We start from the raw sequence: 61,943 nt of genomic DNA on the forward strand, positions 1-61,943 counted from the left end.
GTAATCCAGTTCTGGATAGACAAATCACTATCCCCTTGGTTCAGATACCTCCTTACTTTCTCAATAAGCCTTGCATGGACATACCAAATGGCTTGCTGAAAACCATATGCACTACCTCTACCGCTCTACCTTCATCAATATGTTTAGTCGCATCTCAAATTTGCAATCAGGCTCGAAAGGCATAACCTGCCTTTGACAAAGCCATCCAGACTATTCCTAATAATTTTATGCCTCTGCAAATGTTCATAAATCCTGCATCTCGGGATCTTCTCCATCAACTTACTAATCACTGAAGGAAGACAGACTGGCCTATAACTTCCTGTGCTCTCCCAACTACCTTTCCTGAATAAGGGAACATCAGAAAAAAATACACTGGTGAATCTAACATCGGTTGTGGGAATGTTATTGTAAGATGTTCTAAGTGAGAGGACATAAAGCATTTGCATAGTCATGTCATGATTATAGATGGTCAAATGTAAGGAATTTGTCAATGAACTTACCAGGAAAGTGAATGAAGGCAAGGTTGCGCTCGTTGTGTACATTGACCAGCAAATTCTTTCACAATATCCCCTGAGAGGCTGCTCCGGATGATTCAGTCACTCAGTATTCAGGATGAGGTAGCTAATTAGATTTGAAATAATTCTAATTAGATTAGAATTTCATAAGCAAAACTTTAGGCGATAATTCCCCACAGCCTAGCAAGGTGTATTCACGGAGACTGCACGATGCAAGTTCAGAAATTGTCAGGGCCCTAGCAAAGATAATTAGATCATCCCTAGGGACAGGAAAGCTACCAGAGTTTCGGAGAGTACCTAATGTTGCCGCACTATTTAAAAATGCCTCTAAACATGAACCAGGGAATTGTACAGCAGTAGACTGACAACAGGTGTGGGAAAGTTATTGGAAGAAATCCTAAGTGACCGGACGTAATGTATTTGCATAAACATGTAATTATGAAGGACTGGTCACTGATTATGGAAGGAATTTTTCTCTGAACTTACCAGGAAAGTGAATGAAGGCGAAGTTGTGGCTTTTGTCTGCATGGATCTCAGTAAGGCTTTTCACAAAGTCCCCTGGGAGGCTGCACGTGTAGATTCAGTCACTCAGTATTCAGAATGTAGTTAATTAGATTAGTCATCGGTTTCTGAGAGAATTAAGAATGCGTTAGTAATTGATTGCCCTCGGACTGGAAGCCCGTGTCTACTGGAGTGCCACAGGAATAAGTGCTAGGTCTATTGACCATTTATCAATGGAGCTCGGTTAGGAAATTCACTACACAACTTGTAATTAATTGAAGCTCGCTTATTGCCTCTGCAGAAACAACAACGTATCTCTGTTGAAACCGGGCCAACAGCTTAGAACTTGAATACTACTATCCCCACGTACCAATACGCTGTGAGACAACTTGTCTAGTTTACAACACCGAAATAGGGGATGTACATCTGTCAGAAAAAAACATAGAAAACCTACAGAACAATAGAGGCTTTCGGACCACAACGCTCTGCCGAACATGTACTTCCTTTAAAGATTACCAAGTGTTACGTACCCGTGACACGTGACAGTGGTACCCTTGTCACGTGACTGGGGTTGAAGTTATACTGGACTTGAGGTAATGGTCTTGTGATGGTGGAGTGACGTCATTTTCCCGCCAGTAGAGGTCATGTGACAGGTTTTTTTTACAGGTTATAAAAGGAAGATCCCACCCTGTGGGGAGGGGCAGTTCGTTGCTGAATTTGCCAAGTTGAATTCATGCCACTGCGTGATTTAATGTGATGATGCAGTTTAGTTGAAAGATGAAGTTTTATCTAATGCCAAAATTTTAAAAGGTCATTGCCAGCAGTTTCTTTACAATACTGCTAGTGGAGAGTGAAGATAGGAGTTCGGGAGTTAAAGATCGAGGAGAATCGATTTCGACGGTGAATCAGGTTCGACCTTATTTGATCCTTATTCGAAAGGAATTCGTTGACTTTTCTCGTGTTAATCTCTGCGGGATTGCAGAAGATTGAGGACAGTGTGATAAAGGAGAGGTCAGTGCCTTTAAGCCGTTACGTTTCATAAAATTCTTCGTGGGAAGAGTTCGACTTTGGAAATTGAAGAAAAACGACGTGGAAGAGAATTTAAAACGCCTTAAAAAGTCTCTCCTTTTAAATGGCCTGTGAGCATTTTGAAATTTTGGCAATTCCACTTTCAAGAACTGTTTTTGCAAGATCGCTTTAAGAACTGTTTGAGCTGCATCACTTTAAGAACTGTTTAAGCTGCCGCACAGCAGCTGATTTCCGGTTACGTTAGTATTTGTTTACTTTTGAGGGGTTTGTTTTCAGTATTTAATAAAGTGCTATTTGTTATAAAAACCCTTGCCTGACTCACATATATTTATTGTTGCCTGAATACGTAACACAAGTGATACCCTTAGCCCTCTATTTCTCTAAGCTCCATGTACCTATCTAGGAGTCCCTTAATGACTCTAACGATGTGGATCAGATGATGGATGGGGTTCTGTAAACAGACCTCCGTGAGTCAAATGCTGAATAGCAGGACCTCCAGGGATGTGATCTCGGGAATGATTATTCAGTTTCTACGTGGCTGAGCAGTTAGTATGGAATGAGGGAATAAGGCTCTTTGGATCATTGGGGAGGTGGAATTTCTACAGAGAGACAGTTTGAACCTTCCCAGGAAGGGGACTAATATCCTGGAGGGATAGTTTGTTAATGCTGCATGGTTTGGTTTAGAACTACATAGGAGTCAGATGCTGAAGAGAAGGACCTCCAGGATTGTGATCTCGGGAATTATCTTTGTGCCCCGAAGTAATGAGTGCAGAATTAGGAAGATTATTCAGTTTCTACTTGGCTGAGCAGTTAGTATGGATTGAGGGAATAAGGCTCTTTGAATCATTGGGTAGGTGGTATTTTTACAGAGAGACAGTTTGAACCTTCCCAGAAAGGGGTTTCACCTTTCCATATATTCACTCGGAGTCCCCTACCGAAACAGGACTAGATGAGATTGTGTTTGCAAATGTTTTGAAAAAGGTTTACCTCATCACAATTTGTAAATCCCGATTAGAGTGCCGATCTGCTATTAGGGAAAGAGACTGCAAAATGACAGAATATTGTGTAGGGGAACACTTTGCACCCACTGGCTACAGTGCCATTCATTTGAATGTTCTCATGCAGAAAGATCAATGAGAAACCGGCCGATGAGGGAAGTCCATGGTAAAGGCCAAAGGAGGCAATTACTGCAACTCCAGAAATCAACGATCAAATACAAACATGACAACAGCGATACCTCGAGCTTCCGGTAATTGTTCCCACTTTACAGTTACCACTTCCCCCTCTCATCAATTCTGTGACCCTGCCCATCACATACCCCTGGGGTCCAGCCACTTCCCCATGTTCCATGCTCATCAGCCCTGTGCTATCAGATAGCCCCTTCTGCAGCACTTCAACACTTACTTCTAGCAACTTCCATCTCTTGAATTCTCATTTCTCCATCTCCTGATTTTACCTATCACCCGCCGCTTTGTACATCTTTTACCCCTCTCTCATTGTCTTGCTGTAACTTTTGATATTATTTGTTCCAGTCTTGATGACGGATCTTGGCCCGAAACCTCAGCTGCTTAGTACTTGGCAAAGATCCTGTCTGGGCATGCTGAGCTGAGCCAGAATTTTATACAGAAAAACATTTCTGATCCGTGGGCTGAGATTCAAAGTTGGAGAAGTTCCAATTTTAATGTCATCGAAACATAGAAAACCTTCAGCACAATACTGGCCCTTCGGTCCACAAAGCTGTGCCAAGCGTATACCCACCTTAGAACTACATAGGCGTTTTCCATAGCCCATTTCTTAGATCCATGCAGGATCTTCGGGGCTTCCATGAGGAATAAATAGTTGTTCTCTGATTGTCTTGCTCGAACTTTTGATCTTATTTTTCCAGTCATTGTTCTGCAGCTGCTTACTACTTTACATAGATCCTGACCCGTCCTGCTGTGCGGCTCCAGCATTTCATGCAAAAATATAACCGGTCTTGTTAGTGGGTTGAGATTCTAATTTGGAGAGAGGCCAATTTTAATATGACAGAAACATAGAAAACATTCAGCACAATACAGACCCTTCGGCCCACAAATCTGTGTCAAACGTGTCCCTAATTTAGAACTGGCAAAAAAAAAAGCCCAACTAACTAAAAGTCGAGAGAGAAGCAGTAAGTGAAACCCAAGATGGAGCCACAGAAAACAAGCCACTACTGAGCGCAGGTGCAGTGATACTGAATGCCCACTAAACACTGTCAATTTAACCCATGCAATCCCAAACATACGGGCACCAGGTAATGATGTTTAAAAATATAATTACCCTCAGAATTACATGCCTCTCATTATCCTGGTTCACGGGAAAAACACAATCCTGGTCTGTTCAGCCCTGTCTGGGCCACCATGGGAAGATCTCTAATGACTAAAGACACGAAACAGTCAATGATCCGGGGAGGCATTACTGATGATGTGTCACACTGCACACCCGGTTCATTGAACCAACTGGTGTCGGACCACGTTAATGAAAGGCAAGGGCCAGATTAACCTGGCTTCACCATACGAGCGTATCCGCCATAGCACCTCATACCTCACAACCTAAAACTCCTCAGCCTTACCTCCCCCAGCCACGCATACGCATCCACCAGCCCAACTGCCCTTGAAGTTTGGCCAGGTGGATTCAGAATTGGCTTGCCTGCAGAAGGCAGAGGGTCGTGATGGAGGGAACATATTCAGATTGGAGGGTTGTGACTAGTGGTGTCCCACAAGGATCTGTTCTAGGACCTCTACGTTTTGTGCTTTTTATTAACGACCTGGATGTGGGGGTAGAAGTGTGGGTTGGCAAGTTTGCAGAGGACATAAACGTTGATGGTGTTGTAGATAGTGTAGAGGATGGTCGAAGATTGCAGAGAGACATTAATAGGATGAATAAGTGGGCTGAGAAATGGCAGATGGAGTTCACCCGGAGAAGTGTGAGGTGGGACACTTTGGAAGGACAAACTCCAAGGCAGATAACGAAGTAAATGGCAACATACTTGGTAGTGTGTAGGAGCCGAGAGACCTGGGGGTACATGTCCACAGATCCCTGAAAGTTGCCTCACAGGTAGATAGAGTAGTTAAGAAAGTTTATGGGGTATTAGCTTTCAGAAGTCAAGGGATAGAGTTCAAGAGACAAGATGTAATGATGCAGATCTTTAAACTCTGGTTAGGCCACACTTGGAGTACTGTGTCCAGTTCTGGTCGCCTCACTGTAGGAAGGATGTGGAAGCATTCGAAAGGATACAGAGGAGAATTCCCAAGATGCAGCCTGGTTTAGAGAATATAGATTATGATCAGAGATTAAGGGAGCTAGGGCTTTACTCTTTGGAGAGAAGGAGGATGAGAGGAGACATGATAGAGGAGTACAAGATATCTCGAGGAATAGACAGAGTGGACAGCCAGCGCCTCTTCCCCAGGGCACCACTGCTCAGTTCAAGAGGACATGGCTTTAAGGTAAGGGGAGGGAAGTTCAAGGGGGATATTAGAGGAACCTTTTCACTCAGAGAGTGGTTGGTGCGTGGAATGCACTGCCTGAGTCAGTGGTGGAGGTAGATACACTAGTGAAATTTAAGAGACTACTAGACAGGTATATGGAGGAAATTAAGGTGTGGGGTTATATGGGAGGGAGGGTTTGAGCGTCGGCACAACATTGTGGGTCGAAGGGCCTGTAAAGTGCTGTACTATTCTATGCTACATGTTTTATGTACGCATGTCAGGATAAGGTATTTGTGAATGGCGAAGATAAACAACAATGATAATAATTTGTGTACGCTCCTGAATTCCATAATGGGGTTAAAACATAAGAAAAAAAAGAAAAGCGGAAAAAATCACCCAATCTAAAAAGCCCGGAAAAATAAGCCGATATCGATCGACGTAAGCCCCGCAAAATGCATAAAAAGACAATTGTACACTCCACCTGCCTGAACAGAAGGTAAAAATGAAAAGAGTAATCTCTGTCTCCCTCTTCGGGAAATACATCTCATTACAGTCGACATACAGCTCATTACAACTGAGTTGAAAAGAAGAGTTATTAGAAACGATCTTCAGTATTAAAAATAACCTACATAATATTAGATAGGGAAAAATTAGCACGTGCAAAATATTCCTGAAACATTTGCACAGAAGAAAAACAATCGCCATCATTAAATTATCAAATCTATCATTAAAACGTAAATAAAACCGCATAATTACTTGAAAGTTCTTAAGAAAAGCATAAGAAGCAAAAAGCCATATAGTTGTACCAATAGATGAACCGGCTCGGGAGGATGCAGTATTAGATCTCCTATTAGGAAATGAATTAGGGCAGGTGACGGAAATGTGTGTTGGGAAACTCATTGGTTCCAGTGATCATAAAGTCATTAGTTTCAACTTGATCATGGATAAAGATGGATCTGCTCCTCGGGTTGAAGTTCTAAATTGGAAAGAAAAGGCCAAATTTGAAGAAATGAGAAAGGATCTAAAACGCGTAGAGATTGGGACAGGTTGTTCTCTGGCAAGGATGTGATTGGTAAGGGCGAGGCAGCAAGTGAAGTTATTTAGGAAGATTCAGTCGCTAGCTATAAATGGTGAGGTAGTAAATTGGATTGGACATTGGCTCAATGGGAGAAGCCAGAGAGTGGTATTGAGGGATTGGTTCTCTGAGTGCAGGCTTGTGACCAGTGGTGTCCCACAGGGATTAGTGCTGTGTCCATTGTTATTTGTCATCTATATCAATGATCTGGATGATAATGTGGCAAATTGGATCAGCAAATCTGCTGATTTTACAAAGATTGGAGGTGTAGTGGACAGTGAGGAAGGTTTTCAAAGCTTGCAGATAGATCTGGACCAGTTGGATGAATGGGCTAAAAAAAAAAGGCAGATGGAGTTTAATGCGGACAAGTGTGAGCTATTGCAATTCGGAAAGTCAAACCAAGTTAGAACATACACGGTAAATGGTAGGACACTGAGGATTGCAGTAGAACAGAGAAATCTGGGAGTACAGATACATAATTCCCTAATAGTGGCTTCACAAGTAGATAGGGTTGTAAAAGGAGATTTTGGTACATTGGCCTTTATAAATCCAAGTATTGAGTATAAGAGTTGCAATGTAATGATGAGGTTGTATAATACGTTGGTGAGACCGAATTTGGAGTATTATGTGCACTTTTGGTCACCTAATTACAGGAAGGATATTAATGTTGAAAGAGTGCAGAGAAGGTTTACAAGGATGTTGCCAGGACTTGAGAAACTGAGTTACGGAGAAAGCTTGAATAGGTTAGGACTTTATTCCCTGCAGCATAGGAGAATGAGGGGTGATTTTATAGAGGTGTATACAATTATGTTGGCTATAGATAGGGTGAATGCAAGCGGGCTTTTATTTCCACTGAGGCCAGGGGAGAATAAAAAAAAAACAGAGATCATGGTTTAAGGGTGAAGGAGTAAAGTTTAAAGGGAACATGGGAGGGAGCTCCTTCACGCAGAGAGTGGTGGGAGTGTGGAATGAGCTGCCAGATGAAGTGGTGAATGCGGGCTCACTTTTGACATTTAAGAAACACTTGGGCAGGTACATGGATGAGAGGGGTTTGGAGGTGTATGGCCCGGGTGCAGGTCAGTGGGACTAGGCAGAAAAATGGTTCGGCACAGCCCAGAAGGACCAAACGGCCTGTTTCTGTGCTGTAATGTGCAATGGTTCTGTGGTTCAGTTCATCATATTATCAATCAGAAAGCCAGCGTCCATTATTAAGGACTTACGTCAGGAAGGGCATGCCGTCCTCTCAGTATTACCGTCTATATGAAGGTACAGAATTCTGAAGGCACACATTCAGCGATTCAGGAACAGTTTCTTCCCCTCTGTCAGACGATTTCCAAATGGATGTTGATTCCCTGAGGCGGTACTTGCTGTCTTCAGACAAATTAGGGTGGTTAAATCCCCAGGTCCTGACAAAGTGTCCAGCTGACCGGGAGGGAGGCGAGTGATGAAATTGTAGGAGTCCTGGCAGAGGCATTTAATACATATTTACCCATGGCTTAGATGCCGGAGGATAGCTGAAGCTGCTCATGGATGACGATAAGAAGAAGCCGGGAAGTGATAGGCCGGTGAGCCTGACGACACTAGCAGGTAAATTATTGGAAGGTATACGTAGGGATATGAACGACAACGTCTGATATCGGATTGCCAACAGGACTCCGAGCGTGGTAGTGTGTGTCTGATTAATCTTATGGAGTTTTCCGCGGTGGTTACCCGGAGGATTGATAATGGATGGATAGCGGCCGGTCCGTTCCGTTGGTGTTTATCAACGATCTAGATGATAATCAGATAAAACTGGAACACCAAATTTGAGGATGACACAAAGGCTGGAAGCGTAATGGACAAAAAGGAAGTCTGCCAAAGGTTGCAGCGGGATCTTGAACATCTGGAAAAGTAGGGAACAATTACAGACGGAACATGCAGAATGAAGGTGCTTTTTAGAGCAGATTCTGGGTCAGTCCACAATGAAATGACACTTCGGGACTGGACGTTGGGTAGTGAACCAGATTTGATTTTAATAAAGGAACCCCTAAGAGACAATGGTCATAATCTGATAGTACAAATTTCACCCTGCGGTGAGAGAGGATCAGCAAAATTAAATGTGCCGGTATCACTGTAGAGTAACCAGACTTTCAGAGGCATCCGAAAGGGTCTACGACAAGGAAAGGGACAGTAGCAGGGATGGTGGCCCAGCAGTTCAGATGGCGCATGGTAGATTCCTCCAGGGGAGGAAGTGTTCGAAACGGAGAACGAGGCTCCCATCTATGACCAGGGAATGCAAGGACAGCATAATAGCAATGGACGTGGCGGGAAACTCAAGGGGTGGGAAGCTTTAAAATGCTAAGACAAGACACCTAAAAATACAATGAGGGAAATGAAATATTAAAGTAAACAAGGCATAAGATAAAAAGATAAATCCCAAAACAATTTTCAGAGAGTTAAAGATTCAAAGAGACAAGAGTGGATGTGGGACCTATGAAAAATGACGCTGAAGAGTTTGTAATAGAAGATAAAATCAAAAGGTATTTGATTCACTCTTCGCTCTAATAGATATCTATTGGAAATTGGAGAGAGTCGCGGGGGAGGGAGCGGCCACAAGTTAGTGCAGCCATTATTCTTGAGGAGAAGAGTTTTGGAAAGCTTACAGCTCTGGATGTGAACAATTCCCGTGGGCCAAGTGGAGTAAACCGATGGTTCAGAAAGAGGGAGCTGAGGAGACTGCGGAGGCGAGAGTAATGATCTTCCAATAATCACTGGAGTCTGGAATGGCACTGACTGACTGGAAAACTGCACCCCACTCTTGGGGTTTCCTCAAGGAATTTATAGGCCGGTCAGTCCGATCTCAAATCTTGAGAAGATCTTGGGGTGCATTTTTAAAGGATGAGGTTTCGGGGTCCTTAGAGCTGCAGGATAAAATGGGCCAATGTATATTTTCCTTAAGGGGAACTTTTCTCCGACAATTCTATTGGAATTCCTTGAGGAAACGGCAGTCAGCACTGACAAAGGAAATTTTTTTTTTTTAAATTTTGATTTTCAGGAGGTTTTCGTCAACATGCCGTAGAGGAGGTTCCTAAGCAAGACAGAAGCCCGGGGTATTACAGGAAGATACTGGCACGGAGAGCAGACGGGTTGTCAGAAATTGGACAAAGAGTCGAAATAAAGGCGGCCTATTTTATTGACTGCCGGTTACTCGTGGTGTTCAGCGGGGGAATACATGGTTCCGCTTCTCTTCCTGCTATGTGCAAACTATTTTGACACGGGATTTTTTTTTAATTTGTGCCCAAGTTTGCAGAGGATACAAAGATAGTTTGAGGGGCAATAGTTTGGAGGAAGCGGTGAGCTTACACTGATTAAGGTATTGGGCAAAGAAGTGGCTGATGAAATATAGTGGGAGGAAGTGAGTGGGCATGCACTTTGGTGAAAATAAATAAAGGAGTAGACTATTTCTAAATGGTGTAAAAATTCAAAGCTCGGAGGTACAAAGGGGCTTCCGAGTCTTTGCGCCGGTTTTCTTAGAGATCCACTCGAAGGTTGAGTTTATGATAAATGGACAAATGCAATTTCCGCAGTAATTTCCAAACTACTAAAAATAAAAGCAAGGATCCAGAAAACATTTACATTCAGATGTGAACGAAGTCGCTTTAATAATGTAAATAATCATTTCTGTTGCGGGAGCGAGCATTTGTACCCAGGGTCTAATTTATATCAAACTCCAATCGTCTGCAGTTGCTTTGAAATATTTTTCACCTTTCCTTTTAAATCAGTAAGGCCATTGCATCTGAACAACAACATTCCTTAATATTAAAAAAAAAATTATCTAGCGTTTGGAACTCGCAGCATTCCCAGTTATAATTGACATTTACCTATTAAGTGCTCCTGATGAAAGGGTGGGAGCGGGTGTGAGGGTAAGCGGGAGATTGAGTGTTTGGTTAGGCTGAGGTTTCTGGTGAGGGAAGGTGAGGGTGAATATGGGGGATGGGAAAATGTGTGTGAGAGTGACTGTGAGGGAGACGGTGAGTAATTGTGAGAGTGAGTTTGACGGTGAGGGTTAGAGTTAATAAAAAGTGAGGGAGAAGGCAAGGACGAGTGTAAGAGAAAGTTGAGGGAGAGGGTGTGGAAGAGTGATGGTGAGGACGCGCGTGAGAGGCAAGGGTGGGTGAGGGGGAAGGTGTGAGAAGTTAATGGGGCGTTTGTCAGGGAAGTTTTACGGTTAGAGGAAAGAGGGAAGTGAGAGCGACTGTGTGGGGGTAACGTGTGGCTGGGGGTAATGCGAGTCAGAGGGTAGGGGACGAGTTGTGGAAGGGAAGGTGAGCGACAGCTTGAGAGTGTGGTGTCGTGATGCAGAAGGGGTAATTATTTGGAGAGTCAATTATGAGGGAGAAGATTGCAGAGGGCATGTAGTATAGGAGGAAGTGCGAGAGTGAGTAGAAGGGAGAAGTAGAGAGCGGGTTGGACGAGGAGTGGGGTAGGATGAAGGGAAGTGTTTGAGATCGAGTGCGAAGTAGAGAGAGCTGGGCGGTGAGTGTAGAGAGAGGTCGATGGAGAACAGATAGCGTGAGGTATAGGGGAGCGTGTGAGAGAGACAAACACAAACGTAGGGGAGAGAGAACAGAACCGAGAGGTTGAAGGGCAGTGGGAGCAAGCGGAAGAGGTGAGAGGGCGTGAGAAGGAGTGTGAGAATGCAGGTAGAGAGTGTGGGAGAGGGAGAGAGGGGAAATAGGACGAGACAGGGGAGGGGAAGAATTGGGGAGCGGGGGAGAGGTCAGGAGAGTTGAGGTAAGAAGGGAGCGAGAGATGGGGAGGGATTGAGGAGAGCGATCGGGAAGGAATGGTGGAAGAAGATGGAAGGAAATGGGGAGAGTGCGAAGGGGTGAGTGAATCCCTCCTTGACAGGGAAGCGGCCTCGAACGTCATCTACAAGGTGAACGCTGGAAAGGTCGAATGCGGTGAATGTGAATCTTGGTATCGAAGTTGCAATAATGATGAGCACCGTTTCATCTGTGAGAAGTTTGCATCTTTGTGCCCGGATATTCCTATGAAGATCCGGGATGCCTGTCAACAGCCCGTGGAGCTGACTTAAATCGAAGGACATTACCCCAATTCCAGCGCTTTCCCAGACTCCGACAAACCCATCCACTCTGCCCCTCGATTCTACCCTATTCTCCTCTCTCTTCTCTTACTCGGCATCTCACTCTCTGTTTACCCTCAAATCCCCAAACTCGTCTCCATAACTCCACCCCTGTCATCTCCCTCTATTTCATCATCATTTTTCTTCCCCACACTTTCTTGCCTCCCTCTCCCAGCATCCAAGGACTGTATCGCATGTTCACCACCTGACTCATTATCCGTGACTTATCCGCCCTGAGATTTGTATCTTTGCAGGATCGGTACGTCGCAAGAATATAAAATTAATGTAGGATGCAAAAAGATAATAAATGCTGCAAAACTGTCGAGCCGGTACTCATACATTCAGAAATATGCTGGCGGAGGGGAAGCAGGTGTTCCTGGGTCATTGAGTTTGCAGGCTCCTGTGCCTCTTCTCTGATGATGGAAATGAATAACAGGGAGCCCGTTCCCGGGTGATCGGCCTCAGTGATGGATCCCGCCTTCTAACCTCTGCCTTCGATGCTGGTGAGGGTTGTGCCCGTGATGGAGCCGGTGGTGTCCACAGCCCTCTCTGGCCTCTGGCGCCCTCGTGCGGTGCAGCATCCGCGCTAGGCGCCGATGCAACAGGTCAGAATGTGTGGGCGGTCCGTATCGCGTAACGGGTTAAAAAGGACCAGCAGAAATGGACACACCTGCAGTCTGAGTCTTCCGTTATGAACTCTATTTTATTAGTAACTACGTGAGTAAGGTAATATCAAACAAGATAAGGTAAGCAGACTAGCAGAGTATAAGCGTATATCGGTGAGTAGATAAAGTTTCCAAGCTTCTCCAGCTCAGATGGTTAGCTGACACAGTCTTACGGTGGGATGGTAAGTAATCAGTTCAGTTCTGGAATTTGGTTTGAGTAGAGTTGGAGAGAGGGGGATAGAGTGTTGATTTATGTTCCTGTGCCGGTGCCGATCCTCCACTGATTTAAAAGTCACTAACTTGTGACGATAGGAAGGGGGATGCCGGTCTTCCACGGTAACGCTGTCAACCCAGGCCAGGGTTGATCACACAGATAGCGTTCCACCGGTCGCTCCTTTGTCCACAGTGTGAGCAAACACCCCCACCCCTGTCGTGGGTACACCAAGCCCACCAGTGTCCCCCATGCCTCTGGAGTCGTGTGTCTCCTGTGTTTCTTGTGTGTCTGACTGAAAACACACTTGCGTCCCAAACTTGCACCCCGGTGGAAAGCACCATTCCGGATACTATTGCAAACGCCGACGGTAGTTAAAGTACAAGGCCAGGAACGTTGGAGACATCTCAGGGACTGTAATAAATGGCTTCCTGGCTGCAATCAACCATTTGTGGACTCATTTCTTTATTGTGTGTTGGAAATGATTCCTTAGAGGACAACTTGTTTTATCAAGTACATGAACGACTGCTCGGTAACTGTACTGCTTGTTATCCTTTGGTAGAGTTATAGGGGAGAAGTGAGGGGCTGGGGTACTATCTGTGGAAACACCGTTTCTTGCTAACCCATTAGAGCTAGCCTAGAAGATACGTGACCTAATAGTGGAGGATACATCAGGGGCAGAATGTAAAGGTATAGAGGGGAAGTGAGGGGCTGGGGGTATTGTACTGATGGAATAGATGATAACTATGCCGCGGACCCTGAGTGTTTGGGGACCCGCGAACGGCATGCAGTCGGGAACGGGGAAGAGTTGGTACCTATTACACGCTGCCGAAACACCAGGGATTATCCCTTCTGTTTCACGGGAAAGGGATGGGGATGCGTTTTCGCCAGGGTACCCCGGGAAATAGCTTGCCTGGAGAAACAGTGTTTGGACCACCGATGTAGGATAGACAAGGGAATATTCTCTTGCGAATGTATCCAAAAACAATGTGTGCCCCTCTCTAAGGGGAGTTCTGCATGTGTATGGTTATTGTAATGGGACTCGTGTCAGCTGGTTCAGGGACTTTTGACCACTCCTCCCTGTATCCTGAGGAGTACTTATGGTATGATACAATAGAACCTCGTAAGAATTCTTGCTATCGGAAACAATCTTCCTGCATCTAGCCTGTCCAATCCCTTTAGGATTTTATACGTTTCAACAAGATCCCCCCTCAATCTTCTAATTTCTAGTGCTAATAAGTCTAGTCAATCCAGTCTTTCTTCATATGAAAGTCCTGCCATCCCAGGAATCAATCTGGTGAACCTTCTCTGTAGTCCCTCTATGGCAAGAATGTCTTTCCTCAGATTAGTGGACCAAAACTGCACACAATATTCTAGGTGCGGTCTCACCAAGGTCTTGTACAACTGCAGTAGAACCTCCCTGCTCCTGTACTCAAATCCTTTTGCTATGAATGCCAACAAACCATTTGCCTTTTTCACCGCTTGCTGTACCTGCATGCCCACTTTCAAAGACTGGGGTACAGTGACACCCAGGTCACGTTGCATTTCCCCTTCTCCTAATCGGCCACCGTTCAGATAATAATCTGTTTTCCTGTTCTTGCAACCAAAGTGGATAACCTCACATTTATCCACATTAAATTGCACCTGCCATGAATTTGCCCACTCACCTAACCTATCCAAGTCACCCTGCATCCTCTTAGCAACTTCCTCACAGCTAACACCGCCGCCCAGCTTCGTGTCATCCACTAATTTGGAGATGCTGAGTTTAATTCCCTCGTCTAAATCATTAGAATATGTTGCAAACAACTACAAAGAGGAAGCTGGTGACTGAATGGAGGTGTTGGATGTAGGGCTGTCGTGTCTGACGGTGACGGGGTTGGTCGCCGTGAAATGAGGATTGACGGCGAAAGGTGTTGTAGGGGACGAAGGGGCTGATTGAAACAGGGAAGGGTGTACGGTCTGCTGGTGGTGACAGAGACTGGCGTGGTGTAGAACAGCGAGGGTGTCATGGAGCCGATCAGGGTGAAATGAAGGGATAAATTGACTAGACCGGGTAGTGGTGGAGAAGAGGGAGGGAATCACGGAGAGGGGGAGGATATTATTGGAGGGACAGGCTGACGTAAAACTGTGTGTAGGGGAGGGAGGACATGACAGCGACGTGGAGATGTGCAGGTGAGTACGTAGACGAGTTGAGAAGTCACGTCGCTGTTTAACAAGACTTTGGAGACGGGCATATTGTTCGCCTCTGCTAACCGCCTTCTCTTCCGTGACCTCTGTCTCCACGGACGATGTAAGAATCAATTTTCAGGTGGGTGAGCTCTCTCAAGGCATCGGGTTCCGAATGTGTCCCTGGTATGGCACGGAAAACCTTTGCCACCAACAGGCTTTATTCCTCAACCACTCTGATGTTGAGAAAGACAGATAAAAGGATAGCATTAATTTCCCAGGCAAGGGTTTAATTTGAAGGAACTGATGTGGCCTCATTTGGAGTGTGCGTAGCTGTCACTTCCTCTTTAAAACTCGGACTGCCTATTTCTGCCTGTCACAATCCTTCCTGGAATGTCTGTAATTAAATGGATTGTGCTGAGCACTCAGTGCTCAACCGTAGGAGATCCATTTCTAACACTGTGGGTTGTGATTGACACTTTGGATATCGTTACTACTGTCGTTGATTTTGAGTCCGAGTCTGAGTTAATTCCAGACATTACTCTGCACTTGGGTTGACCATCATCCAAAGCTCCCTCGCTGCAGAAGGTGTTGTGACGTCAGGATTTTGTGACGATTTAGTCTCTCATTGAACACGAGTAAATGTCTACGGATGTCAGCTGGGGGGCGCACTGTCCAGTCGCATCACCGCCTAGTGTGGAGTCTGCAACGCCCAGGGTGGCCAGAGGCTACAGTGGGATGTAGACTCAGACAGCCCCGTCACGGACACCACCGCTCCCACCGTTGAGGACATCCTCGAGAAGGCGGCATCCATCACTGAGGACCCTCACCCCGGTAAATGTCCTGTGCTTATTACTACCATCGGGGAAGAGTGAAAACTCAATGAATCAGGAACAGCTCTTCCCCTCCTCCATTTCACGAGCACATCCTCGGCATTTTGAGGTATTTATTATCTTTTTGTAATTAGCATTAATTTTACTTCTCTTCGCCGAACAGATGCTGCAAAAGCACAATTGTCAGGCGGTATGTCACAAATAATAACGCAGGCCTTTATCAGTCAGGACACTGAGTACAGGCGCCCGGAGCTGACGTTGCAGTTGTACAAGACTTCCGTGAACCCGCATTGGAGTAGGATGTTCGGTTCTGGGTGCTCTGCTGCAGCGAAGATGCAATTAAGCAAGAAAGAGTGCGGGTGGAGATTTAGGAGGATGTTGCCAGCACTCGAGGGACTGAGTTATGGAGATAGGTGGGGTAGGTCAGGACTTTATTCCTTGGAATGAAGGGAGATGCGGTAAATACGCACAGTCTTTTTTCCCCCATTTTAGGGGAATCAGAGGACACAGGATTCAGATGAGAGTGGGAAAGAGAGAAGAGGGAGAGCGAGATGGGTTAGATAAGATGGGAGAGGGACGTTAGAGGGGCGGGGAAATAGAGGGTGCGATTGGGAGAAAAGGTGCGATAGAGGGAGAGGGAAGTGAAGAAGGGGCAATGTGCAGATAAGATGGGGGAGTGATAGACTAGGATGAGTCAACCGATTCAAGTCGCCCCCACTGGCTGTTGACAGAGATCCTGGATCTCTTCAGGACTATCCGGGTACAAAGATGCGGCCGTCTCGCAGATGAAACGGCGTTTATCACGATTGCAAGAGGAAATCTTCCTGGACGATTTCCATTCGGTTGCATTCGAACTTGCCAGCGTTCATCTTGTAGACGACATGAGAGGCCGCTTCCCTATCAAAAAGGGTTAAACAATTTCAACAGAAGGACAATATATCCAGTAGGAAGCCCCGAGAGTACTCTCGAAATATTCCCTCTCCACCGCTCTCTCCCCACGGCCCCGTGTCGTTCGCCAGACTAGTCTCACTACACCTTTAGCGGAGCCAGCGGAGCACGGAAATAGGTTATAGCGGTGGGAAGACAGGAGATAACGGAGACCGGGATGTGTGCAGCGGGGAGTGCGTCACCAAGACGGGACAGCTTGTAAGGGTGACGGGGACGGGAGTGTTGTAAAGGAGGGAGTTTGTGACGGAGAGGGAGTGGTGCAGGAGAGCGAGGGTGGACGGAGCTGGGGAGGAGTCTTGGAGAGGGAGGGGATTCTGTATACGGGAGGACTGTGTCCCTGCTGAGGTGAAGGTCGTGACAGTGTGTCGGTATCGTTGGGCGGTGTGTTCGTGTAATGCTGCAAGGCGTGTCGGTGCGCCGGTGTCACGGTGAGGGGCGCGTTCATGTCCCGTTGAGGGCTGTGTCGTTGTCACGATGAGTGGCGCGTTCATGTCCCGTTGAGGGCTGTGTCTTTGTTACCGTGAGGGGCGCGTTCATGTCCCGTTGAGGGCTGTGTTGGTGTCACGGTGAGGGGTGTGTCTGTGTAGTAGTGAGGGCTGTGTCAGTGTCACGGTGAGGGCTGTGTCGGTGTCACGGTGAGGGGGGTGTCTGTGTAGTAGTGAGGGCTGTGTCGGTGTCACGGTGAGGGGTGTGTCTGTGTAGTACTGAGGGCTGTGTCGGTGTCACGGTGAGGGGGGTATCTGTGTAGTAGTGAGGGCTGTGTGGCTCGTTCACTGCCTATGTCCAGAGGTCGTTCCCTGAGTTTCTCAATGCAGCGTCATATTCCTTCATCTACCCCGCCCCCTGCGTTTCCCATCCCATGAGTTCAAAACTCTCCTTCACCCTCCTGTAGAGCAGTGAACGTAAATATTCGAACAGAGTATACCTTTTGGCCCTCAATGTTGTGATATACCAATTCATCTAAATCCATTCTGCCGAGACACGTCCATCTCTGTCAATTCCCTGCAAATCCACGTGACTGTCAAAGAGACAGTGAAACGCCTCTATCGATCTGCCCTCACCACCGTCTCTGGCAGCACAGTACAATCACCCCCCAGTCTCCGTGTGAATAAAAAACTTGCCAACCTCATCTCCTTTGGGCTTGCCCCTCTCAGCTTAATGCACGCTCTCTGATATGAGACATTTTCATCCTCGGGGGTAACAATACCCGCTGTCTGGTCCATCTGTGTCTCTTGTAGTGAGATAACCCTCTGCCAGTTGTCCCCTCAGCCTTCGCCGCTCCAGACAAAGAAACCAAATTCTCTCCTTATAGATTGCTTACAGATAGTGCCCTCTAATCCGGACAGCTTCCTGGTGAATCCCTTCTGAATTCTCTTCAAAGAGCCCCGCGCACCTCCTTCAATGGAAAGTCAGGAATTAATCAGGGAGCTCCGAAACGTCAAAGGCAGTCCCAACTCCTATCGGCACTCTTCCCGATTCACAGTGTGTGAACCCCAACCCTTTACATTGAAATCCCTCTCTCCTTCAACAGCCTTATGAAACAGCGCCTGGGCTTCAACTTAGCAGGTACATCTTTGCCAGAAAACAGCCTGGCCGAATCCACACTTGCCAGATCATTCCTGCCGCCAAAGAGGTCAGCCTTCATTCAATTTAGAGCTAAACCCGAGGTCATAAATACCCTTTTCCATAATCACCTTGAATCTAATGGCAATATCATCACGTGATGCAAAGCTGTCACCTGCACAATCTTCTGTCCACTGCCTTGTTCCATTCCGTACGAGGAGATCCCGTATGGCACTCTCTGGTTGGAATTATCTACCTATTTATTAAGGAAACATTCTTAAAGACATTTGAGAAACTACCGCAGTCGTCCTTTCACGGTATGGAGCTCACAGTTAACACCTGTTAAAATCACGCAATATCACAACCTTATGTTTCTCAACAGATTTGTTCCTCTGAATCACCCGGAATATTAGGTGATTGAAAATATCGCCCCATGATCGAATTCATGCCTTTTTATTCCTGAGTTCTTCCCAAAAAAACCTCACCAGGACGGGTTGCCCAGTATGTCCTGACTGAGCACCGCCGCGACATTTTCCCTGACTGTAAAGCCGCCCCTCACCTTTGATTTATTTGCTCATTAGCGCGACTAAAACAGCCGAAACCCGGAATATTAAGCTAATGGTCCTGCCTCTCCTGCAACCAAGTCTCACTATTGGCTACAATCTCATACTGCCAGACGTTGGCCCCTGCCCTGAGCTCACCTGCCTTTCGTACAATACTTCCTGCATTGAAACGTACACAGCTCAGAACATGGGTCCCAGCTGGATCAACCTTTTACTTCCTGACTTTGTCTGAGGTCTTACCTACATCTGTCTCAACAACCTTTCTTCTATCTGTGATGGCATTACGGGTTTCACCCCCCTGTAACTCTAGTTTTATGCCCTCTTTTATGCCAGAAAATCCCGCTGAGATATTATTTCAACTCAAGTTGTTGTGTAAACTGAGAGAGTTGCTCGCTGGCAGAGGAAGTGAAGGAGCTGCGCACGGTGGGGCGGTGTGGCGTGGCCTCCAGGCAGGAGTCTGTGCTGACCCCCAGTGTTCGCTCGGCAGAAGACAGACTCTGTTGTGGTCGACTGCAGATATCAGTGGTATTCAGTTGACCAAGGGCCTCAAACTATGTTGGTATTTTTTTCTATTTCAGAAATATATTTTGTGCCTTCTGCCGTGTTTGAATGCTGACAATTTATTTTGCACCTTGTTTCTGGAGTAACGCTGACACCGTTGGCTGTATTCATGGATGTTCATGTGTCGTCCTGACCTGTGAGATCTGTCTCCACTTGGCCATTTTAACCTGTCTCTCCCGGCCAGAAGCAGACAAACTGGTGTACCTGTTATTGAGCCGCTTGGCCACAGGGGGACGCTGTACTGGGCCTGGATGGTTAACCCCTTTGAATCTCCGGACCGTCACCCAGTTTCCTGCGAACTGAACATTCGGTCTATTTTCCTCCCAATATGACCTGACAGAGAGTCATCGTATAACGACAAGATGATGAGAGACATTGATCGTGTGGATAGTCAGCTTTTTCCCGCGGCTGAAATGGTTGCCACAAGAGAACACAGGTTTAAGGTGCCGGGGAGTAGGCACAGAGGAGATGTCAGGGGTAAGTTTTTTACTCAGAGAGTGGTGAGTGTGTGGAATGGGCTGCCGGCAACGGTGGTAGAGGCGGACACGATAGGGTCTTTTAAGAAACTTTTGGATAGGTTGATGGAGCTTAGAAAAATAGAGGGCTATCGGTAAGCCTAGTAATTTCTAAGGTAGGAACGTGTTCGGCACAACTTTGTGGGCCGAAGTGCGTGCATTATGCTGTAGGTTTTCTATGTTCCTATGTTTCTATCTTTATTTTCTCTTGCTGATGAACCCGCCTTGCGGATCGGTTGTTGTTCAAACAAATGCGAGGCACTGGTTTATAATGCACACATTTCCCGCTCCTGAACTCTGATTGGAGGTTGTCCCAAGGGGAAAATATATATGAGTCTCTGAGACCGTCAGTCAGACCCTCAGCCAAACTCCTCAATACCATCCCATCATACACACCCAGAGTCAGACGCTGAGTGAAGCTCCCTGAACAACATTACATCACACACGTTCGGAGTCAAACAAGGAGTGAAGCTCCCTCCCCGCTATCTGAACGTTTTGGAAAAGGAATGAAGCTCCCACTCAGAGTCGGAGTGGATATCTCAACAGCCCGTCCCATCAGATTCCGAGTGAAGCTCCCTCCACACCGTCCCATCACACTTTTCCTGTTTCAGACACAGACTAAATCTCCCCCCACACTGTCCCACCACTCACCTCCCTCCAAACCGTCCCATCACGTACTCCCGGGGTCAGACACAGAGTGAATCCCACTCCACATCGTCCCATCACACACTCTCGGGGTCAGACTCAGAGTGAATCTCCCTCCGCACCGTCCCATAACACACTCCCGGGGTCAGACACAGAGTGAATCCCCCTCCACATCGTCCCATCACACACTCTCAGGGTCAGACTCAGAGTGAATCTCTCTCCACACCGTCTCATCACACACTCCGGGGTCAGACACAGAGTGAATCCCCCTCCATACCGTCGATTCACACGCTCCCGGCGCCAGAAACAGATGGTATCACCTTCCACACCGCCCCATGACAGACTCCCGTGGTCAGACACAGAGTGCAGTTCCCTCCACACCGTCCCATGACACACTCCCGGGATCAGACACAGAGTGCAGTTCCCTCCACACCGTCCCATCACACACTCCCGGGGTCAGAGACAGAGTGCAGTTCCCTCCACACCGTCCCATCACACACTCCCGGGGTCAGACACAGAGTGAATCTCCCTCCACACCATCCCATCACACACTCCCGGGGTCAGACACAGAGTGAATCTCCCTCCACAGCGTCCCATGGCAGACCCCGTGGTCAAACACGTGATGCTCCCTCGACACTGTCCCATCACATTCTTTCTGGTACAGACACAGAGTGAATTCCTTATTCCCATCCCTTCACACACTCACTGTTTAGTTCAACTGCAACTCCCCAGCCAAAACCCCGCACAATCTGATTTTACGTCAGGTTAGCACAATGAAATTTGGTGTTCTTTACGATCTCTACCGAGGGGCCGTCGATGTTCAGCGGGGAGTTGTCGCTCCGTGCCCTCCTGAAGTCAACAACCTTCTCTTTTGTTTTCTTCATATTTAGAGACAGGTTGTTGACTTTGCGTCAGTCCGTTGGCCGCTGCACCTCCTCTCTGTAAGCTGAATCGTCACTATAAGCTGATTCACCGTGATACCAACACATCCCCTCACATAAAGAAGGACACTAAAACGTTTTATAATTTTATAAAGCGGAAGGGGAGATTGGAGGTGTTTATGGAGGGAAGGGGTTAATGTAGACGGGGAAGAGGGTGTCAGTGCTTCGAGGCAGGGCGAGTTGATGCACTGGAGTCACGATGAAAGACGAGTCGCTGTCACGGTGGGGTGTATGGCAGTGTCACCGGAAGCGCATCTGCAGTGTCCAATTGCAATCGCTGGCACCCTGTCCCATTCACAGTGTGGACTCCCAAGCCTTGTGCACCAAAGTCCCTCTCTCCTTCACATCCTCTCACTACTCATCGAATAATCCGTTCCCTTTTCCAATGAGGTTAATCAGCGCTTAGGCTCCAATTTTCCAAGTACATCTTCGTCAGAACACGGCTTGTCGAAAGCCTAAATAGTATCGCGTCCTATTCCTGGGGTAGGACATGTGAGGTACTGGAGTCAGAAACAGTGCGCAGTTCCCTCCCTTCCCCGGTCTCCCCACTCACCAACACCCAGCACTTCGGCGTTCCAGTGCTCTCGAACTGTGTGTGACTCTGGGAGATGGAGTGTGTGTGTGACTGGATTCTGTGCTGATGGAAGAGGGAAGAAGAGGAGGAGAGGGGAGGACAGAGAAAGTGTGGTGAGATTGCAGCCACTGATTCAAGTGGTGCTGGAACCATACGGCCGGTCTGTGCATGTATAGTTGTGGAGACGCTCAGGACCTGGTGATAGATACACGGCGGCAGGCAGTGGTTGCAGCAACAGACGTCATCTCTCCGTCATAGTCCCCACAATTGCCTGTGAACGCAGTAAGGGAGGCGAATGGGGCGGCGACCGAGATGGGGATAGTTTTAGGGGATTGAGGAGGTAACGGAGACGTGGGAGGTGCCACAGGAAGGTAGGGGATTAAGGGAGACGAGACGTGTGCAGGGGAAGGAATAGGTCACGGAGACGTGGAAGCCTGTAAGGGAAGGGGACTGAATGAAAGTGAATCGGTGTTGTGTGAGCAGTGTGTGACAGAGAAAGGGAGTAGTGCAGGAGAAGGAGAGGTTGACGAAGACGGGTTGGGGTTTAAGTGATGGGGTGGGTCACGCGGACGGGGAGGGGCGTAGTGAATGTTGGGGATGACCCAGACGGAGAATGGGTGCAGGGTAGGGACGGTGTCACGGAGACGGGGCAGCTTGTAAGGGAGGGACGGGTGACGGAGACGGGAGTATTGTACTGGAGGGAATGTGTGAGGCGGACGATAAGTAGTGATGGAGAGGGAGTGTTTTAGGGATTCAGGGAGGGGGTTTGTGGAGGGAGGGTGTTATGCACACAGCGAGGAGGTTTCCTTGTTGCAGTGCAGGGTTGTCAGTGTGTGGGTCTGACAGTGAGGGGCATGTTCGTATCACGACGGGGGTTGTGTCGGAGACACCGAAACACTGTAAGGGTTTTTTCAGTGTCCCTTTGAAGATGGAGTCGGTGTGTGTCTTTCACAGCCGATGCCATCAGTCGTTCCCTCTGTTTGTCGATAAATCGTCGAGTTCCTTGTTCTATCCAACCTCCTGCTCTTCCCACCCGATGAGCTCAAATCACTCTGCTCTTTCTGCAGAGCAGAGAACGTGAATCACACAACAGAGCAGACCCTTCGGTCCAAGAGTTGTGATATACCAATTATACCGAGTTTTTTCTGCCGTCACAACATCCGTCTCCCTCCATTTCCTGCGCACCCACGTGCCGGATAAAGAGGCACTTAAACGCCTCTATGGATTTCCCTCCACCACCATTGTTGCCAGCATTTTCCAATCACCCGCCGATCGCTCTGACAACAAACACTTGCCAAACTCATCACCTTTGAGCGATACCTCTCTCACCTTAATGCAGGTCCTCTGGTATTAGACCTTTCCACCCTGGGGGTGCAAGATTCAGGCTATCTGGTCTATTTGCGTCTTGTATTGTTATAAACTTCAAAAAACAACTAAACTCGAGTTTAAACCTATCCTTTTCCATAATAACCCTATATCTAATAATGACATTACCATCACTAGAGGGAAAGTAGTCCCATTACACAATCTTCTGTCCCCTGGCCTGTCCTATTCGTAGGATGACAACAAGTTTTGCATTCTCTCATTGGGACTTTCTATCTACTGATTCAGGAAACTTTCTTAACTGATTAAGAAGACTATGCCAGTGGTCCTTTCACAGTATGAGACTCACAGTCAATACCAAGAATGTTAAAATCACCCAAATGGCACAATCTGACGTCTCTTACAACAGACACCAAACTCTCCACAGATTTGTTCCTCTAAACCCCCAGACTGTCGGTGGTCGATAATGTAGCCCCATGAATGAGTTCATAATTTTCTTATTCCTCTGTTCCACATTTAACTCCTCGCCTCAGCCTAAATTATACAAATATAAGCACGACTAAAACAGCGGTTAACTGGAAGGTTGAGCTAACAGACCTGCCCCTCCAGCAACCAAGTCTTACTAATGGCTAAACTATCGTGTTTCCAGACGTTGACCCCCACCCTGAGCTCATCTGCCTTTCGTACAATACTTACTGCTTTGAAACGTACGCAGCTCAGAAAATGAGACCCAGCAGGCGTGTTGACTTTCTCTTAAGTCTTAACAACATTTGTCCCAACAATGTCTCAACTATCTGTTCAATCATTCTGGTTATCATCCCCATGCAATTCTAGCTTAAACACCACAACAACCCCATTTTTAATTGCAAACTTTCGCGCTGGGATATTAGTTCCACTCCGGTTCTGGTGTAAACTGAGAGAGTTGCTCGATGGCGGAGAAAATGAAGGAGTTGCACAACATGGGCCGGAGTGCCGCTGCTTCCAGGCAGGACTCTGTGCTGCCCCCAGTGTTCGTTTGGCAGAAGACAAGCTCAGCTATTGTAGCTTGTAGATTTCGGTGGTTTATAAAGTGCCTTGGACCTCAAGGTGCTTATATATAAATATGTGTGCGCGCGCGTGCTTGTGTGCGCGTGTGCATTATGCGTGAGAGTAGTTCACTGATATCCTGCATATGCTTGCAGTCTTTCTATTTTATACATATTATGTATGCTTTGTGCCTCGTGTGACAATTGGGATTGTGTTTAGCAGCTTGGCCCTGAGCGTCACGTGTGATAGAATTGCAAATAAACTTAAATTGCATTGAATTGAAATGAAATGAAACCGTCTCGTCTGTAGAGGTCGCACCTTCCGAGGAAGAGAGCCCAGTGATTCACACATCCGAAGACCTGGTTCCAACCCTAACATTTGAGCCACATTTTAAACTGAACGTCCTTTCTAATTTTGGCCACACCTGCACATACATAAGCTTGCAGAACCGGTTCCCCTTTCCTACCAATATACTGGCGACGATACGGAACGCATCTTATCGAGGAATCTCGCTCTTGTACCACAGTAGATTTTTTTCCACTCCCCTAACAAAGGCAACTCTGTCGATACAGTTCGCCATATTTCACCCGCTTCCCTGCAGAGCCACAGAACCATAGTCAGTGCCAGAGACCTGACCGGTGAGACATTCCCCTGCTTGGTCATTCTCACCTCTCTCCTCCCATCCAGAAGTATCCAAAGTGGTCTACCTGTTATTGAGCAGGTTGGCCACAAGGGGTCTCTGCACTGGCTCTGGCTGTTTAACCCCTTTCACCTTCCTGACTGACACCCAATTTCCTGTATCCTACGCATTGTGTGTAAATACATCTCTATATGTCCTCCCTATCACCCCCTAGGCATTCCGAATGATCCCGAGTTCATTCAGTTCCAGTTTCAACTCCGTAACGCAGAGTGTTAGAAGGTACAGCTGGGTGACCTTCTTACAGGTGAAGTTGTCAGGAACTCTTGAGGTCTCCCTGCCTTCCCACATCTCGCAAAGGAACATTCAACTCTCCTGCCAGACGTTGCGACTGCTCTGACTTTGCGATTATAAAGAAAGAAACAATAATTAAACTGAAAACAAATCAAATAACAGTTCTGTGCCTTCTCTCACCCAGGAATCTCCTCCTTGAAGATTCAAAGAGATAAACCCTCATACTTCCACTCAAATCCAAATTCCCGCCACTCTTTCCCTCTTATCTATCATCTGGCTCATCTCACTCACACACACACACACACACACACACACACACACACACACACACACACACACACACACACACACACACACACACACACACACACACACACACATTCCAACACTGAGTGAAAATCTCTCCACACCGTCCCAACACACACCATCGAGGTCAGACACAGAGTGCATCTCCCTCCAGACCGTCATAACATACACTTCCGGGGTCAGACGCTGAGTAAAACTCCCTCCACACCATTCAATCACACACTCTCTTGTTCAGACACAGTGAAGCTCCTTCCACACTGACCCATCACATACCCCCGGGGTCAAGCATAGAGTGTACTCCCTCCACACAGTCGCATCACACTGTTCTGAAGTTAGACACTGGGTGACGCTTTCTCCGGACCACCCAATCGCACACGCCCGGGTTCAGAAACAAACCGAAGCTTACACCCCCGGGTCCCTTCAGTAACTCCAATATTCCGAAGCTCCTTCCCTATCACCAATCCCCAAAACTTCGCCCTTCCTGAAGTCTTGAATTGTGAGTCCGGCTCGGAGAATGTGTGTGTCTTTGTGTTCAGAGGATGTGCAGGGAACAGGAGAGAAGTGGAAGAGGGGGTGGTTTTGGTTGGAGCACGGCCGTGGTGGTGAGATATCAGTCACGGGGATGAAGTGTCATCGAACCAAACGATCGGCCAGTTCACACAGAACAGGGCAGAGGCTCAGAAACAAGAGATCGATATCCGGTGGAAAGGGGGCTGGGTGGTGTAACTACAGACGTCACCACACCCCCCCCCTCCGCATAATTCCATATAAACAGAGAGAGAGGGCGACGTGTAGAGCAGGGAGAGGGTTAACGGAATCGTGGAGAACCTGCTCGGGGTAGAGTGGGTCAGGGAGACGGGGAGAAGGAGAGCCGTATTGGGGCAGGAGGAGATAACGGAGACAGCACGGAGTGTAGGGGACGGAGGGGTCATGGTGTGGAACAAGACAGCGGTGGCGGAAACGGGGAGGACTGTAGCGGAAGTCGTGGCTGACGGTGACGAGGATGGTCGTCTGGGAAGGAGGGTTGACGACGAACAGGAGACTGAAAACTCAATGAACCAGGAACACCTTCTTCCCCTCCGCCGACATACTCTTGAACACATCAGCAACACCTCCACATTTTTGCGGCATTTATTAACATTTTGCATTTGACGTTAATTTTACATATTTGCGCCCTACTGTTTCTTCAGAAGAACAAATCTCCGGTGGTCTAAGTCACAGATAATAAAACAGACCGTGAATCCGGTAGAAAAGATGCGATACAGGTGGACAGGACATTTGACACGCTGGCCTTCATCAGTCAGGACACTGAGTACGGGGGTCGGAGGTCACTTTGCAGTTGCAGATGACGTCGGTCAGGCCGCACTTGGAGTATGGAGTTCAGTTCTGCTTGCCTTGCTCTGAGAAAAATTTCAACGAACTGGAAAGATTGCAGAGGGGGATTTCCGAGGATGCTGCCGGGACAGGAGGGACTGAGTTTTGGAGCGAGGATGGGAATTCTGAGATATTTTTCGGTGACCTTACAAAGGTGTACAAAACCACGAGGGACACAGATACGGCGAATGCGTGCACTCTATTTCCGCAGGACTGTGGTATCGAGAACATTAACGCACATGATTGAGGTGAGAGTAGCTAAAGATAGAAGCGGGGAGCGAGTTGGTTTAGATAAAAGGGACACAGAGGAAAAAGGGGATGAAACTTTGGAGGCTGGAGTAGAGAGGGATGGGAGAGGGACTTTAGATGGACGAGGGTAAAGTGAGGACAAGATGGTGAGTAAGATTGCGATGGAAGATGAGAATAGGGTAAGGGTGAGGAGCAGCAGTACGGAAGGGGTAGTGTGAGTGGTTAAGAGAAATGGGGGAGAAAGAGGATTTTATCTTTATATTCAAGTCCGTCTCACTGGTTGTTGACAGAGATCCTTTATCATTTCATAAATATCCGGATACAAAAATTCGGACTTCTCACAGATGAAGCGTGCACGAACCTGACTGCAATCTTTCACTTCAGTGTCATTTGTACATTTACCGCATTCGGGGTCTCCACCGGACTTCCGGAACAGGACATTCGAAGCCACTTTCCTATCAAAGAGGGGTAAACAATTTCAAATCACCTCCAGCAGTCAGTCCCCAAAACCACTGATACCCTCCCTCGCCATTGACCTGTGGCACCCCAACATATCCCACAACCCCACTTTCCTAGCACAGCCCTGAGTTATATTTCATGTAACTCAATATAGTTTCAATATAATTATGGAGAAAAGTAGAACTGGACCCAGAGTTGAGATTTTTGATTGGAGATAGGCTAACTTTGAGGAGATGCGAATGGATTTAGATGGAGTGGATTGGGACGATTTGTTTTATGGGAAGATCGGAATAGAGAAATGGAGTTCATTTAAAGTTGAAAACTTGAGGTACAGAATTTTTTATGTTCCTGTTAGGTTGAAAGGAAAGTTTAAGAGTTTGATACAGCCATGGTTTCAAGGGATATTGGAAACCTAATTCGGAAAAAGAGAGATATATACAATAAATATAGGCAGCATGGAGTAAATGAGGTGCTCGAAGAATATAAAGAATATAAAAAGATTCTTAAGAAAGAAATTAGTAAGCTAATAGAATATATGAGGTTGCTTTGCAAGTAAGGTGAAAATAAATCCGAAGTGTTTCTGCAGTTATATTAATAACAAAAGGATAGTGAAGGATGAAGTTCATCCCTTAGAGAATCAGTGTGGACAGCTCTTTGTGGAGCCAAAAGAGATGGGGGAGATTCTGACCAATTTCTTTTCATCGTTATTGAATGAGGACAAGGGTATTGAATTATAAAAATAAGGCACACAAATAGGGTAGTTATGGAAGCTATGATGATTACAGAAGAGTAAGTACTGAATCTTTTAAAGAATACAAAAGGTGGATAAGTCTCCGGGTCCTGATAAGTTAGTGTAGAAATAGCAGGGACTCTGAGAGAAATATTTCAAATGTCTTTAGAAAACGGGGATGGTGCCGGAGGATTGGCGTATTGTTCATGTGGTTCCATTGTTTAAATAGGAATCTAAGAGTTTACCTAGAAATTATCAGCGTGCAGGTTTGACGTCGGTGGTGGGTAAACTAATGGAAAGTAGTCTTCGAGATGGTATATATAATTATCTGGATAGACAGGGTCTGTTTAAAAACAATCAACATAGATTTGTGCTTGGAAGGTCATGTTTGACAAACCTTATTGAACTTTTTGAAGGGGTTACGAGGAAAGCTGACGAGGGAAAAGCAGTGGAAACTGTCTATAAGGGCTTCAGTAAGGCCTTTGACAAAGTTCCACACGGAAGGTTAGTTCGAAAGGTTCAATCGTTAGGCATTAATATTGAAGTAGTAAAATGGATTCAACAGTGGCTGGATGGGAGATGCCAGAGAGCAGTGGTGGATAACTGTTTCTCACGTTGGAGGCTAGTGACTAGTGGTGTGCCTCAGGGATCTGTACTGAGTCAAGTGTTGTTTGTCATATACATTAATGATCTGGATGATGGGGTGGTAAATTGGATTAATAAGTATGCAGATGATGCTAAGATAGGTGCCGTTGTAGACAATAAAGTTGGTTTTCAAATCTTGTACAGAGATTTAGGCCAACAGAAGGAGTGTGCTGGAAGATGGCAGCTGGAGTTTATGCTGATAAGAGTGAGGTGCTACATTTTGGTAGGACTCATCAAAATACGGTATACATGGTAAATGTTAAGGCATTGAGGAATGCAGCAGAACAGAGTGATCTAGGAATAATGGTGCATGGTTCCCTGAAAGTAGAACCTCATGAGTATCGGATGGTGAAGAAAGCTTTCGGTATGCTGACCTTTATAAATCAGAGCAATGAGTATAGGAGTTGGGATGTAATGTCAAAATTGTACAAGGCATTGGTGAGGCCAAATTTGGAGTTTTGTGTACAGTTCTGTCACCGAATTATAGGAAACATGTCACCAAAATAGATGGAGTACAGAGGAGATTTACTAGAATGTTACCTGTGTTTCAGCACCGAAGTTACAGAGAAATGTTGAACAAGTTCGGTCTTTATTCTTTGGAGCGTGGAAGGGTGAGAGCGGAATTGATAGAGGTATTTATAATTATTAGGGGGATAGGTAAAGTTGACGTAGATAGGCATTTTCCATTGAGAGTATGGGAGATTCGAACAAAAGGACATGAGTTGAGAGTTAACAGGCAAAAGTTTAAGGGCAACACTTCTTTACTCAGAGAGCGGTAGCTGTGTGGAAAGAGTTTCCAGTAGAAGTGGTAGAGGCAGGATTGATTCTGTCATTCGAAAGTAAAATAGATAGGTTTTGGACAGGAATTGAATGGAGGGTTCTGAGCTGAGTGCAGGTAGGTGGAACTATGTGAGAGTAAGCGTTCGGTACGGACTAGCAGGGCCGGGATGGCCTGTTTCCGTGCTGTAATTGTTATATGGTTATATTAGTTTTACTGCACACTCTCTACCAACAGTCCGTGTCGATCCCAAAACAAATCCAATTGCCCATTCTCTCACCGCAGAACTTCCTCTCTCTCCATAACGTCCCGATTTCCCACACTCTCCCTACAGCCCTTGTCAGAGCCCAAACCCGTACCAATGCCCACTCCCTTTAGCAACTCGTGTCTGACCACAAACTAATATCACTGCACACAACCTTCCCGCAGCCTGTGCCAGTCCCCAAAATAAATCCACTGCCTACTCGCCTCTCGCAGCCTGTATCAATCCGACGACCCACTTTCTCTCAGAAACATGAAAGATCCCAAATCTCACCCGTCTTTGCATTTTCCAATCCAATATGAACTCTCTTGGTCGCGGACAGCTTTGACAACAAAATTCTATGAAATTAAATTGGTATCATTAACGATTGAATTCGAGCAAAATTTAAAGAGCATCCCTTTCTGTCTGACCCCTGGAGGGTTTGAAGAAATGGTATTGAAGGAGCTCAGTTCTGTGTCTCACCATAGGAGAATGTGATGCCACAGTGTGGAGGGAGCCTCACTCTGTATCTGACCTCGGGACTGTGTAATGAAACCGTATGGAAGGAGATTCACTCTGTGTACGACCACGGGAGTATGTGATATGACGGTGAGGAGGGAGCTTCACTCTGTGTCTGACCCCGGAAATGTGTGACGGGACGGTGTGAAGGAAATTCACTCCGTTTATGACACAGGGAGTGTATCCTGGGACTAGAAGTAGGGAGATTCACTCTGCGTCTGACTCCGGAAGTGTGAGATGAAACGGTGTGGAGGGAGCTTCACTCTAGTGTGGATATATCTTCCGTCGATCTGACACGTACCTCTTCTTCTGCTGAATTTATTTCAAGAAGTTCAGAATCAGTGTCCGAACAATAGTGCCTTGCTTTATCGTAGGGAATTATAAACGTGGTTATAAAATAACAGCCGCCTTCATTTCTGATCCAGTCCTGGGAACACTCTTGCTCTGGAAAATAGGAAGAAGGAACAGTGAATCTCCCTGCGTCCGGTCCATTATATCCGCTGTGTGTCAGACACAGAAAGCGGATCCCTGCACACCGTCCCATCACACACACACCTGGTCAAATACAGAGTAAAACCCAGTCCTCACAGGTCCCTTAACACACTTCCGGATCAGACACAGAAAAAGGATCCTTCCTCACCGTCTCATCACATACTCCCGGGGTAATACACAGAGTGAAGTTCCCTCCTCAACGTCCCATCACACACATCTGGTCAAGTACAGAATGAAACCCAGTCCTCACAGGTCCCTTAACACACTCCCGGGTCAGACACAGAAAATGGATCCCTCCTTACCGTCTCATCACACACTCCCGTGGTCAGACACAGAGTGAAGCTCCCACCACACCGTCCGATCGCACAATCCCGGGGTCAGAACCACAGTGACGCTCCCTCGACACCCTCTCGTCACACATTCCCAGATTCAGACACAGAAAGGAGCTCTCTCCATATCGTTTCATCACACACTCCCAGCGTCAGACACAGTGAATCTTCCTCTACCCTGTCATATCGCATACCAAAGGGGGCAGACACTGCATGAATCTCCCTCCACACTGTCCCATCACACAATCCTTGGGTCGGTCACAGTGGTGCTCCCACCAGACCGTCCCAGCACACACTCCTGTTAGAAACAGAGTGAAGCTTCCTCCACACCGTCCAATCACATACTCCAGTGGTCAGACCCAGAGTGAAGCTGTTTCCACACGGTCACGTCACACACTCGTGGGGTCAGACACACAGTGAATCTCCCTCCACACCGCCCAGTGGTCAGATATAAGTGATGATCCCTCGATAACATTCCATCACACGCACACTGTGTCAGTCACAAAGTGAAGCTCCTTCCACATCATCCTGTCACAGTCGACAGAGTTCAGACGCAGAGTTACACTCCCTCAATACAGTCCCATCACACTCCCATAGGTTTCACCCAGTGTGAGCTCCGTATTACACTGCCGCATCAGACACTCCGTTAAAAGATAGAGTGAAGTTCCCTCCTCACTCTCCCAATGCTCATTCCTGGGGTTAGACACAGAGTGATGCTCCCTGCATAGCATCCCATCGCAAACACACTGTGTCAGACACAGAGTGAATCTCCCTCCACACTGTCCCATCACACACTCCCGGGGTCATACACAGAGTGAATCTCCCTCCACACCGTCCCATCACACACTCCCGGGGTCAGACACAGTGTGAGACTCCCCCGAAACTGTCCCATTATATGTTCCCGGGGTCAAATACAAACTACCCTCAAACCCTTCTATCACATATTCCCTTCGGCAGAATCAAACTGAAGCTCGTTCACACCGACCCATCACACTCTCCTGCTGTCGGACACAAATTGAAACTCCCGCCACGGCACCCAATTACACATTCGTGGGACCCCTGAACAAGTGTACCTCCCTTAATTACGCCCCATCACAAACTTCGGGAGTCAGTTAAAAGCTCCTTTCTGACATACTATCACAGAGATCCTGAGGGACAGACAGAAATAGAATTTCACTCCCTACCGTACCGTCACACACTCCCGGGGTGAGATATATGAATTAGATCCCTACGCAATTTCCAATCACGCAACCCGTTGCCAAACACTGAGGGACTCTCCTTTAGCACTGTCCCATCACAGAATCCAGGGTTCAACATGCAGTGGAAATCCCTTATACTATTAGATCATACACACCCGGGGTCAGATACAGAGCGAACCTCCCCCTACACCATCCCATCACACACTCCCGAGGTCAGAATCGCAATGAAACTACTTCGGCACCGTCCCATCACAGCCTCCCGTGTCAGTTATAGAGTGAAGGTCCCTGCAGACCATTCAATCACACACATTCCTGATTGGGCAGACAGAAATTTGGGTTCCATCCACAACGTCACGTCACACACTCTCAGGGATAGATGAAGAATGAAGCTATTGTCTGACGATCCCATTATACTCTCCCAGTGTCAAACACAGTGTGATTCTCCTACCACACTGTCCCATCACACAAGAACGTGGTCAGTCTCAGACAGAAGCTTTCTCTCCACCACACTGTCACACACTCCTTTGATCAAACGTGGAGTGAAGCTCACTGCATGCTCACCCATCACGAAGTCCTGCGCACAAAAACAGAGTGAGCCTCCCTCCACACTACCCCAACACACTCCCCGTGATCAGAGAGGAAATGAAACACTCTCTGCACGATCCCGCCGCATGCTCCCGTGGTCAGACACAGTATGATGTTCTTTCTACCCGGTGACATCAAATAACACAGGGGTCAGAGAACGGGCGATGCTCCTCCCCCCCTCCCACACCGTCCAATCACACGCTGCAGGGGTCAGACACAGAGGGAAGCTGCCTCCACACCGACCCATCACACATTCCCGAGCCTATCACAGTATAAATCTCCCTCCTTACGCCGTCCCTACATCACACACCTCCTGGCGAGTCACAGAGTGAAGATCTCTCTCAACCGTCCCATCAAGCTCAGCTGTTCTCATGCACAAAGCGCAGTTCCACCCCCGCTCTCCCATGGCACACTGACGGCTTCAGAGTCGCTCCACAACATTCAATCACACAATCCGGTGATACATAGAATGAACGTCGCTCTACACTGTCCGCTCACACAGTCCCGGAGTCAGATACAGACGCTGTCTCTCTACGATCCCAATACCCACTCCGGGAGTCAGTCACAGAGTGAAGCTCCTTCCACACTGTCCCATCACAAGCACCCAGATTAAGACGCAGAGTGATGTTCCCTCTGTTCCGTCCCATTCATCACTCTGGGATTCAGACACAGACGGAAGCTGTCTCACCACGATCCCATCACACAGTCCCAGATTCAGACACACAGCGAAGCCCAGCTGCACCGTCTCGTCGAACACTCCCGGATTCAAAGTGAAACGATCTGTCCACGGTGCCAAAACACACTTCAGGGGACAGACATCCTACACGCAGCCCCATAACACACTCACCGGGTCAAACCTAGCGTGACGCTTCCTCTCTCCATGCCTGCCCTGTGATGACGACCGGGTGAAAGAGGGGGATGATGACTCACCTCTTCTGCTGGTCAACAATTCACAGATCTGAGCCTTGGTTTCGTTGACAGATCTGTACTTCGTTTCCATCTCAGTGAACTGGTGACGGAGATCGCTGTGCATTCGTTTAAGATCGGACAGATTAGAGTTGAGCGCAGAAAGCTTGGATTGAAGGGTTGAGTTTAACTCATGGTAGTTTCGGTGGCAGGTTTCCTTAGACTGACGAATCTGTGACACTGAGAGAGATGGTGAAGGATGTTTAGCGTTTACAGTGACAGTGAGTCAGCGTCACGCTACCGAACGTGTCACAGAGAGTGTTGTGTCAGTGTCACGGTGAAGGGTGTCACAGTGAAGGATGTGCTGTGGGTACAGTGAGAGGCATCGGCGTCACCTTGAGGGGCGTGTCTGTGTCACGCTGAGGGGTCTATCAATGTCCCGGTGAAGGTTTCGTTGTTACCTTAGGGGTTTGCGTCAGTTTCGTGCGGGGCATGTCCGAGTTGCTGTGAGGAACGTGTCACTGTCACTGTGACAGGAGTTTATGTGCCCCGGCGAGAGGTGTACCGGGACACAATGACGTGTCACGGTGTCATGGTGTGGGGTGTGCTGGTCGCAAAGGGAAGGGTATGTCATTTCCACGGTGAGAGATATGTCATGGTCACGGTGTGTGTGAGAGTGACACGCTGAGGTGTGTGTCGGTGCAACGGAGAGTTCTTTGTCGATGTCATTGTGTCATTGTGAATTTAGCTGTCGGTATCTGTTAAGGGGTTTGCCTGTGTCAGGGTGAGGAGTGGGTAAATGCCTCAGAGAGCAATGCACCGGTGTTATGTTGAGGGGTGATACTATCTCGGTAAGGGGTGTTACAGTGACGTGTGAGTCTTTGTCACGATGCGGTGCAGAGCGGATCACGCTGAGGTCCGTGAAGGTGTCACGGTGAGCTGTGTGTCGGTGTCGCTTGAGGAGTTTATCAGTGACACTGTCAGGGGCATGTCGATATTACAGTGAGGGGTACGTTGCGGTCAGTGTGACAGCCACGTGTATGTCACGGCGATGGTCCTGTCAGTGTCGAGGTTCGGAGTGTATCTGTGTCTCTTTGAAGGTTGTGACCGTGCTACGGTAACTGTATTGTTGATGTTATGGTGAATGACGTGTCGGTGTCAGCATGCGTCCTGATTGTGTTACGGTAAAGGCCGTGTTTTTATCACGGGTGTGTCTGTGTTATAGAACAAAGAATAGTACAGCACAGTACATTGCCAAAATGTTGTTCCGACCCCTTAAACGCTGGCTCCCCTATTACCTACCACCTTAAACTCCTCCATATAACTGTCTAGTAGGCTGTTAAATATCAGTAGTGTATCTGCCTCCGCCACTGAGACAGGAAGTGCATTCCACTCACCAACCACTCTCTCAGTTAAATTCCTACCTCTAATATCCCCCTTGAACAGCCCACCCTTATCTTAAAGACATAGATAGATAGATAGATAGATAGATAGATAGATAGATAGATAGATAGATAGATAGATAGATAGATAGATAGATAGATAGATAGATAGATAGATAGATAGATAGATACTTTATTCATCCCCATGGGTAAATTCAACTTTTTTCCAATGTCCCATGCACTTGTTGTAGCAAAACTAATTACATACAATACTTAACTCAGTAAAAAATATGATATGCATCTAAATCACTATCTCAAAAAGCATTAATAATAGCTTTTAAAAAGTTCTTAAGTCCTGGCGGTAGAATTGTAAAGCCTAAAGGCATTGGGGAGTATTGACCTCTTCATCCTGTCTGAGGAGCATTGCATCGATAGTAACCTGTCGCTGAAACTGCTTCTCTGTCTCTGGATGGTGCTATGTAGAGGATGTTCAGAGTTATCCATAATTGACCGTAGCCTACTCAGCGCCCTTCGCTCAGCTACCGATGTTAAACTCTCCAGTACTTTGCCCACGACAGAGCCCGCCTTCCTTACCAGCTTATTAAGACGTGAGGCGTCCCTCTTCTTAATGCTTCCTCCCCAACACGCCACCACAAAGAAGAGGGCGCTCTCCACAACTGACCTATAGAACATCTTCAGCATCTCACTACAGACATTGAATGACGCCAACCTTCTAAGGAAGTACAGTCGACTCTGTGCCTTCCTGCACAAGGCATCATGTCCTCTTGTTTTGAGCAGTGGTGACCTGGGGAAGAGGTGCTGGCTGTCCATTCTATCTATTCCTCTTAATATCTTGTATACCTGTATTTTGTCTTGTCTCATCCTCCTTTCCTCCAAAGAGTAAAGCCCTAGCTCCCTTAATCTCTGATCATAATGCATACACTCTGAACCAGGCAGCATCCTGGTAAATCTCCTCTGCACACTTTCTAACGCTTCCACAGCCGGCCTACAGTGAGGATATCAGAACGGGACACAGTACTCCAAGTGTGGCCTAACCAGAGCTTTCCGGAGCTGCATCATTACATCGCGACTCTTAAACTCTATTCCTCGACTTATGAAAGCTAACAACCATAATCGTTTTAACTACCCTATCTACCTGTGAGGCAACTTTCAGGGATCTGTGGACATGTACCCCCAGTTTCCTCTGCTCCACCACACTACCAAGTATACTGCCATTAACTTTGTACTCTGCCTTGGAGTTCGCCTTTCCAAAGTGTACCACCTCACACCTCTCCGTGTTGAACTCCATCTGCCACCTCTCAGCCCACTTCTGCATCCTATCAAATTCTCTCTGCAATCTTCGACAATCCGTAACACTATCCAACAAGACCACCAAACATCGTGTAGTCTCCAAACTTGCTCACCCGCACTTCTGCCCCCATATCCATGTCGTTAATAAAATCACGAAAAACAGAGGTACTAGAACCGATCCTTGTGGAACACCACTAGTCACAGCCCTCCAATTCGACTGTATTCCCTCCACCACGACACTCTGCTTTCTCCAGGCTAGCCCATTGTGAATCCAACTGGCCAAGCGTCCCTGGATCCCATGCCTTCTGACTTTCTAAATAAGCTCTCCTGTGTGGAACTTTGTCAAATGCCTTACTAAATTCCATGTAGATCACAACCACTGCTCTACCCTCATCTGTATGTCTGGTCACCTCCTCAAAGAATTCTATCGGGCTTGTTAGACACGATCGGCTCTTCACAAAGACATGCTGACTGTCCCTGTTCAGACCATGATTCTCGAAATGCCCATTGGTTTTATCTCTAAGAATCTTTTCCAACAGCTTTTCCACCACGGACGGAACACTCACTGGGTTATAATTACCCGGACTATCCCTACCTTATTTGAACAGGAGGGCAAAATGTGCCTCACTCCAATCCTCCCGGAATATTCCCGTGGACCACGCGGACATAACGATCCTACTCAGAGGCTCAACAATCTATTCTCTCCCCTCTTGAAGCAGCCTGGGGAATATTCTGTTAGGCTGCGGTGACTTATCGGTCTGAATGTATTTAATCAACTCCAACAGCTCCTCTCTCTTAGTATCAACATGCTCCTGAACATCAAACTCCCTCATATTGTCCTCACTGTCATCAAGTTCCCTCTCAATGGTGAGGACCTCGCTCACTTCCACAGTCTCTAGGCACATCTTCCCACATTTATCTAAAATCGCTCCTGCCTTCACTCCTGGCATCCTTTTGTTCTTCATATAATTGATGAATGCCTTGGAGTTTTTCTTTACCCCACTCACCAAGGCTTTCCCTTGCTTCCTTCTGTCTGTCGACAGCGCCTTCTTCATCTCTTTTCTTTCTAACCTACGTTCCTCAATAGATCCATCTGATCCTTGCTTCCTAATCTTCATGTACTCTGCCTTCTTCCATCGGTGTTACGGTAAGGCGGGTGTTGGTTTCACTGTTGTGTTTTACAATCTCGATATATTGCACTCTCTTTGTTTACGGTCTGACTCCATCCGGAGACCTTTCAACTCACCATGGATCGAGAGAACGGCCACAGTCACGATGAGGGCGAACGTAACTAGGCAGAGAAGGCAGATCAGACGGTACGGTCTATTTCCGATCTTCCCTTTCGACTCTCGTTCTTGCGCAGCTGTGGAGAGACCATACGACCATAAGATCACAATAAATATTTAATAAGACAATAGGGGCTACTTAATGAATACTTTACATCAGTATCTTAGTGACTGTAGTGATGACTTGCAGCAGACTGCAAGGCCTGAGCATGTAGATGTTAAGAAAAAGTATGTAATGGAGCATTTGGAAAGCATCACATTGGATAAGTCATCGGTACCGGACGAAATACACCCCAGACAACCGTGGGAGGCGAGGGAAGACATTGCTGAGCCTCTGGCAATGAGCTATGCACCATCAATGGAGACGTGGGAGGTTCCGGAGGATTGGAAGGTTGCGGATGTTGTTCCTTTATTCAAGAACGGGAGAAGAGATAGCCCAGGAAATTATAGATCAGTGAGTCTTACCTCAGCGGTTTGTAATTTGATGGAGAATATCCTGAGAGGCAGGAGTTTTGAACATTTGGAGAGGAATAATATGTTTAGGGTTTGTCGGCATGTGTTTGTAAAGGGCAGATCGTGCCTTACGAGACTGGTTGATTTTTTGTGGGGATGCGACTAAACACATTGATAACGAAGAACAGTTGATGCAGTGTATATGGATTTCTGCAATGCATTTTATAAGGTGCCCCGTGCAAGGCTTCCTGAGAAAGTAAGGAGGAATGGAAATCAAGGGGACATTGCTTTGTGGCTCCACAACTGGCTTGCCCACAGAAGGCAATGAGTGGTTGTAGACGGGTCATATTCTGCAAGGAAATCGGTCACCAGTGGAGTGCGTCAGGGATCTATTCTGGGACCGTTATTCTTCGTGACTTTTATAAGTGAACTAGATGAAGATGTGGAGGAATGGTTCTTAAGTTTGCTGATGGCACAATGTTTGGAGGTGTTGTGGATAGCTGGAGGGCTGTCAGAGGTTACAGCGGGACATTGATAGGGTGCACAACCGGGCTAAGAGATAGCATATGGAGTTCAAGCCAGCTAAATGTGAAGTGGTTCATTTTTGTAGGTCAAATACGATGGCAGATTACAGTACTAATGGTAAAACTCTCGACAGTGTATAGAATCAGAGGGATCTTGGTGTCCTAGCACAAATCATCTGCGCAGGTCGAATCTGTGTTTAAGAAAACGTACGGTGTTTTGGCTTTCGCCAATCGTGGAATTGAATTTAGGAGCCGAGAGGTAATGTTGCAGCTATATAGGAACCTGGTCAGACCCTACTTGGAGTACTGTGCTCAGTTCTGGTCGCCTCACTATAAGAAAGTCGTAGAATCCATAGAAAGGGTGCAGAGGAGATTGACAAGAATGTTTACTGGATTTGAGAGCATGCATTATGAGAATATGTTGAGTGAAATCAGCCTTTTCTCCTTGGAGCAACGGAGGATGAGAGGTGACCTGATAGAGGTGTACAAGATGAGGAGAGGCATGGATCGGGTGGATAGTCAGAGGATTTTTCCCGGGACTGAAATCGCTCGCAGAAAAGGATATGCTTTTAAGGTGCTTGGAAGTAGGTACTGGGGAGGTGTCCCTTTTTTTTACTCAGAGAGTGGTGAGGCTGCAGGAAGCGGTGGTGGAGGCGAAACCGATAGGGTCTTTCATTGAACTCATGCATGGCTACATCGAGCTTAGAAAAATAGAGGGTTCTGGGTAAAGCCTTGGTAGTTCGAAGGTAGGGACGTGTTCGTTTCAACTTTTTGGCCGAAGAGCATGCATTGTGCTGTATGTTTTCTATGTTTCAGTGTTTCTATATACATCATAAACAGGAGAGATCCTGCAGAATAAAGAGTCACAGTTACAGAGCGAGGGCAGTGCCGGCAGACGATAAGGTACAAGAGGCCAGGACGAGGTAGATCGTGAGGTCAGGAGTCCGTCTGATCGTCCTAGGTGGCCGTTCTATAATCCGATAGAAACGGGGAATAATCCGTCCTTGATTGGGGAAACGGAGAATAATCCTGGTGTGACGTGCTTTCGTACCTTTCTCCCCGATGGGAGGGAGTGCGGCTGGGTTGGGTGATGGTCTATGGTTATACTGGCTGCTTCACGGAGAGAGCAGGAAATGTAGACAGTGTGCACGGAGAGAACAGGTCAGATTTCTATCTTTGGAGTAAGACAGCAGAACGGCTGTTTAGGGCCGTGCAGTAGACATGAACGATAGGGACTTCAATGAGCTATTGTTGGACTGCTCTGTATAAGGGGGTGGTGCCAGGGGAGAGTAGACTGACCGATTTGATTGCAGAGGACCTGTTTGTCCTGATTAATTGATAAAATGCACACTGACTTTAACAATTATTGTTACAAGGTCCCAAATGGTAGAACACTCTGGGAAATGGAAGAAAGGAAGGGAGGAACGAAGAAAGAAAGGAGCGGTGAGAGAGGCAGGGAGGGGAGAAATTCTGAAGGTGGAAGATGGAGGAATGAGAGAGATACTGGATGGTCTGAGACCAGACAGAGTTGTCGGGCTAATATGATCGGGAAGGACAGATCAGGCGCGGGGAGTAGATGTAATCTACCTGGACTTTAACAAGGCTCAGATGGTACACTGCTCTGGAAGATGATGGTACAGGAGTCGGGAGGTCACGTTACAGACGTACAGTGACGCCGCTCTTGTTCAGTGTTGCTCGCCCTGATATAGGAAAGGCCGCGATACCGGAATGTTTATGAGTATGTTGGACTCGGGGGAGTGAGGCATGGAGTGAGGTCGGGCAGGTCGGGATTTTATTCCTTGTATCGCAGGGGTGACCTTACAGAATTGCATAAAACCTCGAGGTGCAAAGGCAGGGTGAACAAGCACAGAGGTTCCTCAGGTCCGGGGTATCGGGAACCAGAGGGCACAGGATTGAGGTGAGAGTCGATGGCGTGGAAGGAGAGAGATGTGTGAGGGAGTGGTGTTAGAGAGGAAGGAGGTAGACAGGGACGAGAGGGGTAAATAGGAAATGAGAGTGAGAGCATAGGGTTGCAGAGAGAGACGGAGAGTGGGGCGGAGGGGGAAGAGTGGGGATATGGGGAGAAACAGGGGAATAGATGGGGAAACGTTTGTAGTAGATTAGTTGGGGAGAATCGGGAAACGAGTAGCGGAGGTGACTGGGGTAGGAGAGGGGCAGAGAGAGAGGGTGGTAGTGTGGGAAGATGGGGGAGTGAGAGTAGGGCAGAGAGAAGGAGGAGAACGAGGATGTTGCCGGATTGGAGGGAGCAATTTATAGATAGAGATCGGGCAGGTTGGGACTTTAATTCTTGGAGTGTTGGGATGACCATACAAAGGCGTATGAAACCACGAGCGGTGAGTGCGTACAGTTATTTTCCATAGACTTGGAGAATCGAGGGCTAGAGCGCACAGGTCTAAGTTGAAGGGGGAATGGGATTTAATTGGGACCCGTGTGACATCCTTTCATTACCCAGATGGTTGTCAGTCTATGGAACGAGCTGACAGAGGAAGTGGTCCAAGCAGATGGAGTACAAACACTTGGGAGTATGAGACTGACCACTCCAAAATGACGTAATCACTGTGAACTCTGACCTGTTGGTGCAGTGGTTGACAGACCGCCGGTTCCCGAGGCAATGGGAGGATCTTCGTCCTCATCGATGCAGGGTTTCTTTTTCCGAATTTTCAGCACTGAGTAGGTGGAGTTCAGACCGTCTGGGGGATAGAGACAGAGACAGGCAGATTAGGAAGAGTGTGAGAGCGGTAGGGAATGGGGGAGGGAGTTGGGGAGACAGAGAAGAGAGAGAGGGGCAAGTGAAGGGAGAGAGCGTATGAGGTAGCGAGAGAGAGGGTCAAGGAGAGCGGGGAGAGAGAGAGGACAGAGACGTGGAGACAGAGAGAAGGCGAAAACGATGGACAGAGAGGGGAGAGCGCGATGTGGGCATTGGACAGGAAAATGCGAGAGAATGAACGGGTAGAGAAAGGGGAGAGGGGGCAGACTGTGTCGTGGGGAGCGGAGTGAGAGGCGTGAGAGATGAATGGAGGGGAATGAGAAGGGAGAGGGAAGGCGGGCGGAGGTGGGAGAGGGATGGGGAAGCGATAACAAGATAATTTCAGTGAGAGGGGAAAGAGCGAGCGGGGAGAGTGTCGTGGAGCGGGAGAGATGGATGGAGAGAAAGAGAAAGCGTGGAGGGGAGATGAGCGGCAAACCGAGACACAGAGAGAGATAGGAAGAACGGGCGGGGTTGACGGGGTATAAGAGTGAGGAGAGAGAGAGGGCGATAGAGAGGGAGATCGTGAGTGGTAGAGACGGTGACTGTGATAGAAGAGAGACTGGTGGGAGTAGGGGCAATGAGAGAGGACGAAGGGTACGGGAAAGTGGGAGACAGTAGGAGAAATAGTGTGAGGGAGGGACAGGGGATGGAGGGAGAGAGGAGACGGTGTGATAGAAGGGGAAAGAGGGAAAAGAGAGTGGTGTTAGAAAAGGGAGAGGGGGTTAAGGTTTAATACCGCGCTCCTTCTCAGCGTCTAACCCACAGTCCTGCTTCCTCACTACAACAACACGAATCTAACTGATCTCCACCACCCCTTCCCCACATCGCTTTCTCCTCATTGCGCCTTCCTCTGCATACCATGTCGTCTTCCCAAAGCACTCCCTCCACACTCCATCCCACGGCGCTACCTCACATCCGCCCCTCCCAGGGCGCAACACACCGCACCGATCGTCAGACAGAGAATCCCCACCCCCCAACCTTCGCATCTCTCCTGCCTTCCCTCTGTGTTATTCTCAAACAGGGAATCATTAGGGTCAACTGTACGTTTGCCTGAGATTTCTCGACAGGATTGGACACGTCACCTAAACAGGGACAAATTAACGTAGATGAAACTGACCTCGAACTGTCCGGACTCGGGTTGTGGAGAGGGTCTTGAAATTAACTTCCGCGTACAGCACACCAGGTTCAGCTGGACACAGAAGATTGAGGGTCAGACACTGAGTGAATCTCCCTCCGCACGGTTCCATCACAAACTCCTGGGGTCAGACACACAGTGATGCTCCCACCCCATGGTCCTATCACACACGACTGGGGTCAGACACCGAGTGAAGCTCCCTCCACGTTGTCCTAGGGGGCCGTTCGATATTCCGATAAAAACGGGGCAGAAGCCGTCCTTGAGACTGGTGGGACGTGCTTTCGTACCTTTCTCCCCGATGGGAGTGAGTCGGGCTGGGTTGGGTAGGGGTCTGTGGTTATCCTGGCTGCTTCACGGAGACAGCAGGAAATGTAGACAGTGTCCATGGATGTAGACATGTAAGATTTCCATCTTTGGAGTAAGACAACAGGGCGGCTGTTCAGGGCAGTGTACCAGACGTGATGGAGAGGGTCTTTAATGAGCTATTGTTGGGCTCCTCTGTATAAGGGGGTGGGGCCAGGGGAGATTAGACTGATCGATTTGATTGCTGAGGACCTGTTTGGCCTGATTGGTTGGTAAAATGTACACCGACAAATGCTGTCACAAGATCCCAGATGGTAGATCACTCTGGGAGATGGAAGAGAGGAAGGGAGGGACGAGGATAGAAAGGAGCGGTGAGAGAGGGAGGGTGGGCGGAGATCCGGAGGGTGGAAGTTGGAGGAGGGAGAGATACGGATGGCCTGAGACCGAGGGAGAGTTGTCGGGGTAATATGATCGGGAAGGACTGATCAGGCACGGGGAGTAGATGTAATCTACCTAGAATTTAACAAGGTCTCAGATGGTACACTGCTGTGGAAGATGATGGTGCAGGAGTCGGGAGGTCACGTTGCAGATGTACAATGAAGCCGCTCTTGTTCAGTGTTGGTGGCCCTGATATAGGAAAGGTCACTGTGCTGGAAGGTTCACGTGGATGTTGGACTCGGTGGAGTGAGGCATGGAGAAAGATCGGGCAATTCGAGACTTTATTCCTAGGAGCGCAGGGGCGACCTTACAGAGTTGTATAAAACCACGATGGGCGCAGGCAGTGTGAACGAGCACAGACGTTCCTCAGGTCCGGGGTATCGGGAGCCAGAGGGCGGAGGATTGAAGTGAGAGTCGATGGCGACGAAGGAGAGAATTGAGGAAACACGGAGGCTGTTTTAGAGAGAACGAAGAAGGAGAGAGAGGGGCGAGAGAAAGGGTGGGAGAGGAAATAGGGAGAGGAGAGAGTGGGGTGGGAGTGGGGGAGAGTGGGCGGACGGAGAAGAGTGGGACGGATGTGGAGAAAGAAGGCCATAGATTTGTAGGAGTTTGCAGGAGAGTGGTAGGGGAGAAACCGGACGCGAGCAAAGGAGGAGAATGGGGTAGGAGTGGGTCAGAGAGTGTGGGGTGGGTAATGTAAGAGTGGATGAGAGAGCAGGAGGAGAACGAGGATGTTGCCGGACTCAGGGGACTGATCTAAGGAGAGAGGTCGGGCAGGTTGGGACTTTAATTCTTGGAGCGTAGTGATGACCTTACAGAGACGTATAAAACCACGAACGGTCAACGCGTACAGTTATTTTCTCCAGACATGCAGAATAGCCACATAACCATATAACCATATTACAACTGCAGCACGTAAACAGGCCATCTCGGCCATTCTAGTCCTTGTCGAACGCTTACTCTCACCTAATCCCACCGACCCGCACTCAGCACATAACCCTCCATTCCTTTCCTGTCCATATACCTATCCAATTTTGCTTTAAATGACAATACCGAATATGCCTCTAAAGCTGCTACTGGAAGCTCATTCCATACAGCTACCACTCTCAGAGTAAAGAAATTCCCCCATATGTTACCCTTAAACTTTTGCCCCATAATTCTCAACACATGTGCTCTTGTTTGAATCTCCCCTACTCTCAATGGAAAAAGCTTATACACGTCAACTCTATCTATCCCTCTCATAATTTTATTTAACTTTATCGTCCCCCCTCAACGTTCTGCGCTCCAAAGAATAAAAACCTAACTTCTTCAATCTTTCCCTGTAACTTAGGTGCTGAAACCCAGGCAACTTTCTAGTAAATCTTGTCTGTACTCTCTCTATTTTGTTGACATCTTTACTATATTTCAGTGACCAGAACTGTACGCAATACTCCAAATTCGGCCTTACCAATGCCTTGTAGAATTTTAACATTACATCCCAACTCCTACACTCAATGCTCTGATTTATAAAGGCCAAAATACCAAAAGCTTTCGTCAGCACCCTATCCACATGAGATTCCACCTTCAGGGAACTATGCACCATTATTTCCAGATCATTCTGTTCTACTGCATTCTTCAATGTCCTACCATTTTCCATGTATGTCCTATTTGGATTATTCCTACCAAAATGTAGCACCTCACACTTTTCAACATTAAACTCCATCTGCCATCGCTCAGCCCACTCTTCTAAATGGCCTAAATCTTTCTGCAAACTTTGAAAACCTACTTCAGTATCCACAACGCCACCTAACTTAGTATCATCTGCATACTTGCTAATCAAATTTACCACCCCATCATCCAGATCATTGATGTATAAGACAAACAACATTGAACTCAGTACAGATCCCTGAGGCACATCACTTGTCACCGGCCTCCAACCTGACAAACAGTTATCCACCACTACTCAATGGCATCTCCCATCCAGCCACTTGTGAATATACTTTACTACTTCAATGTTAATACCTAACGATTGAACTTTCCTAACTAACCTTTCATGCGGAACCTTGTCAAAGGCCTTACTGATGTCCATATAGACAACATCCACTGTTTTACCCTCGTCAACTTTCCTCGTAACCTCTTCAAAAAAATCAATAAGATATGTCGAACATGACCGTCCACGCACAAATCCATGTTGACTGTTCCTAATCAGACCCTCAATATCCAGATAATTATATATGCTATCTATATGAATAATTTCCATTAACATACCCACCACTGACGTCAAACTGACAGGCCTATAATTGCTAAGTTTACTTTTAGAACCCTTTTTAAACAATTGTGAGCAATACGCCAATCCTCCGGCACAATCACCGTTTCTAATGACATTTGAAATATTTCTGTCAGAGCCCCTGCTATTTCTACACTAACCTCCCTCAAGGTCCTAAGGAATATCCGGTCCGGATTCGGAGTTTTATCCACTTTTATATTCCTTAACACCGCCAGTACTTCCTCCTCTTCAATCGTCACAGTTTCCATAACTTCACTACTTGTTTACCTTACCTTACACAATCCAATATTCTTCTCCTCAGTGAATACCGAAGAAAATAAATTGTTCATAATCTCCCCCATCTCTTTCGGCTCCGCACGTAGCTGTCCACTCTGATTCCCTAAGGGACCAGTTTCATCCCTCACTATCCTTTTGCTATTCATATAACTGTCGAGACCCTTCGGATTTATTTTCCCCATACTTGCAACCTCGTATCTTCGTTTAGCTTTTCTAATTTCTTTCTTAAGTTTGCATTCTTTATGTTCTTCGAGCACCTCATTTACTCTATGCTGCCTATATTTCTTGTACATATCTCCCTTTTTCCTAACCAAGTTTCCAGTATCCCCTGAGAACCATGGCCCTCTCAAACTTTGAAGTTTTCTTTTCAACCTAACAGGAACATAAAGATTCTTTACCCTCAGAATTTCACCTTTAAATGACCTCCATATCCCTATTACATTTTTCGCATAAAACAACTTGTCCCAATCCACTCCTTCTAAATCCTTTCGCATCTTCTATAAATTAGCCTTTCTTCAATAAAAAATCTCAACCCTGTGTCCAGTCCTATCCTTCTCCATAATTATATTGAAACTAAGGGCATTGTGATCACTGGACCGAAGTGCTCCCCCACAACATATACCTCCGTCACCTGACATATTTTATTCCCTAATAGAAGATCCAACACTGCCCCTTCTCTGATTGGTACCTCTATACAATGCTGCAAAAAAGTCTATCCTGTACATATTTTACAAATCCAAACCAACCATCCCTTTTACGGTATGGGCTTCCCAGTCTATGTGTGGAAAATTAAAATCACCCACAATCACAACCCTGTGCTTACTACAAATATCTGTTACCTCTTTTCAGATTTGCTCCTCCAATTCTTGCTCTCCATTGGGTGGTCTATAATACATCTATAATATATTAGACGAGCCCTCTAATCTATCCTGCCAGAGCAGCGCTGTAATTTGTTCTCTGACAACCAACGCAACATCTCCCCCTCTTGTCCCTCCGATTCTATCACACCTGAAGCAAAGAGATCCACGAATATTTAGTTGCCATTCACACCACTCCTGCAACCATGTTTCACTAATAGCTACAACATCATTTTTCCAGGTATCAATCCACGCTCCAAGCTCATCCACCCTTCTTACAATGTTCCTAGCAGTAAAATAAATACATTTAAGAAATTTTCCACCTCTTTCTCTCTGTTTATCTCTAACAGTACAAAGAAATTTAGTGTCTTCTTTTTCTTCCTTCTCCCATACATCTGTTCCTACACTCTCGAGGACCAGAGCGCACAGGGCTAAGGTGAGAGGAGAAAGGGATTTAATTGCGGATCCGAGTGGTAACATTTTATTTTACCCAGACGGTGATCAGTCTATGGACTGAGCTGACAGTGGACGTGGTCGAGACAGATGCATTGGAAACACGGACTCTTCATATTATGGCACGCGACCCCTCCAGAATGACGTCATCACTGTGAACTCTGACCTGTTTGTGCTGTGGTAGACAGCCCGCCAGGTCCCGAGGAAATGGGAGGATCTTCATCCTCATCGACGTGCGGTTCCTCTTTCCGAACGTTCAGCGCTGAATCAGTGGAGTTCAGACCGTCTGGGGGATAGAGTCGGACAGGCGGATACGAAAAGAGTGAGAGCGGTAGGGAATAGGGGAGGGAGTCGGTGATAGACAGAAGAGAGATGGGTTGAGAGAAGAGAGAGAGGGATACGTGAGGGGGAGAGAAGGCGTGAGACAGCGGCAGAGTGTGAGGGAGAAGAGGGGAGAGAGAGGACAGGCACGTGGGGATAGAGTGAAGGTGAAAACGATAGGCAGAGTGGGGAGAGCGCGATGTGGGCATTGGGTATGAAAGTGCGAGAGAAAGAATGGGGAGAAAGTGGGAGGAGGGAGGGGAGAAATGTGTCGGGGAGAGAGGAATGAGAGGTGTGAGAGAGCGGAATGAGAGGGGAGAGCGTGGAAGGGTAGAAGAATGGGAGAGGGTTAGGGAAGAGAGAACAAGGGAATTTCAGAGAGGGCAAAAAAGCGTCGTGAAGTGGGAGAGAGGAGTGGATAGAAAGGAGGGGAAGGAGCGAGGGGAGATGAGCGTCAGACGGACAGAGAGAACTGGAGGTGTGGGCGGGTTGGAATGAGAGATAACAGAGAGAGAGAAAAAGAGTGCGATGGAGAAACCAGGAATGATAGAGACGGTAACTGTGATAAAGGAGAGACGGGGACAATGAGAGAAGGCAAATAGAAGGGTACAGTGGGAGTCAGTAGGGGAAATAGTGTGAGGGAGCGGCAGTGCAGAGTCGGCGAGAGGAGACGGGGTGAGAGAAGGGCAAGGAGATGAGAGAAGGGGAAAGAGGAAAAATACAGTGGGGTTAGAAAAGGGAGAGAGGGCTTAAGGGTTTATACCGCGCTCCCTGCTCACCGTCTCTCCCACTGTCTTCACTCTTCACCACACCGACACGCAACGCTCCGCACGGAAAATCAAAGGGAATTTCCCCGTCATCGCATCTCTCACGCGTTCCCTCCGTGTTATTCTCAAACAGGGAATCGTTAGTGGCAACTGTAAGTTTGCTCTGAGATCTCTCGACAGGATTGGACACGTCAGCTAAAGAGGGTTAAACCGGCAAAGATGAACCTGACCTAGATCTGCCCCGGCAGGGGGTTCAGGGAATGACTTGAAATTAAGTACATCATGTTCAGCTGGACACAGAAGAGTGAGCTCCCTCCACACCGTCCCATCACACACTCCCGAGGTCAGACACAGAGTGAATCTCCCTCCACACCGTCCCATCACACACTCTGGGGATCAGACACAGAGTGAAACTCTCTTCACACCTCCCTAATAAACACTCCCGGGGTCAGACACAGAGCGAAGCTCCCTCCACACCGACGCATCACACACTACCAGGGTCAGACACAGAGTGAATCTCCATTCTCACCGTCCCATAACACATTCCCGGGGTCAGAAACAGAGTGAATCTCCCTCCAAACCGTCGCATCACACAGCCCCGGGGTCAGAAACAGAGTGAATCTCCCTCCACACCGTCCCATCACACACCCTCGGGGTAAGACACAGAGTAAACCTCCCTCCGCATCGTCACAATACACACTCACGAGGTCGGACACTGAGTCACTCTCCCTCCGCACCGTCCCATCACGCACTCTGGGGATCAGACAAAGAGTGAAACTCCCTTCAAACCTCCATATTAAACAATCCCGGGGTCAGAAACAGAGCGAAGGTCCCTCCAGACCGACTCATCACACATTCCCTGGGTCAGACACAGAGTGAATCTCCCTCAACACCATCCCGTCACACACACCCGAGGTCAGGCACAGAGTTAATCTCCCTCCACACCATCCCGCCACACAATCCCGGGGTCGGACACAGAGTGAATCTCCCCGCACACCGTCCCATCACACACTCCCGGGGTCGGACACAGAGTGAACGTCGCTCCACACCGTCCCATCACACACTCCCGGGGTCAGACAAAGAAGCTCCCTCCACACCGTCCCTCCACACACCCCTGGGTTCAGATGCGGAGTGATGTTCACACCGCACTGTCCCAACACTCACTCCCTGGGTCAGAAAGAGATTGAAGCTTCCTCCCTCTGTCTCTGCCCTAATTTCCTCTCGATGGAGACCGTGAGTCCGGTTTTACGAGCTGCATATTAATGTAGGTCTTGCTGTCGAGGAGGATTCTGCGCCTCTGAGCTCAACGAGACAAATTCACGCCAGATGAGCAGCTGATAAAGAGAGGAGCCGAGAGCAGGGGGAGGAAGTGCTGGGAAAGAGGGAGACTTGAGGGTATGAGAGGGTCTGTTCCAGACCGATGAGAGAGGCTGGCTGCAGAGTAGTGAGAGTGTGGAGAAACAGAGGGAGGCGAGATTGATGGGAAGGATAGGGCTTGGCAGAAAAAGAGACGTGGTATACAGTGTTCAGAAAGGGGTTAAGTGGGGAGAGAGAGGGGTCGAAATAGAGCGGGTGGATCCCTGTACAGAAATTAGGAAGAGAGTGAAAACACAGCGGGAGAGCTAACGGGGGAAAGCAGGAGAGAGAGAGAGAGAGAGAGAGAGAGAGAGGAGAGAGAGAGAGAGAGAGAGAGAGAGAGAGAGAGAGAGAGAGAGAGAGAGAGAGAGAGAGAGAGAGAGAAGTTGTTCATTTCACTCGGAAGGAGAGGGCTTCACACCGTCCCGTCCCCCACTCCAGGGGTCAGACACAGAGTGGATCTCCCTCCACACCGTCCCATCAGACACACCCGGGGTCAGACACAGAGTGAATCTCCCCCCACACTGTCCCATAACACACTCCAGGGGTGAGACACAAATGGCATCTCCCTCCAGAACGTCCAATCACACAGTCCAGGGGTCAGACACAGAGTCAATATCCCTCCACACTGTATCATCCCCCACACTTAGGATCAGGCACGGATTGTTGCTCCCCCCACACCGTCCCATCACAAAGTGCATGGGTCAGGAATAGATTGATGCTCCCTCCCTCCGTCACTACCCCACTCACTTCCCGATGGAGACCGTGAGTCCGGTTTTACGATCTGCATTTTCATGTAAATCTCACTGTCGTCCATCCTGTCGAGGATCCTCTGCGTCTCTGAGCTCAGCGAGACAAACAAACACCAGATGGGCAGCTGATAAGGAGAGGAGCCGAGAGTCGGGGGAGGAAGTGTTGGGCAAGAAGGAGATTGAGAGAGTGAGAGGTTTTTGTCTGGAGCTGGAGGAAGAGTAGTGAGAGTGGGGAGAAACAGGGAGGCGAGAGTGATGGGCAGGACAGGGCTTTGCGGAAAGACGGACATGGGATACTGGGGTCCGAATTTACAACGAATACCCCACCCCAACCCCAACCCTCAGTTGATTCCTGGTTTGAGCGTCAGTGCTCCCATTGCTTGGCTTATCGCCGGGGCTTCAGACCCTCTGTTCTGTGGAAACCACGGCCTCCGGGACAACCCGAAATATCCACCGAATGAACCGAGCCCCCTCCCTCCGAGAAGACGGCAAACAATAGATTGCCATTTTTAGACACTGTAGTACTTATCAAAGAAAGCGGACATTTAGATATTGAAGTTTACAGGAAACCAACGCACGCCCAGCAGTGTCTGATTATTGAGCCTCTTCGCCCATGAGAGCATAAGCTGGGGAGTTGTCAGTATTTCAGAGAAGTATTGAAAGCGTGCGGCTACACTGACTGGGCCGTCATACAGACAACAAAAAGTAAAAATAGCAGCGACGTCATCCAACCAGACAGATTTCAGCAGTTCTCACAAAAAAACCCCATCACCTTCTGTCTATCAATTACTCTCTCTGCGTCCCTCACACTCCCCTCACTCTCTCCCTATTTCTCTCCCGTGAAAGCCACTAACCCGCCTGAAATTTGAGTATGTGTGCGTGAGAGAGAGAGAAAGGGCGAGCGCCTGGACATAGTCCAAACCAACATTCCCGTGATTCGACATCAGTTAGGTTCCCTCCACACCGTCCCAGCACACACTCCCCTGGTCAGACACAGAGTGAATCACCCCACACACCGTCCTAATATCTGCTCCTGGTTCCATAGAACCATAGAACATTACAGCACAGAAACAGAACTTTTGGCCCTTCTTGGCTGTGCCGAAACATTTTTCTGCCTAGTCCCTCTGACCTGCACCTGGACCACATCCCTCCAAACCCCTCTCATCCATATCCCTGTCCAGATATTTCTTTTAATGTCACAAGTGAGCCCGCATTCACCACTTCATCTGGCTCATTCCACTCTCCCACCACTCCGAGCGCGAAGAACACCACCCTTAATGTTCCCTTTAAGCTTTCCCCCCCTTCATTCTTAACCCATGACCTCTGATTTTTTTTCTCCCCTCCCTTATATCCATCATAATTTTATACACCTCTATCAAATCACAACTCATTCTCCTACGCTCCAGGGAATAAAGTCCTAACGTATCCGACCTTTCTCTGTAACTTAGGTTCTCGAGACCCGGTAATATCCTTGTAAAGTTTCTCTGCACTCTTTCAATCGTATTAATAACCTTCCAGTAATTAGGTGACTAAACCTGCACACAGTACTCCAAATGCTGTCTCACCAATGCCTTGCACAACCTTAACATTGCATTCCAACTCTTATACTCAGTACTTTGATTTATCAAGGCCAATGTACCAAAAGCTTTCTTTACGACCCTATCCACCTGTGACGACACATTCAGGAAATTATGCATTTGTACTCCCAGACCCCTGTATTCTATTGCATTCCCAAGTGTCCTACCATTTACCTTGTATGATCTAACCTTGATTTGACCTTCCGAAGTGCAATACCTCACACTTGTCCGCGTTAAATTTCATCTGCCATTCTTCAGCCCATTCCTCCAACTGGTCCAAATCCCTCTGCGAGCTTTGAAAAACTTCCTCACTGTCCACAAAACCTTCAATCTTTGTAACATAAGCAAATTATCTGATCCAATTTGCCACATTATCATCCAGATCGATATAGTTGGCAAATAACAATGGACCCAGCACTGATCCCTGTGGCACACCACTAGTCACAGGCCTCCACTCAGAGTAGCAATCCTCCACTACCACTCTCTGGCTTCTCCCACTGAACCAATGTCTAATCCAATTTACTACCTCTAGATGTATACGCAGTGACTGAATCTTCCTAACTAACCTTCCATGCGGCACCTTGTCAACGGCCTTACTGAAGTCCATGTGTACAACATCCACTGCCTTCCCTTCATCCACTTTCCTGGTCACTTCTTCGAGAAACTCTAATAGATTGTTTAAGCATGACCGACCACGCACAAAGCCATGCTGACTTTTTCTAATAAGTCCCTGTCTATCCAAATACTTGTAGATGCTATCTCTTCGTATTTCTTCTGATAATTCACCTACTACAAATGTCAAATTTACTGGCCTATAATTTCCCGGTTTACTTTTTGAGAATTTTTTTAAACAACAGAACTACATGAGCTATCCTCCAATCCTCTGGCACCCGAGCCGTGAATATCGACATTTTAAATATTTCTGCCAGGGCCCCTGCAATTTCAAAACGTGTCTCCTTCAAGATCCGAGGGAATAGCCTATTAGGTGCTCGGAATTTATCCTCTCTGATTTGCTTCAAGACAGCAAGCACCTCCTCCTCTTTAATCTGTATAAGTTCCATCATCTCTCTACTTGTTTGCCTTGTTTCCATAGACTCCATTCCAGATTCCATAGTAAATACAGATGCAAAAAAGAAAAACAATACCTCTCCCATTTCTTTTGGTTCCATACATAGCCGACCACTCTGATCAACAAGAGGACCAATTTTATCCCTTACTATCCATTTCCTCTAAGCATACCTGTAGAATCTCTTAGGATTATCCTTCACCCTGACTGCCAAAGCAACCTCATGTTTTCTTTTAGCCCTCCTGATTTCTTTCTTAAGTATTTTCTTACTCTTTTTATACTCCTCTGGCATCTTATTTCCTCCCTGTTGTCTATACATGTTATACACCTCTCTCTTCTTCTTTATCAGATTTCTAATATCCCTCGAGAACCAAGGATCCTTCTTCTTATTCATTTTGCCTTTAACCCTGAAGGGAACATACAAACTCTGCACTCTCAAAATTTCTCCTTTGAAGGACTCCCACTTACCAATCACACCCTTGCCAGAGAACAACCTGTCCCAATCTACGCTTTTTAGATCCTTTCTCATTTCTTCAAATATGGCCTTTTCCCAGTTTAGAACTTCAACCCGAAGACCAGATCTATCTTTATCCATGATCAAGCTGAACTAAAGACGTTATGATCATTGGAACCAAAGTGTTTCCCTGAACACACCTCCGTCTCCTGCGCTAAAACATTTCCTAATAGGAGATCTTAATATTACATCCTCCTTCGTTGGTACATCTATATATTGATTTAGAAAACTTTCCTGAACACACTTCACAAAATCTAACCGATATCGACCTTTAACAGTGTGGGGGGTCAGACACAGTTTGAAACTCCCTCCACACCGTCCCATCACACCCTCACGTCATCGGACACAGAGTGAATCTCCCTCCACACCTTCCCATCACACAATCCCGGGGCCAGACACCGAGTGAATATCCCTCCACACCGTCTCATCACACCCTCACGGGATCAGACACAGATTGATGATTCCTCCAGTCCGTCCTATCAAAAACTGCCGGGGTCAGGTTATGCAGCTCCCTCCACACAGTGACGTTCCTCCGCATCGTCCCCAACACACAGTGCCTGGGTCAGAAATAGATTAAGCTTCCGCCCTCTGTCTCTGTCTATTTACGACTCGATGGAGACCGTGAGTCCGGTTTTACGAGCTGCATATTAATGTAGGTCTTGCTGTCGAGGAGGATTCTGCGTCTCTGAGCTCAGCGAGACAAATTCACAGCGGATGAGCAGTTGATAAAGAGAGGAGCCGAGAGCAGGGGGGAGAAGAGCTGGGAAAGAGGGAGACTGAGGGTATGAGAGGGTGTGTTCCAGACCGAGAGAGAGGCTGGCTGAAGAGTAGTGAGAGTGTGGAGAATCAGAGGGAGGCGGGATTGATGGAAAGGATAGGGCTTGACGGAAAAAGAGACGTCGTATACAGTGTTCAGAAAGGGGTGAAGTGGGGAGAGAGAGGGGTCGAAATAGAGAGGGTGGATCACTGAACAGAAATTAGGGAGAGAGTGAAAACACAGCGGGAGAGCTAACGGGGGGAAAGCAGGGAGGAAAAAGAGAGAGAGAGAGAGAGAGAGAGAGAGAGAGAGAGAGGAGAGAGAGAGGAGAGAGAGAGAGAGAGAGAGAGAGAGAGAGAGAGAGAGAGAGCGAGAGAGAGAGAGAGAGAGAGAGAGAGAGAGAGAGAGAGAGAGAGAGAGGAGAGGAGAGGAGAGAGAGAGAGGAGAGAGAGAGACGGACCAGAGGGGCGAAGGAAGAGAGGGAAGAGAGAGAGCGCTACAGAGAGGGAGCAGATATGCAGGGAAGGGATGGTTGAGAGAGATTGATTCTGGAAGTTGGTGGGACATAGAATGAGAAGTAGGGAGAGGGAAAGGATTGGCAGCGGGGGAAGAGTGACGGATGATGTGTGAGCAGGGAGGTAAAGACCGGCGGATATATATTGACTCATTCATAGGCTTTATTGTCAGACAGATTTGCAACGAATACCCCTCCCCCACCCCAACCGACAGTTGATTCCTGGTTTGAGCTCAGTGCTCCATTGCTCTGCTTATCGCCGGGGCTTCAGACCCTCTGTGCTCTGGAAACCACGGCACCGGGGCAACCTGCAACACCCTCCGAAGTAAGCGAGCCCCCTCCCTCCGAGAAGATGTCTGAACAATAGAGTGTCCTTTTCAGACTGTGTAGTACTGATCAAAGACAGCGGACATTTAGATATTGAAGTTTACAGGAAACCAACACACGCTGAGTGGTATCTGAGTATTGACTCGCTTCGCCCATGGGAACAGAAGCTGTGTTTGTCAGTATTTCAGAGAAGTATTGAAATCGTGCGGCTACACTGACTGGGCCGTCATACAGACAGCAAAAAATAAAAATAGCAGCGACGTCAGCCCAACAGACGGATTTCAGCAGTTCTCACAAAAGCTCCATCAACTTCTATCTGTCGTTTTTTCTCTCTGCGCCCCTCACTCTCCCCTCACTCTCTTCATGTGTGAGGAAGTGAATGCCTCTAACCCGCATCAGTTTCGCTCCTATCTCCAGCTCTCTCCATTTTCCTCCACTCTCCCTCAGTCCACTGCTTTATGTCTCACAGACCTCCTCACTCAGCTTTCTTTCCGGCTGCCCTCCCTCTCTACCCATTGTTTTCCCACTCTCTCCCGCTCACAGTGAACGTTACCGGACTGAAATGTGACCGGGCCTTCTGTCGCTTTCCCGTGGGGTTGTGTGTGTGTGTGTGTGTGTGTGTGTTGTGTGAGAGAGAGAGAGAGAGAGAGAGAGAGAGAGAGAGAGAGAGGAGAGAGAGAGAGAGAGAGAGAGAGAGAGAGAGAGAGGAGGTGTTCTTTTCACTCGGAAGGAGAGGGCTTCACACCGTACCATCACACACTCCCGGGGTCAGACACAGAGTGAATCTCCATGCACACCGTCCCATCACACAATCCCGGGGTCAGACCAGAGTGTATCTCTCCATACCGTCCCATCACACACTCCCTGGTTAAGGCAACAGAGTGAATCTCCCTCCACACTGTCCCATCACACACTCCCGGGGTCCGACACAGAGTGAATCTTCCTCCACACCGTCCCATCACACTCTCCCTGGTTTAGACACAGAGTGAAACTCCCCCACACAGTCCCATCTCACACTCCCTGGGTCAGAAAGAGATTGAAACACTCTTCCTCCGTCTCTGCCCCATTCACTTCTCGATGGAGACCGTGAGTCCGGTTTTACGATCTGCATTTTCATGTAAGTCTCTCTGTCGTCCATCCTGTCGGGATCTCTGCGTCTCTGAGCTCAGCGAGACAAACAAACACCAGATGAGCCGCTGATAAAGAGAGGCCCGAGAGCAGGGGGAGGAAGTGATGGGGAAGAGGGAGAATGAGTGTGGAGAAGGGGTTGGTCTTAACCGATGACAGATTCCTGGTTTGAGCGTCCGCTTTCCCATTGCTCTGCTTTTCACTGGGGCTTCAGTCCCTCTGTGCTCTGGAAACCACGGCCCCGGGGTTAAACCGCAATCTCCCCTCCGAAATAAACGAGCCCCCTCCCTCCGAGAAGACGTCAGAACGACAGATTGCAATTTTAGACTGTTCAGTTCCTTTGAAAGAAACCTGACATTTTGATCTTGAAGTTCACAGGAAACTAACTCACGCTGAGCCGTATCTGAGAGTTAACTCTCTTCGCCCATGAGAACATAAGCTGGGGTTTGTCAGTAATTCAGAGAAGTATTGAAAGCGTGCGGCTACACTGACTGGGCCGGCATACAGACAGCGAAAAATAAAAATAGCAGCGACGTCAGCCCACAGACGGACTTCAGCATTTCTCTCAAACCCTCATCACCTTCTGTCAGGGCTTGGGAATGGTGAGGGAGGATAATGGCAATAAGGGTAGTGTGAGTCTATTCGATCTACTGGATGTGTGTGTGTGTGTGTGTGTGTGTGTGTGTGTGGTGTTGTGTGTGTGTGTGTGTGTGTGTGTGTGTGTGTGTGTGTGTGTGTGTGTGTGTGTGTGTGTGTGTGTGTGTGTGTGTGTGTGAGAGAGAGAGAGAGAGAGAGAGAGAGAGAGAGAGAAGAGAGAGGAGAGAGAGAGAGAGAGAGAGAGAGAGAGAGAGAGAACGCCTCGTCACCGTCTGAACCAACATTCCCGGGCTCATACATAAATGAAAATCCATCCACACCGTCCCAGCACACACTCCCTGGGTCAGACACAGAGTCAAGTTACTAATCACCGTCCCGTGACACACTTCCGGGGACAGGACACAGAGTGAATCTCCTGTCGCACTATCCACTCCCGGAGTGAGACATAAAGTACAGCTAAGTCACGCATTGTCCAGCATACCCCCCTCGCGGTCGGACACAGAGTGAAGCTTCCTCCACACCGTCCCGTCGCACACATTCATGGTCAGACACAGAGTGACACTCACGCCTCACCGTCCATTACCTGCTCCCTGGGTCCATAGAAACAGAGAACATGACAGCAGAGAAAACAGGCCTTATGGCGTTTCTCGGCTGTGTCGAACCATTTTTCTGCCTAGTCCCACTGACCTGCCCTTGGGCCATATCCCTGCATACCCCTCTCATCCATGTACCTGTCAAAGTTTTTCTTAAATGTGAAAAGTGAGCACGCATTCACCACTTCATCTGGCAGCTCATTCCGCACTCCTACCACTTCCTGCGTGAAGAACCCCCCCCCACACCCGTTCCCTTTAAAACTTTTCCCCTTCACTCTTAACCCATGACCTTTGTTTTTTTTCTCTCCCTAGACTCAGTGGGAAAAGCCTGCTTGCATTCACTCTATCTATACCCATCATCTTTTTTCATACCTGTATCAAATCCCCCTCATTCATCTACGCTCCAGGGATAAAGTCCTATCTTATACAACCATTCTCTGTAACACAAGTTTCGCAAGACCCGGCAACATCCTTGTAAACCTTCTCTGCACTCTTTCAAGCTTTTTAATATTCTTCCTGTAATTCGGTGAACAAAACTACACACAATACTCCAAATTCGGTCTTATACAACCTCACCATAACATTCCAACTCTATACTCAATACTTTGATCTTTATAGGCCAATGTACCAAAATATCTCCTTACGACCCCATCCACCTGTGACGGCAGTTTTAGGAAATTTATATCTGGACTCCCAGATCCCTCTGTTCTACTGCACTCCTCAGTCTCCTCCCATTTCCCTTTATGTTTCACCTTGGCTTAACCTTCCGAAGAGCAATATCTTACACTTGTCCGCATTAAACTCCTTCTGCCATTTTTTCAACCATTCCTCCAACTGGTCCAAATCCCTCTGCAAGTTTTGACAACCTTCCTCACTGTCCCCTACACCTCCCATCTTTGTATCATCAGCAGATTTGCTTATCCAATTTGCCACAGTATCATTCAGATCATTGATATAGATGACAAGTAACAATGGACCCAGCAATGATCCAGTGGCACACCACTAGTCAAAGGCCTCCACTCAGAGTAGCAATCCTCCACTACCACTTTCTGGCTTCTCCCATTGAGCCAATGTCTAACCAATTTACTACCTCTCCATGTATACGTAGTGACTGTATTTTCCTAACTAACCTCCCATGCGGGACCTTGTCAAAGGCCTTACTAAAGTTCATGTTTACAACATCCACTGCTTCCCCTTCATCCACTTTCCTGGTAACTTTCTCGACAAACTCTAATAGATTGGTTAAACATGACCTATCACGCTCAAAGATTCTAATAAATCCCTGTCGATTCAAATACTTGTAGATCCTATCTTTTGGTATTCCTTCCAATAATTTACCTACTACCTAATTTACCTAAAATTTACCGGCCCATAAATTCCCGGCTTACTTTTTGAGCTGTTTTTTTAAACAACGGAACTACATGAGCTATTCTCCAATCCTCCGGCACCTGAACCGTGGAAATCGACATTTTAATATTTCAGCCAGGGCGCCTGCAATTTCAACACTAGTCTCCTTCAAGGTCCAATGGAATACCTGTCAGGCCGTGGGGATTTATCTACTCTTATTTGCCTCAAGAAACCAGGCACCTCCTCCTCTTTAATCTGTATTCAGTTCCAACACCTCCCTACTTGTTTGCTTTGTTTCCATGGACTCTATTCCAGTTTCTTTAGTATATACAGATGCAAAAGAAAAACACTTAACATCTCCCCCATTTCTTTTGTTTCCATACACAGCCGACCACTCTGATGTTCAACAGGACCAACATTATCACTTACTATCCTTTTTTTCTAACATACCTGTAGACAATCTTAAGATTATCCTTCTCCTGACTGCCAAAGCAACCTTATGTCTTCTTTTAGCTCTCCTGATTTCTTTCGTAAGCATTTTCTTACTCTTTTTTATACTCATCAAGAATTATATCTCCCCTCTGTTGCCTACAGATGTTACACATCTCTCTTCTTTATCAGAGTTCCAATATCCCTCGAGAACCAAGGTTCCTTATTCATATTCATTTGCCTTTAACCCTGACAGGAACATACAAACTCTGCACTCTCAAAATTTCTCCTTTGAAGGTCTCCCACTTACCAATCACATCCTCGCCAGAAAACATCCAGTCCCAATCTACGCTATTTAGATACTTTCTCATTTCTTCAAATTTGGCCTTTATCCAGTTTAGTACTTCAACCGGACGACCAGATCTATCTTTATCCATGATCAAATTGATCTAATGACATTATGATCACTGGAATCAAAGTGTTCCCCTACACACAACTCCGTCACTTCCCCTAAATTATTTCCTGATAGGAGATCTAATATTGCATCCTCTCTAGTTGGTATATCTATATATTGATTTAGAAAACGTTGCTGAACACATTTAACAAAATCTAACCCATCTAGACCTTTAACAGTATGGGGTTCTGGCACAGTGTGAAGCTCCCTCCGCACCGTCCCATCACACACTCCCGGGGTCAGACACAGTGTGAAGCTCCCTCCACACCGTCCCATCACACATTCCCGAGGTCAGACACACGGTAAAGCTTCCTCAAAGCCGTCACATCACACACTCCCAGGGTCAGATACAGAGAGAAGCTCCTTCCACACCGTCTCATCACACACTCCCGGGGTCAGACACAGAGTGAATCTCCCTGCACATCGTCCCATCACACACTCCCGGGGTCAGACACAGAGTGAATCTCCCTCCACACCGTCCCATCACACACTCTTGGGGTGAGAAAATGTCTGATGCTCCCTCCCCCCTAGTCTCTGCCCCACTCACCTCTCGATGGAGACGGTGAGTCCGCTTTTACGAGCTGCATTGGCATGTAAGTCTCGCTGTCGTCCATCCTGTCGAGGATCCTCTGCGTCTCTGAGCTCAGCGAGACAAACAAACACCAGATGAGCAGCTGATAAAGAGAGGAGCCGAGAGCAGGGGGGAGGAAGTGCTGGGGAAGAGGGAGATTGAGGGTGTGAGAGGGGTTGGTCTGGACCGATGAGAGTGTCTGGCGGAAAAATAGTGCGAGTGGGGAGAAACAGAGACCAGTTTGCGCGGAAGGAAAGGAAACAGACATGGTATACAGGGGTCAGGAAGGGGCGATGTGAGTAGAGAGGGGTTCAACATAGAGATACCTGAATCCTGCAGAGAAGTTAAGGGGAGAGAGTGAGAATACAGAGGGCGAGCAAACTGGCGAAAGCAGGAGGAAAGAGAGAGACAGAGAAACGGACAGGGTGGTGAGACAAAGAATAGAGGGAGGAGAGAAATCGCAGCAGAGAGGGAGGAAGTTTGCAGGGAGGGGACGATTGAGGGAGAAGGTATATGGAAGTTTGAGGGATACCCCGAACACTACCCGGAACACACTCCTAAGTAAGCGAGCCCCCTCCCTCCGAGAAGACGGCAAACAATAGATTGCCATTTTTAGACTGTGTAGTACTTTAGAAAGGTAGCGAATGTTTAGATATTGAAGTTTACAGGAAACCAACACACGCTGAGCCGTATCTGAGAGTTGACTCTCTTCGCCCATGAGAACATAAGCTGGGGGTTGTCAGTATTTCAGAGAAGTATTGAAAGCGTGCGGTTACACTGAGTGGTCCTTCATACAGACAGCAAAAATAAAAATAGCAGCGACGTCAGCCCAACAGAACGAACTTCAGCAGTTCTCTCAGACCCTCCATCACCTTCTGTCTATCATTTTCTCTCTCTCCTTTTTCCTCCACTGCCTCTCTCTCCTCTGCCTTTCAATCTCACGGCCCTCCTCATTAAGCCACCTTTTGTCTCCCCTCCCTATTTACCCCACTTTCCCCTCTTCCCACACTCTCCCGCTCACAGAGAACGTTACCGGACTGAAATGCGATCGGGCCGTCTGTCGCTTTCCCGGGAAAAGCGCCACTTACTGGATAGTGGGGAACAGTTACATCCTCCACAGTGAGTAAGGGAAAGGTGAACGGTAATGGGGCCTTTGGAAATGGAGGGTCGGGGGCGAGTGGCTAAGGCGGTAGGGGTGAAGGATGCGGGATGCGGTGTGGCAAAGCGATGTGCTGGAGCGTGTGTGTGTGTGTGTGTGTGTGTGTGTGTGTGTGTGTGTGTGTGTGTGTGTGTGTGTGTGTGTGTGTGTGTGTGTGTGTGTGTGTGTGTGTGTGTGTGTGTGTGTGTGTGTGTGTGTGTGTGTGTGAGAGAGAGAGAGAGAGAGAGAGACAGACAGACAGACAGACAGACAGACAGACAGACAGAGAGACAGTTAAAGAGAAGCCACATAC

The 61,943-nt window shown here is 47.6% G+C and overlaps 2 protein-coding genes across 2 annotated transcripts; both read right to left on the reverse strand.

Moving 5' to 3' along the window:
* Positions 1-27,319: 27,319 nt before the first annotated feature.
* On the reverse strand, positions 27,320-34,095 carry LOC140720439 (C-type lectin domain family 7 member A-like). The gene is made up of 4 exons (XM_073035291.1): positions 33,993-34,095; positions 30,759-30,901; positions 30,233-30,297; positions 27,320-27,540 (listed from the first exon to the last, which is right to left on the reverse strand). The coding sequence occupies exons 1-4, from the start codon at positions 34,093-34,095 to the stop codon at positions 27,348-27,350; spliced, it is 504 nt and encodes a 167-aa protein (XP_072891392.1). The 3' UTR covers positions 27,320-27,347.
* Positions 34,096-36,726: 2,631 nt separating this feature from the next.
* On the reverse strand, positions 36,727-60,610 carry LOC140720440 (uncharacterized). Its single transcript, XM_073035292.1, has 7 exons — positions 60,469-60,610; positions 48,523-48,705; positions 47,589-47,708; positions 42,812-42,883; positions 41,516-41,635; positions 37,908-38,024; positions 36,727-36,782 (listed from the first exon to the last, which is right to left on the reverse strand). Exons 1-7 carry the CDS (start codon positions 60,533-60,535, stop codon positions 36,727-36,729), a joined length of 735 nt encoding a protein of 244 aa, XP_072891393.1. The 5' UTR covers positions 60,536-60,610.
* Positions 60,611-61,943: the final 1,333 nt, after the last annotated feature.

This window comes from Hemitrygon akajei, unplaced genomic scaffold (assembly GCF_048418815.1).
Source record: "Hemitrygon akajei unplaced genomic scaffold, sHemAka1.3 Scf000042, whole genome shotgun sequence".
Taxonomy (NCBI): Eukaryota; Metazoa; Chordata; class Chondrichthyes; order Myliobatiformes; family Dasyatidae; genus Hemitrygon; species Hemitrygon akajei.

Bases quoted from the DNA above. Each gene is read 5' to 3' on its own strand.
- LOC140720439 (XM_073035291.1), bottom strand. From the start codon at position 34,095: ATGCACAGCGATCTCCGTCACCAGTTCACTGAGATGGAAACGAAGTAC. The intron at 30,298-30,758 runs GTACGTGTCAGA...TTAATTTCATAG, and splicing joins TAAATTCAGCAGAAGAAGAG to AATTTTGTTGTCAAAGCTGT. The intron at 27,541-30,232 runs GTGAGATTTGGG...CCTCTTTGATAG, and splicing joins ATTGGAAAATGCAAAGACGG to GAAAGTGGCTTCGAATGTCC.
- LOC140720440 (XM_073035292.1), bottom strand. From the start codon at position 60,535: ATGGACGACAGCGAGACTTACATGCCAATGCAGCTCGTAAAAGCGGAC. The intron at 48,706-60,468 runs GTGAGTGGGGCA...AACCCTCTTTAG, and splicing joins CTCACCGTCTCCATCGAGAG to CTGACGTGTCCAATCCTGTC. The intron at 36,783-37,907 runs GTGAGTTGAAAG...ATATGGGGGCAG, and splicing joins GGCCGTTCTCTCGATCCATG to AAGTGCGGGTGAGCAAGTTT.